Below are 72,089 nucleotides of genomic sequence, written 5' to 3' on the forward strand. Positions count from 1 at the left end.
TAAATTATCAACTTCATGAAACCTACGTATTTTAACCTCAATAACATGAACTTTGATCTCCTATATCACACTGTATGTAACCTATATATTCATAATAAATAACAAACTTATCACCCATTATATGTCGCAATGACAATAGTGGGCGGAACTGGTACTTACTCAATCGTCAGTAAACTGACAATATGTTAAATAAAAAAAATCTAATCTGTGCGAACTGAGACTAAAAAAAAGAGGATGCCAAAGAAAACGTGGACAAGGTGTAAAGGGTAATCAAATGTAAAGGTAATCGCGACTAGGTCTTGAAGTACAACAGCAGAAGGTGCAACTGGGAATACGCAAAGATAAGAAAGAATGCATCAAGTCAATGCAAAAGAAGATGACGTCCATCTTCTTTTGCATTGATGTCAACCAATGTTGTGAAATCAAAAGAATTGAATATTATTAAGCGATATAAAGTATCCTATAATAATGATAAAAAATGTTGATTTTTTTTCTATTTTTTTAATTTTGACGATGTATCTGTACAGAGAAAAGTTTTTTAACGTAATAACTAAGTGGTAAAACATCTGTGGCTTTGTTCAAAAGTTGAAACTCATTGTTATTTTAATTTATATTCGAAGTACAATGTTCACATAAAGTTAAATACTAGGTATCCTGTAGTCCTTTAGTCAACAGACGGTGACCTTTAGCCAAGGCGATCGTGCGATGAATGAATTTTAATGCAGGAAAGAAGCGTTAAGTTTATTTATATCGTGGTATTGTTTCCAATTTCGTAATAAAATTAGAGCTAGGTAAGTAATTTTCTATTATTTATTTCAACCGCATTCAAAAATTTGGGGATTTTAAAATTTTCTACTTTTTTCTTTTCAGAAACAGCAGCATAGTCACTTCAAATATAAGAATTACTTATAGATTATATTGTTACCCATAACAGAAGTCAGTATATAATATTAATATATATATATGAGTAACCTACTATTGCAGAAATATTGCAAACGACAACATTACCTACAAGTTGCAATATGATAGGCGACATATTCGTTACGATATATCTTGCTCAATTCTTGAACGTTTCCTCGTCAAGATGTATTTTAATACTTATTAAAATAAATATAATATGGTATATAGTATATAATAAATATAACCAGTCGTTAAGCTAACCAGCTGAACATGACCTTAAGTCTTTTTGGGACTGCAGGCTCTGTCTACACTGTAATGGATAAGAACGTGATATATGCATGTATATAAATAAACTTTATACAACATATAAATCAATAACTATACCTAATATAAAATAATAAAATACATAACATAGGTGATGCATCTAAGTGTCTTTTAGAAATATAAAATCTCTTCCAGGAAACCTTAATAATAATGTGTGATTATTCTCTTTTTTACTTCTCATTAAGTAGATACTTATTGATTTTTTATATAGGGTATAATAAAAAAAAAATTTTCATGAGAAAGTTTTGCCGGTAACAAAAGTAGTTGTGATACTACCAAACTTTCCTCAGCACAATAGGCTCTTACGCCACCAACATATGCACAAGCACACGGTTTTCACTACTTTCATCATTCGCATCCGTTTGCTTGGGATTTGACTCCATTTATGCCTAAGTTACATAGCTATCTTATGCATAAATTCATATAAAATTAGCAAATAAAATTCATAATTGAAACCAAATAAAACAATAGAAAAACAAAAAGTACAATAACATTTATATTAAGATCACATTTGCATGGCGAAGCGTTAATAACATTTTTATTTTAGTGATTTAGTCTGAATACCTCTGAATAGCAATAAATAATGCACAAGCGATCGGTTCAATGAAACAGAAGTAGACCACGTCAAGCCCTTGATAGCTGATGGTATCGATTCCATTTCATTGCCGCAGTTCATGTGCTATTTTTGAATACAAATCGTTTTATTTTATCTACTTATTGTTTATATCGTACAGAGTGTTTGCCAGCTGGTTCTCTTCCCGCGCATGTAAAAGGCTTCTAGACTCATAAAACGAGCAAGTCATAAAAGTAATTTAACACAATATTCAAAATTGAGGTGACAATTGTGGTGAATGACATGAGGCCAGGAAGACACTAACGAATGATCTAGCATAAAAATATTGAAGAATATAAATGAAGCAGGGACCAAGCAAGTGGACAGATGCATATTCTGGCAACCCCTCCGGGGTTAAAACTCATAATAATCATGGTCAAATTATTACAACTTAATTCTTTACTTATAAAAACAGTTTTAGCACACGCCGTCACTTACACTTATTCTGTACTAGCTGTGCCCGCGACTTCGTCCGCGTGGAATAGTTATCTTTGGCATCATATTTATTTTTGCAAACATCCTCCTCGGCTTCGGATCGGCGGTCAGGCGGTCACGCGTATTAGAAAGAACACTGGTTCGCCGTATTAAATGTTTCGCTGCAAATTGCTTATAACGACTATATCTCAAAACCTATTCGTCTGATTTATGTACTGTAAATGGCAATTTTAGTCTACATGAAAAGCCGAAAGTAATAAACATATTTATTTGGATAAGGATTAATACTGAATTAAAGAAAATTGGTTTCAAAATAATTTATGTTTATAATGAAAAAATAATCTTAAAAAATGAACATAAAAGTGGTTATTGTAAGTAAACCATAAGAGATAGATATATGCTCTCGCGGACTTTTTTGTGGCAAAAAATGAGTACTTCACATCTTTAGTACATTGTTTTACTATATCTTTGTTGGTTTGCGCAGCGTTCGCGTGAAAAGCTCGCAGATGGCCGACTCATTCAACTTTCACCTGCATTGTTGACGTTTCCCGTAGGGAATCCGGGATAAAATGTAGCCTATAGCCTTCCTCGATAAATAGACTATCTAACAGTGAAAGAATTATTCAAATCGGTTCAGTAGCTTCTGAGAATAGCGCGTTTAAACAAACAAACAAACAAACAAACAAAACAAACTCTTCAGCTTTATAATATTAGTATAGATGTGTTATTGTTACTATTCTATTTCTTAACCTGAACATTATCAGGGACAAATATGGCCTGTTTAACATTATCGGCCCATCTTCGGTGTGTCTATTAATAAGCGTCTCGATATCTTTCGGTTTAATAGTCTATTCAGTTAACTCTGATGCGGATTGCGGACAAAGAATTGCGTGAATCATTTAACAAGTCATTGGCATTGACCTCTTCTGCTTAGTTTGTGGACGTCTGGCTGTGGGCAGGGGAATTATATTTATTTATTATTGTAAGGGAAATGTCCAAAAGGTATTAATAAGGATTGATTCTAGGTCCCTTTGGTGGTCAGGTCAGGCTCAATCATGTCGAATAAATAAGAAAATGAATTACAGGATTTACTTATTAAGAAAGGAGACTTTAACTCACGCACTTAAATGATAAATCAACTAATGGCTCCCCATCGTTGATATTTGACTCCAAATACTTGATGTTTGATAAAAATTGTAAAGTTTTTCAAAGTAAAACTACAAAATTTTTACAAACAAGAGAACAGAAACTCACTTCTATCTTTTTTTACAAAATAATACAAAAACAAAAAATGCTAACACAATAAATTATGTCGATTCCAGTGGTGAACCGACCAATAGCGACTGCGACGTGAATGCTCAATGCTTAGCAATTGCCCGATTTGAATGCATTTGCATTAACTGATAAAGGATTTTCCAGTTATAAGCACATATTTTATTGATATTAAATTATGCATAAGTATACAGACAAAAGATCAAGAATAATCCTAATACGCAAAATAAAAGTCATAATTATGGCAATCGATAAAGTCTAGCGTTGGCCCTAAGACTTTATTTGAGTAAAATGAATAATTCCCGTGGGAATTTCACTCAATGACTAAATTCATAAATCACTCCCAGGTACATATACACACCTATAATATCATTTTTCCTTTGAATGGCAGCCACTCAGAAATGAAAGTTTTACATTTAATTGAACACATATCGCGTCTTTATACCTTACATGGTAGACAGGACCGTTAGTCACAAGGCTTAAAGACATCGTTTGGCTTTATACTCGTAGGTTAAAGATAGAATTAATACAAAAATTGCTAGCCACTACGTCATTGTTGCTAGCCCATCGCCTATAAAATAGTTTTCAGAGTTTTTAAGCCTTTCTCTTGTTTTCTGTCAATTTTATACCAAGTTGGAAAGGGATACTTTTATGTATAAAAATAAGTGCATTTTTGACAATTATATGTATAGTAACTAACTTTATAAGAATAAATAATCAGTGCAGGTCTGTTTAACAATGAAGGCCCGCACGTGAAATTGGTGAAAAGTGGACGAAATACGAATCAATCTATTTAGTTATCGGGGCGGAAGTATGAACAAATACTGGTTTTGCGAGTTGGTACACGATAACCGATACAGTTTCCATTCAAATTCTATAAAAGTATATATTTTTTGTAGCTTGTAGTTACTGACTGGATTTTTATTGTTAGTTGTGAAGTAAATCAGGTTAATTAAAGTGAATGAGGTTAAAAAATCTTGAGATCAAAGCTCAGTATAATGCTTCTTTTCCTTTTAAGTTCGTTGTATTTTTATTATGTCATTTTATTCTAGCTGTTGCTTGTGTCTTCGTCCGCATTAAATATGTGAAAAGTTTTAATTTTTTTTGGTTCCATTTGTTGTTGTTGTTTAAGCGATATTATTGCAAAGTTTCATGAAAATCCGTTCAATGGGTTCTGCGTGAAATATTTACAATTACATATGAAATAGAAAATTTTAAATTTAATTAATATTTTATTTATTCCTACAATTGGATTCTCAGCTTTCAAACAAACAAAAACTTGTGTGCTGTGTATCTAATAAATTTTATACAAAAAATGTTGTTTTGTATAAAATTTATTAGATAAAAATCTGTGTAAAAACTATTAAATAGCTTTACAATGTAAAAATACAGGAACTTACATTCCGGAGTGATTTTACGATGGACCACGACTGTTTTGATTTCCGCCGGCATCGTGACCGCACGCACTTGACCAAAGCACAGAACACGCGACGCCACTCAACTATTACTATAATATATAATTATATATTAACTATAATTGCGCAAATTGTATAGTTTATTCGGGTTTATGTCATGGTCTGAACAGCTGATTGTGAAAGCAGAGACACGAGCGCCGCCCTGTAGGGACCGATAGAGACTGCGCGGTGGAGCGCGTGTTTGTATGCGCTGATTGCGACTCCATACTCGACAGTGTACACTCACTGGCTATAGAAATTCGAATAATATAAGACTGTAGAAGTGGTAAATAACTGGTGTACGTGATGTCGCAACTGATGTTTATTTGTTGTAAATACTTATTGTACATAATGTAATGACTGAAAATAAATAGACACTATCAATAATGCATAGCCTATAATTAATTTTTTTAGCACGATAACGTTTTCAAGATTAGGTACATTTTAATTTTATAAAAACAAAGTAGTGGTAGGCAAAAACATCTTTCCCTCTTTCCATGGTTACTTATTTTTATTCATCGTCGAAATAAATTAATCTTTTCGTGTAAGGTTTGATTTGACAGCTTAAAGCTGGGCAGAAACGACGGCACACCATTTTTATTGTAAGTACTATTTGGCATTTCTTTTATCTTATATTATTTCGATTTCTATGTCACTGGCAATGATCTCGGTCAGTTGCATGATGAGAGCCCTATCTGTATAGCTGCTCTACATAGGGTCGTAGTATTGCCAGACCGGTTTAATATTTATCGATGTTGATCAATCATGTATTGAGTATAGCTGAAATATAGCTCTTCATGTAGCCAGAAAACAAAAGTTTTGAAAAGAATTTCGAATAACTTTAGATTTTTAATGTATATGATTTTTTATAAGTTAAATTTATGAAAAAGCGAGAGTAAGAGGGGGAAAACGTATAATATTGTAACACTAAATATTTATTTTTCTTAAGTTATTTTGGCTGATGTCGCCTTAGATTCACTCATAGTCTCGAGAGAAAGTGGAGTGTAGCCGTCGGGCCCTTCACCTTCACCGCAGTAGTGTTCCGACCCTATAACAAGATTGATATCGCTGTGTACATTTTCGTTTAATTTGTGACCTACTATATAAAAGGCGAATTCATAATTACTTCCAAAAAATAAAGCTAAACTTAGGTACTTATTCTGTCAATGACGCGACAGGGATATAATGATTATACATTATTATACTTAAGTAATTTTAAAAGAAACTTGTATTTAGAAGGACTTATTTGGAATTATTGTGAATAGCCTACAAAATGTTGTTCTACAATTAATAAGACTGGAATGTCAAAGTGCTAATTATTATGGGAAAACTGCTTCCAGATTGAAGGCTATTTCAACTGGTTATCTTTGTACTGCTAACTTGCTCTGAAATCAGGTTAATGATTCAGACTCGTCTTCTTGCGTTTTGAATTTGCATTGTGGATATCAAAAGGCTTTATACACTATGAAAGTTAAGACTAATAAGACTTTAAAAGTGTTAATTAATATAGGGTTAAACCTCGCGGCCAATGGGTCATGGAGGTACCAATTTTGCTTTTCTGAGCTACGTACAACACATTCCTAACTGATGCTCTTACAGTGAGGGAGACAACTTAATGTGTAACCATGATTTATAATAGGATAAGTAAAGGTTGTCTAATGCCTGAATGTGCAAGTTTCCTCATGATGTTTTCCCTCACCGTTAAGGGCATCGATTAGCACTCAAACTGATATAACTCAGAAAAAGAGTAATTTGACCTTAGCCTTCACGCGCTCTGTTCATTTCACGCATTTTACTCGAGCACCTCCATTCGACCTATCAATTATTATCCAAATAGCGTTACATTTCACTTCTTAAAGACCTTGGGTAAGGATTCGTTCGCGTTCCTAGAAAGCAGCGGAAAGACTAGGCTTTTGGCGTTTACCCAATAGAGCGACGGCAACGTTAAGTGGATATGATATCCCACAATTGGGCATAACCCTCCCCTTTCTGTTTTCCCTCATTGTGGACCATAGTTGATTAAAATATATTAGATATAGAGAAATGTTGATGAAGCGAAAAAAGTTTACAGGGATCGTGACAGGTAGAAAAGCGTAGTCATTGCCTACCTCTCAGACACAGAGGCGTGATTTTATGTATGTATGATACCGGTTCATTGTAAAGGCAACTAGGCAAAGCTGGTTACTTAACGGTTGCAACAAAATTTCGCTACTGCCCACATGTCTATTTGTATCGGCCCGAGAATGGTGTCTCAACGGAGCTAACTGGGCACCTCCGTTACATAAAGCGGCTAAATGTGGTGAAATTTATGTTGTCACGAAACCAGTTCGTATGTTAATGCTTCGAGATGCTTTTTAATAAGTTTGGGTTAACCTTGATTAATTGAAGCTATTTCTGTGTGTTTTGAAATGTGCTTCGAATATTCATTTATAATAGTTTCATTGGGTAATTGTAACGTGAACTACATAATCAACTACATAGTCTACTTATGGGCAACTAATCTTAAGTATCTCTTCTCATAGACTAGCAAAGTTGCAATCCCATTGGGACAATCAATGTTTCAATAAATTCGTCATTAACTCAGTCTCATGAAGGTGAATGACTGACATAGGCTTATCTGAAGATTTCCACTCCACCTTAATAGATTCAAAGCGGCGTGCGTCTTCAAAGAAGGTGGTTTAACAACGTTACGATTAAGTACTTTAATCATTCAGTTTAACGTGGACTTTACTCTGCTTCTCTGTAAGGGATAAAGTCGTGATAAGTAGGTTCTAAAATGTAAAAGCAATAAGGCTAGGTATTTATACCAAACCATTATTAACCTTAAACGTTGGTAACGAGGGATTCGGGAAACTCTTGAGCGGGGTGGAAAATTTATGTTGAGTCATATTTCTTTCTTCTGCTTTCTAGTGTGTGTCCCGGTTACATCCTCACCTCTCTGTAGAGGATGTCTAAAGGATAAGAATCACGATGTTGAAACGTTGAGCCTTGTTTCATTATAGTATATTGAACCTCTTCCAGGTTTAATGGCAACCAGACAAAGACAGGCTTCAACGTAGAAGTAAATACCATCCTATAGATTTCACAAACTTTTACAAAATAATCTAGCATAGCCTTACTACAACTCACCGGTGCGCCATCTACCAATCAGTAGCAAAACTTTATTAGCGCCATCTATGAACGAGTAGAAAACTGAATAAATATGTTGAAAGCATTGCAACCGCGTCGATTCGCATTGAAACACAGTATTCATAATAGACGGTGTTGTAAAAGATTCGTTCATATTCACATAGCAATTTTGAAAACCTACCATGTATACGAATACCTAATGGAGATTCATAGATTTTACAAACGAATTTTAACGTCTTCCGGCTTTTGATGATGAAATATCTGTCTTGTCATCAGTTATCCCTTTATTTTCATTGACATTTACAAGTTCATCATTTGGCCTGCTTAACCCGCAAGATATATACACGTGACTATAAGTATGTGTGTATGTACATTTACAATTTTCCCGTAAGAGAAGCAATTAGCACTATTTTTCCTTTGCTACCAGACTAATATGGAAGCAAATTTTCAAGGAGACTCGGTTCCAAATAAAAAGAAACAGGGTTGGACAAAGAAGTACAAGTTGGTTAAAAGCAATAAGATGTACCTACGAACAAACTGCGACCAGAATGATTCATCAAAGTCGGTATCCGCCGTGTTCCGTGACATAACGGTCCCGGTGGTGCATTCGCCGGCTAGTGTTGTACACTTAGTTTAAGCCGTATCTCTTTTTCTCTCTCTCTTCTATACTTATTCCCTAATTGTATCTCTCTCGCACACTGGGAGCCTACTACCACTATCCTACCACATCCTATGGCCCTACCAACCTTCCGCTTCTACGACCCGAATTGAATCATGGGAGAAGTAAGCTGCTGTCGAGTTTACTTTCTCTAACAGCGCACCCTTTCTTGACTCCGTACACAATCTCTTTATAGTCCCTTAGTTCTGTAATACTCACCCTGTATTCTAGGAGGGACTCACGAAACACGTTACGACTCGCGTAGCCAAGCCATCGCCGAATGGTATTCTACTATACCATTCAAGTTCATTCAACTACGCGTATTCTCGATTGCATCCTCTGCCAGTATTCGGCCTGCCCCTTCTATTTTGTTCCGGTAGATGTGAGGCCAGACATTTGATAGTGCCTGAAGGTAAAGATATGATCGAAAACTATTTTGGAGCTCAGTTTCCACCTTTATATCCATACTTGTCTATATCTATACATATAATAAATCTGTAGAAGGGTCAATTCTGTACATTGAAAATATTGAAAAAATAAATAGCAGGGGGTGTTACTGGATCGATACCAAACACAAATATGTGATTAAAAATTTTTTTGTCTGTCTGTCTGTATGTTCAGGCATCACGTGAAAACTAACGGTTCGATTTTGATGAAACTTGGTATAATTATACCTTATTATCCTGGGCATAAAATAGGATACTTTTTATCCTGGAAAAATACGAAGAAAAAAAAAACTAAATTTTTCAGTTTATCCATAGACGTTGTTCTGTAGAACCGCGAACACACGTTACGTTACCCGCAGTGGATTCAGCGCCGTAACTGTAGCACCGAAAGTCGGATTTAGCTTGAACCGTTTGCGGGACACGCGGGCCGCTACTAATTACTATGAAAAAAATACTTTAGTCCGGTCAATCTAGACATTCGAAGCTACATTAATTCCCATCAAGCTCAAAATGAGTATAATTGTTTAAAACACAATCAAAAGCATTATTTCAAAATTCCCCATGATTCCGGTTTAAGGAAAAAAATGTATCCAAGGTCAAAGGTAAAAAATGGGTGTTTCGCGATTTTCTTCAAAACGGTAAGTTTTTCAAATCGGAAAATTACCTCAGACTTAAATTGTAGATCATAAAGTTATCTATAAAAAAGGTATCAATATTTTTTTAATAAAGCTACCGTTTCCGAGATATAACGATGCAAAAAGTTGCAAGCGTCATAATATGCACACGATTCCACGCCACCTCTGAGGTAGTGTACTATTAGCGCGTTTTTTTTTCACATTTTTATTATTAAACTTGAAAAAGTCTGAAATTGGTTAGAATAAACACGTGTTTTCACTACGCAGTGGCACTCAAGACTAACTTTCGCATTTATTATTTAATAAAATTAGAATAACCCTAAGTGAAGAAAATCATCTTAGGACAATAATAGAGATTACAATTAAATCAAATTAACACTTAAACTACTTATAAAAAGAAAGAAAAAAGATGACTACAAACTTAAATTTAATTTATAAATTGTTCAGTCCCTGTATCGTATCAACATGCGGGAGTGTGCCCAGAAGGCTGGCAGCATTGCCAATTTGAATGGCAATGCTGATTCCTGAGCCAGATAATTTCCAGCTCTCCGGTCAAGAGATACCTCAATCAGCTTTTTCGACAACTGTCGGAAAAGCTGATGGGCAGATAGGCCCCCCGGTCCCAGAGTTTCTACCCCAAAAGGTTCAAAAGTATTGGTATTACCGATACCTACATATTTGCGCCTATTGAGGTTTTTTGCCTCATTTGAAGCAGAACCGGCCTTAGATTTAGTACCCTGAAGATGAGACGGCGCAAGTGTGTCGACACAAGTAGCATCCCACACCAAAGGCCGCCCCAATCTCCAAGGTACCAAAGGCATACCATCCGGTCTCTTGGCATCATCCCGAGCCAGACCGTTTGGTTCTAGAACGGCTGGAACATGGATGGTGGCAAGAGCACAGAGGATTATATTATTTAGGGCGGCATGGCGCCCTAAACGGCCGGCACTCCTAGGGCATGAGAGGCCGTGGTGTCCATAGCCGTCTACTATTATTAAAGACTAACGGTATTTCACGTGTTGAGCATTCTGAGATAAAGCATTTCTGCTACACTGAGTATATACGAGACGTGCTTATGCATATTATGACGCTTGCAACTTTTATCGTTATATCTCAGAAACGGTAGCTTTATTGAAAAAAAATATTGATTCCTTTTTATAGATAACTTTATGATCTACAATCTGTCTGAGGTAATTTTCCGATAAAACTTACCGTTTTTTGTATAAACCTTACTTTGAAAAAAATCGTGAAAAACCCATTTTTTACCTTTGACCTTGGGTAATTTTTTTTCCTTAACCGGTTTAATGGGAATTTTGAAATAATTCCTTTGATTGTGTTTTAAACAATTACACTCATTTTCAGTTTGATGGGAATTACTGTAGCTTCATTCTTATTTTTTGGTCTAAATTGACCGGACTTCTTACTACAGAACGCGAACTCAACTGCAGTAGCTCAATAGAGGGATCTCCTTAATTATTATAGGCCTAGCCGTAATTGGGTCCAAAAGATATTTATAAGATGTCATTGTCAGAGTTACTCAAAATGGAGAAATAAACCATCCACGCGAAGACCGACATCCGCGCGGACGGAGTCGCGGGGGGAAGCTATCTATACTAATATTATAAAGCTGAAGAGTTTGTTTGTTTGTATGAACGCGCTAATCTCAGGAACTACTGGTTCGAATTGAAACATTATTTTTGCGTTGAATAGACCATTTATCGAGGAAGGCCTTAGGCTATATAACATCACGCTGCAACTATAAGGAGCAAACATATAATGGAGTATGTGAAAAAATGGGGAAAATTATTCATGCTTGAGGTCTTTAATGATGCCCAAAAAACTATTCCACGCGGACGAAGTCGCGGGCACAGCTAGTATTTTAAATATGATTGTGGGTTTGTTTGTCCGTTTATTAAAGAAGGAGTCTGAAGAGATGCTCGTAAAAAAAATTTAAAAAGAAGCATAAAATTAACCGTATAATTTCGCTACTCTAAGTCTCAAACGAGAAGCTTGTTTTCTGATTAAGAAGAATCTGAAATTTGTTTAAATACGCAGATATTCTAGATTTATATATTATAACAGGCTAGTGTTCAGTTTATTAAAAGAAAGAGAGATCAAAATTAAAATAAAACACATCACAACACTAGCCACAGTGCAGCGACGCCAGTTGCGCCGGCGCGGAACGCAATTTTACAAAGGAAATGTTCTTTGTTTACGTCTAAATTGGTAACAGTTTTGCAGGTGAGTGTGGATGCCTATCGCCGTGTGACGGACTTTTTATTGACATTATTTGCTAAGTTGAAAATATTCGCTTCGTAAACGCCAAATTTTATGCACAAATAAAATGAGACAACCTTAAAAAACAAAAGATTTAAAGCAAAGAATGAAAAATCATCTTGAGAGATCAGCTGATGACACAATTATACGGAATTTTAATACCTTAAATAACTTCTCATCTTGCTCAGATTGTAAAAGTCAAACAGGAGAGAGCTTACAGTGTCTACTTAATTATAAATGGGAGAAAGGCTTCTTATTTTAAACGAAAGGCTAGCAAACTGTCCCCTCTTATTATTTGTAACTCAATTAATTACTGAGCCATCCAGCCAAAGTTTACAAATAAATTAAAATAAAAATTTAAGAGTCTGAAAATTTAAGGAATGTAGTCAAAAATTTAAGGCGAATGCCTGTCTGCCTGTATTTTGGGACTATTGACTTAGTGTAATAACCCCGTAAGGAAGAAAAAGATAAAACTCGTATATGTAACTAAAATTATTTTCGAAAGTTTTTGTCCTGTCTACTAAAGTGATTTTGAAAATTTGGCTGGTGTTTTAAAGGTGTGTGGAAATGTTACCCATGGCTGAATGTGAACATAAATGATCTAAGTTGCCTGAGAAAATATCCCTTTAATAGCTATTGCGCGTGGCAACGCTTCTACTACTATTCACACTACACAAATTCGGAAAAACTCCAAATACATTTACGTGTGATCAGTATCTACTCGTACAGGAAAATGGAATAAAGTGGAGCAAAAAGTGCTATTTTGACGAGTAAAAGTAATTTAAATAATAACTTTCAATAAATAAAGTATATTAACATTCTAATACATTATCACTGAGTGAGGAAAATCTTTTTCCATCTAATAAGGCTTAAAGATATTTAGCTAAAACCAGCACGTGTAGTAATATTACTAAGTATAACTTACTTTTTATATTTTATAAAACAGAAAATAAAAACTTTCATAAAATTTACTTAGGATTTGACTTTGAGGCGATGGACTAGTAAAATGTTACTATCTGAATCGCATTTCCATCATTTAATAATTCAGGTGAACGAGGCCTTAGTCTTTTTGATATTAAAAGAAGTGTTCCTTCTGGTAACATAGGCATTTTCTTTATTTTTATTTCTACGGAGTCAGAGAGAAGCTTTTGCACGGTAAAAGACGGCAACTTTGTACATTTGCATGTTTGTACATTTCGTTGTAGTTAATAAATATACTTTCGAAATCAGTATATTAAAAGTTTATATATTTCTGAAAATTCGTAGGAGCAAAGCCGTAAGGAACTGGGCAAAAGGTTAAATTTCAATTATTAGGAAATTAGCTCTTGAGTTTATTCGCGACGACAAAAATATAAATCTTTCCTCAACAAATTATGGCCTTTCCAAGTTCTGCCTAACGCGGATCAGTGATTTAATGGTGAAGAGGCAACAAACCTACAGTCACAACTTACAGCATTTATTAAATAAGGTGGGATTTTCCATGAAAGCAAAGCTCTGACAAGAGCGAGTCTAATGTTTTTTTCTCTTTGCTTTGAACTGGCGATTGGAAGGGTATTGCATTTTTTGCTGCTTCGCCAAAACTTTATTGTTGTTCAGACGACGCGATACCGGCTTTTCTTGTGGCGAATTGGCTGCGCATACGCAGTCCGCGGTGCGCCGCAGTATCGTACACTCGCGTTTTGAACCGTTAGTCGCCATTTTGCTGGTTATATTGCCGGTAAGTTTTTGATATAGGTACCCTGCATTTTAATGCCTTTTTTTAATGTATCTTAGTGTTTTTTAAATATACATGCTGCTTTCAAACTTTGGGAACATTGTTTCTAAATAATAATAATTTAACAATGAAATCAGATCATGCTTTGTTTTTCTATAATTCTTTGTCATAAACAAAACTTTTCTTGATTGTAATTTTTAATCTATTTAGTAGGTATTTATAAAAAATATTTCTAAAAATATACCCTCACATCTTTACGATTTTTGTCGTGTATGGTGTCGCATTAACTTTGTGGTTCAAAATTTATTAGGGGCATCCTTACTTTTATTGGTATTTTAAGAACTTTCAAAGAAAATGTTGCTTTCATTAACTTTCAAAAAATCACTTTATCATTAAAATAATTTTGGTTTATTTTATAAATGTTAAAGTGAATTTTTCGAAAGAGGGTCTTCGCGATCTTTTATTAAAACAAGTTCAGCAGTTCCACAGTGGAAATTAACAACCAGGAAGTGTTTTTCTCACATTTAATAACATTCGTATGGACATCAGTATTGAAGTAAATAATCCGTATTTACAATAATCAGTCAGACAAAGCTGTAGATTAGATAAAATATATTAATTACCATGTGCAAGTAGGGCAGATAATAGCTGGACAATATGTCGAGGTCGACTTGTCATTACTATACTGAGTTAGTACTAACTAATCATCCTATTTGCCGCCCTAGATAACTTCGCATATTTTTATAATGTCGTACCTAATCGTGATATAACTATGGTTTAAGCAGAAATTACTCGCGCACGCTTGCGATTTATTAGTTTTTGGCATTTAATTATTTTACTTTAAACAACGCATATTACCTGCGTGACTTATATATAAAGACGTGACAATACGATAGGTTCGTTAGTTTTTTAAATTATTTTTCGGGAGGATTTTTATTTCACGCTGCGTTTAACACCGACACTAGTTCCATTATTTCGAGATCCATTGTAAATGGAACTGTACCATGGTACTAGTGTCAACGAACGGGTAGTATTATTATCTCAAAAAAAATGTTCTTTAATGTCCCTCCTTTTTGTTTGTCTTTGTTTTGGGAAACCGATACCATCCTACAAAAATTAGACTGAATTATTGCATATCGATATTTATCATGTCGTTGCCATTATTTTAGAAAGGTTTTTGAAAATTTCTAAGAGAGCTAAGTAAGCTTAACTTAGTTATATAGTATTTTTTGTTTTACTACACGAAAGTTGCCATTATTTAAAGAAAACGTAATCGCAAATGTGCGCCCGCGCCGATTTGGCGAGCGTCGAGCTGCTGACCTTCGCCTCGGCTGTCCGCTCACACGTGGTCTGCTCGCCTGCTCGCGTCGCTCGCGCATCATATTATGTGTCTATGTTATGTAGCTATTATCGTACACAATATCACTTAAGCAATACTAGAGTACGCCCGCGGTTCCACATGCTGAATCCAAAAATCCCGTCTATTTCCAGGGATTTCGTAAATACCTACTTTCTAAGTGCACCTAAACCGAGAACCAATATGCAAAATTGAAAATTTATCTAGACCGTTAGGTTTGGGCTGCGTTTTATAAAAATAAATTTACCCGTGAGTCCCATCTAAATGAAATTCCAGATATAAAGGAACCTATGTTAGTCCCGATTGTCTTGTTTATTAGGGAGAGGCTTAAGGGATAGGCTTACAAAGTTGGGATTCTTTTTTAGGCGATGGGCTAGCAACCTGTCACTAGTTGAATCTCAATTCTATCATTAAACCAAATAGCTGAACGTGGCCATTCTGTCTTTTCAAGACTGTTGGCTCTGTCTACCCCGCAAGGGATAAAGACGTGACCATCTGTGTGTGTGTGTGTGTGTGTGTGTGTCTTGTTTATCTATATGTAAAGTTCTATAATAATGCAGTACTTAGTTTTATTCGTTTAATAAGAATACAAATCTTTTCCATTTATTATTAGAATGGATGAACGGTGGAACTGGCTTTCTTTCCCGTAGCTTTACGCAGGGAATGTACTCCACTGTATTATTCTGTTTCTGTAGGAGTTTTGTACCACCTCATTTGCTCCCTAAGGATTATAGCTTTCTAAATCTTGTTTCAGCTGAGCGTTGTTTTCTATGTCAATCACTCCTTAATGTTGATGGATGCTTCCGTATTTATTTACTTATACCTTCTTCTATTTATTGACTGACTGTTTGTTGTTATATTTTTTTTTAATAACTTTGCCGATTATGTTAAGAATTGAATTTATCTGATGGAATATGCTATAGTCTCGATTAAGTTCGATCCTCAATCACGACACATTGAAATTTTACTAGATTAGGAACCTATGAACTATGTATGTGGACTAGGATTTAAAACATCTATAATATTTATCTGTTCATGAAGTTTATATGGTAGATTTCTCATAATATACTATAAGTAACAATTAAAAGCTTTTGTTGCTTTAGTTGATGTTAGAGAAAAAATCCTATAAAATTACCAAAATAATTTTAAAATTAAAAATAAAATAAAATAAAATAAATAAATTGTTATTTATTTAAAGTGCTCAGAATTCATAGATGTCATGTCATACATAGAGAAACCAGTTCTTTATGTATAATATTGTATGAATACTAAGAGATTAAAAATAACTCAGTTAACTTACAATGTCACTTGCCAAAGAATGCCATGACCCTATCGGTCAAAAGTAAGACAGCAAGTCGTATAAATTATTATAAACAATACCTAAAGTGCGAGCTGAATTTCAAAATTTTTTCTCAAATTTTTTAAATCAAATTAGGTATTATGTTTCTGCATTTTTCAAGAACGCGTGAATTGACAGTGGTCGGTTTTCACTGAAAAAGTCGTACAAATAGTTAGAATAAGTAATTAGTTTAATAAATAAGTTAGAATAAATAGTTAGTTTAGTCAGAATAATATTTCACTAATTTTATATTTATCTCATCATCGTCTGTGAAAGAATTTTTGGAATTAAAAACTGTTCCAAAATTACGTTACCATTTTTAAACGCATTTTCAGTGGGAACTGTAGCATAAACTGACTTTCTACGGTCTAGATATGTACATTTTCAATTTCACAAATGTCTTCTTAACAAATGTCACACATCTTCTAATTAATGTTATGGTATCTATTAATGGCAGCGTTGATATAAACAATTGTAATCAGCAGTACTAGGTAGAGATATCTAATTCGAAGAAAGAAACATAAATGCTTTGCTTGCATTGTTTATGCAGGCTGTACAATCTATAGATAGGTACATACATATAGTCCTCTTTCCGGCGGGGTGGGCAGAGACGTTCTACTTGTCATGATCCTTGCATACCTTTATTCCACGAAAGTCTCAAGGACGCCCCAGAACAAAAGTCTATAAATATATTAAAAACAAAACTATCTGTTCATACTACTGCCATAAATACACATAATATACTTAATCAAAGTGGAAAATAAATTGAGAGCATTCATAAAATCTGATCCTATATCCTTTTATAAATGGCAACTACCGAAGCAAAGTGCACATATTCATCTAAGTACCCTTTTGTACTCCGGCGTACTTCAGGCCATTGTTAGTTGTAGTCAGGTCAAGACTGTACCCAGAGAATGCTACTGAGGATATTCTGAAAGAGAGCAATGTAGCATTTCATTTTAGAAATTTCAGTATCCAAATAAAGAGCTACATAAGAAATACTTCAGTCTTTGTTACACTGTCGGCTCTGCCTAGCCCGTAAGGGATAAAGACGTGATTATATTTAAGTATGTTTAACAGTATAACCTATATTGTATTCTTTACATACAACCGAAATTAACCTTTAATATTGAAAAGCATGTATTCAGAGTCATACCGGCAGTCTTCCTAGACTATACATACATACGTATCATTGTTTCGTTTATGTTAATTTTGGCAGTTAAAAGCATCACCACTTCCTGAAATATAATACTGAACTGAGAAACAATCTTAGTAAGCAAAGTAGGTAAATATGCTTCATTGTTTCGTATTTGCAGGCAGTGGTTAATTATATTTCTACATACATACATATAATCACGTCTATATCCCTTGTGGGGTAGGCAAAGCCAACAGTCTTGAAAGACTGATAAGCCACGTTCAGCTGTTTGGCTTAATGATAGAATAGAGATTCAAATAATGATAGGTTGCCAGCCCATCGCCTAAAAGAAGAATCTCAAGTTTATGAGCCTAGTCGCCTTTTACGACATCCATGGGAAAGAGCCAGAGTAGTCCTATTATTTTTTTCTGGTGGTGCAGGGAACCACACGGCACATGTTTCTATTCAATTATAATTCTATTAGTAGTTATTTATATTTCATATCATTGGGTTTTAAAAAAATTGCGAAATTTGTACAAATAAAAACATTACATATACGACTATATAAGAGATGATAAGGCGTCACTTACGAATTATTACAATATTATAACAATTGAGTGCGCATTTCCTAATAATATAACTTATCATACTTAATATTTTAAAACGTATACATATATTGTATATCAGTATGTAATAAAAAGTAATGATAACATTACGAGAATGTATGGGCTTAAAGAACCTTTGTGTCAAAAGCATCGATCAAAGATAAACCAGTTAAAATGTAACAATGCAATACACTGTCCATTGACAACCAGTGATCTGACATAGGAAATTGTACCATTTCACTTGCAACATAAAAGCTATTATACAACGACGCTGTTAACATGACAATTTGACACACTTGAACTTATTCACGAACTCGTGGCTATTTTTATTCGCTTACATAACACTTTTCGGTTAACTTATTATAGCCAGTAGGTCGGTCCATTATTATTGTTATTAAAAATACTTTTGAAATCATTCGTTTTTAAACAAAATACATATTTTTTTAAACTTTACATATATAATTTGTTGTTTTTATCGGAACTTTCGATTTTTCACATTACTCTTCTAGTTATTCTGAAAATAACTTACATAAAATAAGTATGAAGTTCCATTATGTAAATCAATTTCTTGGATTAAATAATAAATACTGACGGTCGTAAACGCGTAAACAGAAATTAAATAATACACTTGCAAATACACATGTTTTTTTTTATTTTTTTGGTAAGAAACCTTAAACATAAATATTTTTATTTTATTTTTAACATCTAAATACTTCAATTAGAACAAAAGCAAGTACAAATGGAAAAATACCTAAATGCGTTCTCAAATAACACATCCATTCACTCGCTCTATTTGTTTGTTAATTTATAGATTGTGTAACACGGATACCTAAATCGACACTACCTGTACTGTAGGTACCTATTGCTTTTGTGCTTAAAAAAGAACAGTGTGACTATATTTATTTGAAAGTCCAGTATTAATAAATATTTACTAAGCTTAAAATAAAGTAATCGTGCAATTTAAAAAATACAGCAATATTCTGTTTGAAAATAACTTTAAAATATTTTAATTTTTTTTTATTTTGAATAAATTAATCAGATATCTTTTCGATATATATATCACTTGTAGTCCTAAAAAAAATTGAGTTCATATTGCAAAAATACAATCAAACAGACTTTTTCTCAGTGGGCTTACACCTCTTTTCTTCTTTAATAGTTTATAAGTATAAATTAGTAAAAATGGACGCGTATAGCAAAAATTGATAAATTCAAATTACAGCATCTTTAAAATAAGCCAAATCTTTCCCGAGACATTCCAAGTAAATCCCAACCGAGGTAAAATGTACCTCTAAAACGAGACGGGTTGCGTACCCGTCAGACTAGTCCTGCTTTTTGCAAACAACCGGTCCTGTTGTTCCAGTCTTTTTGTACCAAAAGAAGCTTGACCTTGGACAGCGAAGGCTCGCGAAAATGCATCACTCTGCCGGATTCCGGTGCAATGACCTTGCTCTTTGTAGCAATTGCCTGTCGAGTATATTTCCGTTTCTGCTGGTAAAGTTAAGATGAATAAATAGATTGAATAATATTATTTCAAGATTTGTTCTGGGTATAACCCACAAACCACACCTTTTATCTTATTCATCTTGAATATATTTTGCGAAAGTGCCCCTTCTGTACCTAATGTTAATACATATCAAAAATTTTTGAATAGTAATTTTTAAATATACCTATGTACTTTAGTTGTATCTTCCACATATAGAGTTTTATTTTCTTATAAGTTGCAAAGTTGAATTCAAAATTCTGCTTAGTTTTTTCGTATTTACTTAACTCATATATTTTGTTTTTCACAAACCCGGTAATTCAATCCACGATATGATAATATCCAAAACTTATAAGATATATGTTATTTATTTCGTGGAAAACTTAATCATCATTCGTTGATAGTATACAATAGCCTAGAGGAGAATTTTATTCCATCGTGGTTAAATTTACATGTTATTTGACGGTTTCAGAATATCCAAGCTTTTCCTGTTAATATTTCTTTTCCAAGAATATTGCTTCCTTATTAAATTTTATGTTAGCTTACATGAATACATACATATATACATATGCCAACAGTCTGACATGAAATTAAAAGACCACTCTTTAGGTCCAAGTATTTGTAACACTTCTAGGCTTTGATTCTTTCTTTTTTGGTCATTTTGGGCAGTGGCTATGTCTATGTGATCAGATTCTATTCCCGGTTTGGTCATTGTAGGAAATGAATGTTGACTAATTGGCCTGGGTTGTGAATGATTATTTATTTATATAAGTTTATTTATTGCAACATAAAGTATTTTTTAGTTAGTGCATCTATCCTATAACACAAGTCTCAAACTTATAAATAGGCTTTTTATTTGGTATTATTAAAAATCACAAGTATTTAAAATACCTTTTCAGTCTCTCTCTTTCTCTGTCTCTCTCTCTCCCTCTCATTACTATTTTAGCTGTACATGACCTGTAACTTTACAAAAAATTTAGTGGATCTTAAGTGGAGAACAAAAAATGGTTACTCATATATTATTTATGTAATGATTGTAAAATAAAAAAACCAATATATTTATTTGCCAAAACACATTGACGAGAAATGATTGACGTCATGAATATTATTGTATTCGTTGTTAAACACATCAATGCTAATGAAAAAAAAAAACAAGTAATGCTTCTTCTAGACTATGTTCTCGGTGACCTTCGGCTAGTTCCGCAAATATACAATCTGAAATTTGTATGTATATAAATAAATATAACATAATTGTTTTTATACTTTTCGAGTAATTTTGAATACATAATTAACTTTTTCAAATTTTGCAATAATTTTTACCTACGTATTACCATATTTTGTATTAGTAATCGCCTTTTGACCATGAAGCTGGATTGGGTCCGGTTGGTTGAAGTCCGGATTTTACACGAAGCGACTCTCGTTATAGGTACTTTTCTTCTTTTAAAACTTACTAACGCAAGTTAGTTTTTAACTAATCTTTCTGGAAAGGAGCTCGGGTGCCCCTTATGACCATTATTCTCTCTCATTTTAAACAAACCGTAGTTTACCTTGCAAATATAATGAGGTCCCTGATAAATTCATAATAATCTCGAATAAAATGTTTATTTTTGTAATTTACTGAGTATAACTTGGTTATTTGTAATGTATATTTAGACATAAAAGAATCACAACGTTAACACGTATCAAAATCTTAAAATATAAAATGCAATTAGATTATGTAATCAACATCGAATTCGCCGATTATATCATTATATTACACGTGGTTGAGAAGGTAAACAAACACTCTCTTTCTGGGACATTTGGGCAAAAGAAACTGTTATACAACACTTCCGAAACGCATCCACTGTGATCTCAATACTTAATATAAAAATTACGCAACTGTGGTGCTTGAACCCGATTGTAACTTTTGAAAGTAAAGTGCGTTATACACGCGAGTACAATCTTTTCTGTGCGATCTATATGAATTAATGTTTTATTATTTATTCATTTTATGGCCTGGCGTTTTGATAATGGACTAGTGAAATTACAATTAAGATAAACAATGCCTGCATGTGTACCTACATTATGATGTTATATTTAAAGTTTTACTACAAATCTATGCGAAACATGTAAGTTTCTTGGCGAGGCACAATGTAACAAACAATTTATAAAAGCTCATAGATGAGAAATAGCGTAAGATAAATTTAACGATTCAGTATTCATGTTTCAAATTGACATTCTCGTCAAATTACCTCAGTAACTACAGTTTAAAAGTCCCTTATTTTACGAAACCCTAAAGGGAATTCCTGCGGTGTTAAGACGTAATAATAGCATTACTTCTGAATAACACAATATAATATTGGTATAACCCACGCATTTATAGCATTGTTTCGTTATTGTTTGTTGTTAAGTAACCCATGCACTTATGTTATTATGCAATCCTCTAAGTTAAGAACTAGGAAGAAACTTTCTATCATATTTGTGTTTAGTGCACATTATTTGGTTGAACTGGTTTTTTTGCTCTTTACTTTTTAAAAGTGCATTACATAGTATTACGTGTTGGTAACGGAACCAGTTATACACGTTGTTAAAGTTGTTTCTGACGTTAAGTACAGGTGACTGTAGTTAGATATATGTATATGCTTGTTTGTTTATTTGTGCTGTGCTGTGTGGTTCCCGGCACCAATATAAAAAAAGAATAGGACCACTCTATCTCGTTACCATGGATGTCGTAAAAGGCGACTAAGGGATAGGCTTATAAACTTGGGATTCTTCTTTTAGGCGATGGGCCAGCAACCTGTCACTATTTGAATCTTAATTCTATCTTAAAGCCAAATAGCTGGACGTGGCCTATCAGTCTTTTCAAGACTGTTGGCTCTGTCTAGCCCGCAAGGGATATAGACGCGACTATATGTATATATGTATGTATGTATTGTTTATTTGTAAATATTTTTTATCTATTTGTGTAGCAGATAGATTAATGTGTATTATGAGGTTTAGGTAAGGTAACTGGTTTGCTGCCAGAAGGAAGAAGCAGATGAATATGAATAATTTTTTTCAATAATACCAAGTTTTCATACTTTTGTCAAATTGATTATCACTTAGTCATACAAAGAGTAACATTATGGGTATTCGTTCATAACCGTTATTTAGCAAATAATTTTATTAAGTTTTCGATATCAAACATCTGCTCATCTTCCTGTCTCCACAATAATAAAACAACCTTACCTATTGTGACAGATTGACAGATTGAACATCAATGCGGGTAGATAAAAGGTCACTAGTCAGAAAACTTAGTGATTTCGTCACCACAAACGTAAATATACTCGTATATTTCAAAGTTGACAACAGTTTTATGGGCACACAGTTAAGTAATTACTCTTTTAACTTTGAGTTGTAAGAGATTGATAGCATATCGTCATACAAAACGAACCATAGTATAGTATAATAATCCAAGTCCAAATGATACATATATTTCATTGATCATTGGCACAAAGCGCTCGCAAGTTCATCTTTACCTGATTGTTCAATAAACATAACAAAATATGCCTCAATATCACGTATCGCTTACGGCTTAGACTAAGCAAATAATCACTAAAAGATTCAAAGGTTACTTGCTACTGGATAATGGACATACATACATACATACATATAATCACGTCTATATCCCTTGCGGGGTAGACAGAGCCAACAGTCCTGAGCGGACTGATAGGCCACGTTCAGCTATTTGGCTTTAAGATAGAATTGAGATTCGAATAGTGACAAGTTGCTAGCCTATCGCCTAAAAAAAGAATCTCAAGTTTGTAAGCCTATCCCTTAGTCGCCTTTTACGACATCCATGGGAAAGAGATGGAGTGGTCCTATTCTTTTTTGAATTGGTGCCGGGAACCACACGGCACATGGATAATGGAATACAGATTTATATAGTGTCCCTTTGACCAAACTTATAAAATATAGAAAGAAAAAGTTTATTACAAGTATCTCTAAACTACTTCAATCTGCGCGGGATGCGTTGTTTATTTATTACTCTACTTGAGTATTTGCATGCATTTAATCTAGTAACAGGTTCCAAGGTAATAATTGAGCTCCTGCCACATAAATAAGCATAAACAAGGTAGGAAAGTTTCCTACGAGCTGGCATATCGTGACCAGTTTATCTAAAAGCCAACCTGGTGGCATTTCGCAGACTTTCTCTCACTTTTACCCCGGCCAAGTGCCTACCCTAAAGCGATTAGATGCATCTATATTGCACGTTACAGCACTTGAGAATTATTGCAGTAATATAATTTTACAAACTTGTTTATCAGCAGCCGGCGCGAGGAAAATTTTATTATATTATAGAATCGATTCTATTTTCTATTTCTAATTTTAGCCAAGAAAGTGTTGCGAGAAATGTAAATCATTTTCCCTTTGCTGAATGTGCTAACTTGTTTGTTAATACATAATATAAAATGACACAAAAAAGTGGTAGGTATATATATGTAATTGTAAAACTCCTCGCATTTTACTAATAAAATCACTGAACACAATTTGTGCTGTTTTTAAGATATTGGACTTGGCTTTATCGAATTCCGAAAATACTGAAAATGAAGAGAACTAAAAAAAATTTACAACAAATTGTAAAAACAACTGAAAATCTGTGCGCTCATAACACAATTTTCTTTACAGTCCTTGAATCTTTCAAATGAATTGGTTTTTGACGTACTAGTTATTGTTTACATTTTCAACTACTTTTAAAAGTACCGCTTGAGAATCAAATTCAATAAAAATGCCATTAATGGGAAAATTGCTTATAAAATACGAAACTTAAACAATTTATGGTCTCTTTGTTAAAGTCCATTATTCTGAAGTATGCAGTGTTATAACTTGCACAAATGCATTCAAAATCACGTCTGGCCGATGCACAATTTGCATTCGTTCCCGTCCTTAATTACATATGCGTAAAGTAGCGAGCGCAGGTAATAGGAGACTGACGTAAGTGCTGTGGAATAAGTATTGTGAGAAGTATTGTTCACTGTTAGTACAGCAAACATAAAATAAGTATTAATCACTGTAGCATTACATTGTTAGGGAAAACTTCCTATTTACTATGTGCCAGCATGTTTATTTTAACAGTTTATGTAGTTTTTTTTTAAAATTGCAATAAATAATTTAATTTCAAAAATCTCCTTTACTGAAATTTTATGAATTCAACAATGACTACTTACTCAAGAATGAGCAGGTGTCTGCAATATCTATTAAATGACAATAACTGACTTAATAATTGTTATATCAACAAAATTTCTATTCATGAATGATTTAAATTCGTTTTAGTCAAAATATAAATTTGGTGATTATTAAAAGCGGCGATTATGTGATCTCATCCTTAAGGATACTCGTATTACGTGAGAGAGAATATGATGCCAAGTTGATGGTTCCAGGCAATATATCTTATCATAATTATTTTCCAAAACAAAATTATTTCCCTTCACACCCTCCAATAAACCTTATCTCAAAAAACATTCGTCTCCCCACAGACCGTTTAATTCACACCAACGCGGCTCCCACGCCAAAATATCTAAGAGAAGTTCGAAGATAATCTGGAACGAAAGTCCTTGTGACGTCATTTACGAAGAGGCTTGTCCCGAATTGTAGATTTGCGGTCGTTAATTACGTCAGTGTTGCCACAGTTATCCGTAGGTGGATGATTTCTATTTGTGTATTTTAACTTCTCGACCAAAACGTAAAAGGCGGACTTTGCTTCAGGCCTATCGATACTAACCAAGTCGATAATATAAACTTAGAAAAGGAAATTTGATTTCAGTTCTTACAACTACCTACAATTAATACCAAATTTGAGCAAAGTCAGAAAATTGTATATGATTTTGCAGTACATATCTGTCACACCTGTTTTTAACTTTTTAAATTTTAACACTTTTAAAACAATCATCAGCCATGTTGAAATACTATTCTAGAATCAAATTCACAAAAACGTTCCAACTACCTGTAAATATTATTCCTCAAAAATGCGCACGCCTCTCTATTAAATTGATCCTGTAGCGTTTTGACTGATAGCGTCGCGTGTATTTATTTTTTTATTTTTGTGACTTCTGGCGTATAGATTTCGCCACAATCCTTTGCATCTGGTCTTTGGTCCTAGAAATATCCCATTCATTTGAAGTCGCTTTCTCACAGTCGATTAATAATTATATTGATTATTCTTAGCTCCAGTGAATAATGCCGACGCCGGACTACAGCGTGGAGCTTGAGCTCGGCGAGCCTCCACCAGAACTGCTGGAGTACTCCCGCCAACACTGTGGGGAAGACCCCAACACTCGTCTGCAGGCCATAGACGAGTTAAGGGACATGATCTATGGTAAGAATTTTATTCCACGACCTAAAACTGTAGTAAGATAAACCTTCTTAGAACTTATAGAGTACTTTGACGACACTGCGGAGAAGGTCCCTACGAGTTAAGTTTATCCATGGTACAAGTCTGTACATTCGATTTGTAGTTTGTTTGCAAGCCTCTGCCTGAAGTTGCTAGAAAGAGAAACTAAAAACATTGTAAATGAGAAAGTCTAGATACAATTAATTCTGTTAATCTAGCTTAAACTTTAAGTCAGACTCAACTGGAGTACCTAAAGTTTTCAACCCCAGCATTCCCATCACTCTTTTATGAAAACAACCATAAATTTAAACCCTTACAAGTACATCATGTACTTACTGTCCGTATTTTATGTAAGGATTATAATGCGACCTTTACCCTACAAAATTTGCTCCAATAATATTTGCAACTGTGGTTCCTTAATTAACATTATTAGCAAGTCTGATCCAACTTTATTTTTATCTGGCTGGTTTAAATCACAATATAGGTCAAAGAATAATATATTGTATATTTATTCTGAACAAGAGGATAATGTAAAACAAGGAGCAAGAAAATATGTTATGTAAAATTGTTGAAAGAAGAAATTAACACTCCACCTAGTTGCAAGTACGCTAGTCACTTATTAAGGTTTACTAACATTAATGTTGGTTCCTATAATCCAATTTATTTTGTATTGATGCTAAGTTTTTTTTTAAATCTCAACATAATATGTATCAATCATTACATCTGCAAAAATGTAGTTTTAAAGTAAACGGAACAAAGTTACTTTCTCATTCATACTTTTGTTTTAGGCCGTAGCTTGTTATGTTTCATTAATTAGTATTTGTGTCTTTTGGGCTCGGAATACAAGCCAAGAGCTTTTTGTGGGCTTTTAAGTGTTGTCAAGAGGATTTAGAGGAGGCAAACGACCGCGCAATTGTCGTATTTTCATTTTGGGCAACATTAATTTAGCAAAATAATTAGTCATTTACGACTGTTCAAATAGAAATCGGAACAATATTTATATGAGTCTATTTGTTTGTAATATTGCATGAAACATGAAGAAAAAGGAGGTATCGCAGTTTCTCACTTCAGATATTAAATAATCGCTTTAGCATAAACTTGTTTCTGTTATTCCATTCTCCACAGATTACGTTCTAGTTACGTCACCAAATACCAAAATAGCCATATTTCATTAATTTAAAATTAGACACACATTACGCATACTTTTTATTTTGGCGCAAACTAATAATATGCATGGAGATTACAGTGATTGCACTAATTTCACTACGAAACTTTCAGTTATGTTATGAGATGGAATTATTTTTATATATCATTTACCTATTTTATTTTTTCAAAGCTTCGTTACCTTAGCAATGTCGTACTATGTCAATAGCGAAATAAAACGATCTATATATAATAAAAACAACAGTTTGATGTTCTAAACCCACAAAGGGAACCCTAACTTTCACACGAGTATATGTTGACAATACCATAAACATACAAGCTAGCACATTTTGTATTGTATGGCCATTTGATACTCACGTAACTAAGCCTTTTATAATCCCTCGCCAGTTTCGCAGTCAAAGCAGAAATGAAGCGGGATTTATATGTTGCAAAGCCATGATTAATGTATGAACGCAAAGGACCTCTTTATGTCCCTCTTGACGGTCAGAGACCCTTGGTTAGCACAGCGCGACAATGTATGCACGCTTCGGGTTACCTATGTGGATTTTTTGTCGGAATACATAGACACGTTACAAGTTAAAACTCATTGTAGGTAGGGACTACGGATTTCCACCAGCTATTTATAAAACACTTCCCTTGTTTTGTAAGGAAAGTAGTTTTATCGTCTTAATCTATATTGGGGTAGACAAAGTTTAGAAATTTTAAACGCTAAAGCATAATTCGGTTCTAGTGATCATTTATTCAAATTGTGACTGTGTTCACCTTTAGGATGCTAAGTAAGAATACTATTAATTAATACTGAAACCATGTAATATTATTACTTAGCATCTGTTGTGTTTTTTCTTTTCTTGTTTGCAAATATATGCGATTCAGGACTAAATATTTTTTATTTATTGAATTCTAATTGTTTCTATTTATTTTTCAGAACGAGGGGAGTGCACTCCTCATCGCATGGACGACGAGTTCTTGATAAGATTTTTGCGCGCGCGCAACTTTATACCACAAAGGGCACATCGTTTGGTAAAATATAAATTTATATTTATTATACGGTTCGATTCGCATTTTATTATATTATGATAATATAAAAGTAACAATATAATATAAATACACTTGGCTTAAGACTCGGTTCCGTCCTCACCTCACAAAGATCCCGAGGGGTGTCTATGATCCATGATTCTGAAGTGAGTGTTAGGTTTTTACGCGAAGCGACTCCCATCTGGACTGCAACCATTGCAAAAGATTCTAACCCGTCTTCGATCATGTGTAGTGAATTACAAATCCTATTCACTATTAATAAAAAAAATGAAACTCAAACGTCAGTGTAGGCAATCCTTGTGTCTCCTAATTGCATCAAGCATATGTTCATATGTAAGGTACTCGTACCTACATAATTACGTACAATACAAATAACATATAAATTATACTCTGCTCATACACATTCCTGCAGTCGCAAATAAAATGCAGTAGTCATTGTCTACTGAGCAATTTGAATAGAGGGCGGCCGTGAATATACGACACACAAGGCCAGTGAAAACGTTATGCCACCGGGTCCTAATCTGCTGCAATTGTGACCTATCTATAGCTTATATGTATATGTTATTTTATGTGTCGGTAATTATCGGTAACTTAGTTGCATATTCCTTTGGAAGAAGCTTCATGAAAAAAAGATGCTTCATGCGTATTCACACGATCCAGTAGACAAGTAAGGCACAATTACATGAAGCTTCTCCCGTCTGACCATCTTCTTACAAAAATAATTATTTTCTCATTGTATCTAAACTGATATAAAAGTAAAACGACTGACAATTTAGTTTGGCATATAGATAGTTAATCAATAATTTCATTCTCAGATGGTGAATTACTACCAGTTCAAGGAAGACAACCCGGAACTTTTCGAGAACATCTTTCCATTGGACCTCCGCTGTATCGGGGACGCTAATGTGATTGCTGTGCCTCCGTACCGAGACCAGGAAGGAAGGCGGCTACTACACTTCAGAATCGGTAAGGAGTTTCAGTCTATGGAACTGTGGTGAAAACAAGCAAAGGTGATATAATTATGATTTAGCTTGCATGATGTTCTGGTAGCGAAGAAGAAACATACTGCGAAATAATCTTCTTTTTTCACTATTTGAATTTCATTCCATTGAGCCATATAGTTGAATGACGCCTTTCAGTCGTTTCAAGATTGTTGGCTCTGTCTACCCCATATGTTTTTAGAAAATTACATCGTGGTTTATCTCGACAAGGTCGTGATATTAGAGCGATAAACAAAGGCCATTACCATTGTGTTTTTGTGTCAACTTTAGTCTCAAAATCATTTTAATTTCAGGATGCTGGGATCCTAAATCTGTACCTGTAGAGGATTTGTTCAAGGCGACCATCCTGGCGTTAGAGATAGGCATGTTGGAACAGAGGACGCAGATCCTCGGAGGAGTCGCCATCTTTGATCTGGAGGACATCGGCACGCAGCACGCTTGGCAGATCACGCCATCCGTCGCAGCCAAGATTGTTAAACTATTGGTGGCTAGTATTTTTTTTATACATAAGGGAAATAAAGATCATAAAATTTAAGACTCAGTCCATTAAGAAATATTTACTTCACCTTTATTTGATTAACACTACTATTTTATTCTAAGACTTTGTAGCTCAGGGTTTTCACAAACCAGACAGATTTTTATTTTTAAAATACTTAAAAAACTGTAATAAATTGGCAAAGTTTATACGGTCATAAAGTCAGTAATGGGAACTTTAAAAATTTATTGTGATTACTTTTATCCTCAAAGATAGTGGTATTATTCTACTCTTCTCAGATGCAAACTACAAGTCAGTGGTAAAATCAGAAAAATGGCTTTATTATTATTTCTTGTTTGTGCTAATTTTCTTACTCATTACTTTTCAGTCGAGTTTTCCGGCCATCACCCATGCGATCCACATCATCAACCACTCGTGGCTCTTCGACAAAATTTACAGCATATTCAGGCCGTTTCTCAACGAGAGTATGAGCTCCAAGATCTATTTCCACGGATACGACGTCAAGTCCTTACACAAACACATCCATCCCGACCACCTGCCAGAGAGATACGGCGGCATCTGGCCAGATTATTCTTACACAATATGGCTAGAATCCCTCAAGAAAAACTTCGACGTCTCTAAAGAGGTTATTTCAATCGGATACAAATTCCGCGAAAAGGAAATTTGCCCAGAAGTCGTGAGAAGACTGGAAGAGGAAGGAATAAAGTTGTGTTAAAAGTGGGGCAGGAGTTTCACGAAGTTTCACGCACGTAATCTCGCTTTATCTGTTTTGTTTAACTTTACGTGTACACATGTATATCTAACTCAGCCACAAGTTCCCAATTGAGTGCTTATATACTTTCTTATGTTTTCATGGTAATATATAGGTGGTTTGCATGTCATGTTATCTAACTACACGTGTGGAAATTTTGCTTGGAAATGTATAAAAATAAGTTAACGATATCATCCCACCCTTGTTAGTATAAGATATATAAAATTAGGTTATGTCTTAGTTTGTAGGAAATTTGGGTTAATGTATGTAATTCCATTAGTCTAAAGTAGATTTATTTTTAAGTACCTACTTATATCTAATTTTGAGCAAATAACTATGCTATTACTTTAATTGAATATAACTTGAATCTTTAGTTAGTAGTAGGTTATAGGTTATTATTTTTATTCTATTCTTACTAAATAAAAAATCGTCAAAAAACCTGTGATAATAAAATTGAGTTCAATCGAACAAACTATGAGGTTACTGAGCTTGTTTACTTGTTTTCAGTAGTTTGTTTTTATTCGATTAGGTTTTTCATTATGTTTTATGTTATTCTTGTTTATACTTAAAAATACCTTAAATTAAACTAGTGCCTTAGTGTGTAAATAAGTAAAAAGTTAATTCAGTCTGTTCCAATAATCTCATTTACTTGCCTAATTTATTTGTAAGGTAGGATACGTTACATAATTTCTTAGAAAGCTATAATTAACATAACATGCTTGTGGTGAATTAAAATACCTGTCAAAGCTATTTTTACTTTGAAAAATAAATTTATATGATATAATCAAATCTATAATTTACTCTTTATGATTTTAACAATTAAAAGTATTATAGGTAAGTAAGTAACTACTATTTCACAATACTATTCACAAGTATCGTTGGTCTTTTTTGTCTCTCTTTTTCTCTGGTATCTTCTCTCTATAGATCATTCTTAATAAAATTCATTAATTATAGTCCTAGTGAACTAACTATACAAGGCCAGAATACATCTCTGCTGTCGGAAGGCGACTACGGGTACGGAGAAAGGTTATTTCTGTAGCACGTAATCATAAACTCATCGGTGGATTATCCTAGATATAATAATCCTTTTTCAGCCCACGAAGTCAAATTAAGAAGAGAATCTTATTTCTAAAAATAAGTTAGGTACCACACGCGGTTCGCTGGCAACTAGTAATTTACCCAATCACAATCCTACATTTATCTTCTAAAATACTAGCAGCACTTCGCCTCCGTGCAACTTTCCGAAATTTCTACCTATATATCTAATGTGTAATTCGTCCAGTAGATGTTGCGTGCAAGAGCAACAAACATACACATCCTTCTGAACTTTCGCATTTATTATACAAGTAAAATAAGTAGGAAGAAAACCCAAACCAAACCCTATACTTACGGCCATGTATACCAATGATTACCTACTCTACTCTACCATGTTCCAATACTGCAAAGATGCAGTCTTGGCAGGGAATCTTAGCCCGAGAAGAGAGAAGCGCAAAGCGAGAGCGAGAGAAGATGAGACTCGTTTCGTGTAAAAACTTGCCTCACCAAATCCAGGATCCGTAGTTGAGGCCACTAGGACTCTTCTCCAAAGTCATCTCCATCCTCATAGGATGTAACCTGGACTAAGAGAAAGAAGACCTACTTTACCGATACTTTTACAGTGAGAGAGACCATCATCGTGAGTAGACTTGTAGGTGTAATTATGACCTATCGAAGCTTGCGAATCGTCAGGAGCCCCGTAACGTAAAAAGCTGACTTACCCAATCCAAGATATTAACGTGATAGACGGACCCCCGGCTCCTTTCCAGAGGGGCGGCGACAATTTTCGCATTTCAGTAAGTATTCCATTTAAAAAAATAACAGTACAATATGTAGCAAAAGCGTCTCATGATAATCTTGATTAATGTTTTATTGTATTCAGTTTACATTTAAAAGTCGTTGACCCGACAGACGTAATGGTATGCAAATTTTTATTTATCTTGCTAAAAAAATCTTTCACAAAATCATTTCTATTAATCATAAAGTTTTGCGGTTAGCTACGAACAACAGTCACTTGTTAAGGTTTTTAAATGTAACATGAGGAAAAGCAAATTTTGACTTCTTAAGGATTCAGTCAATTATTCGAATCCTACTCAACGATCTCCAAATCATATATTAAAAAATCCAACAATTAGTTCGTGTTTATAGCAACGAAATAATCACTTCATTATTTCAGTATGTTTCTGATTGTACTCCTAGCGGATGCGTACGACTCATTACCTTATCTAGGTTTTGAAAAACAATGTTGGATCCCATTAGTCCTATCGAGTTGTTCCATAGTAAGACAAGTGAGAAGTAATCCCATGGGATTAGTGACACCAACGAATTATTCTCAGTTGTCCCACCATCGGACTAGTGGGATACACGGAATATTTAGTCCAAAAAGTACCAATACAAATATCTCAATGGGACCAATGGAATTAACCAGATTATTTTATCTGGCTTCCCCAAACCCAAAGACTAGATCGGAACCAAGCCTGAGTTGGATTTTTTTTTGTTGATTTTGGTTACATTTTCCTAAATAGCCTTTTGTCATGGCTAATACCATTTCAGTTACCAGGGTGGAAAGTCGAAAATATTCTCCTGTTACTAAATCTTGATTCGACAAATAAATCTATATTACACTGTTTACCCCGTTCCAAGTATCAGCGTGAGTATTGTAAGGAGGTTTAAGGTCAATTATATCAGACGGGCTAAAACGTTCGAGCACATTTAAGTGGTACCTAATTAAATGTCAACTGTATTTCAAACAAAGCTGAAAATAGTATGCATTATTAAAATGGTATGTTTGCTGGTTGTTTTAAATTTTCAGTTGTGACACAACGAAATAAAGATGATATTTGACTAGGTAAGTATCGTTTAAATTACCGGAACATTTTTCCGCCTGATATACCTATTGACCTTTAGGATGTGGGAAAACATTTTATACGGTCCTGTGGTTCCCGCCATAATTTGATAGGACCGCTTTTGTAAAAACAAATAACTATTTTTGTCATAAGAATTATATTGACAAAGATGGTTGGCAATCAGGTAAGCAGCCTATCGTAATGGAATATACTATGAGGGGTAGGATATACGATCTTCTTCATTACCAATTTAATCTCTCATCTACAACTACATCAATTTAGGCCCTTTTCCTGTACCGCGCTTGCTGGCCCACAGTGAGTCCATCTTTCAAACATGTCACCGATCTCAATATAATTTGTTGGTAGTTCAGCTATTCAGTGACTTACAAAACGAGGCAAGACTGCTCTAGAAGAGTTATTCTTAAAAAATCTATAGAAAAATATTAAACTAAATATTTAGATAATAACTATTAAGTTTTTATACAATATAAACGAGCCACAATAGAAATCAAGATTTTTGTACTACAAATAATGATTACAATATATTTTATATAGAAATTCAGCCTTCCAATAAAATTTCATGACGCCTAGAAATATTACCGAGCAATTTGTTTGTCACTTTTGTACGTATTGCTCTTGTCTGATTTCACTTCAAGACATTCCTTAGTTTCTTCCGTTATTTCCACTAAACATGATGAATGGAGAGGTTTGTTTAGCCGATCATTTAGTGGGAACTTAAAGCTTGATGTAGTTTTGTGGTCCAATGATTCATCTTTAGTTTCCATATCATAGTACGATTTGTACTTCTTGAACGTATTTTTCAAGCGGGCAAAAAAACCGTACTTGTTTGACTTTGGGAATGGAAGTACTTGATGCATAGAAAGAGATGAACCAACAAGTGTTGGAAAATCAATATTACTTTCGTCTTTTTGGACTTGTTCAAGTTGATCAGATGCACGTTGTTGTGAGCGATTATTTATTAAACAAGCACAACTTTGGGACGTACTTTGTGAATCCGCATTTATCTGAAAATTCTTTTCATACAACCTTTTCCTTAGAAACTGAACGCTCGCTGCGAACAATTCTTCATCAGTTTTAAGGGATTCTTGTTCAGGCAGGTCACTTGGCTTTGTTGTTACATGACTACCACTCGGCTCACTTTGGCGTTGCATTCCTCAGATATGTTATTTACTAAATAAATGTTCGTATACATTTTCGATCAATGCAGATACATAAATATATATAAATAATACATTAAAAATTTATAATTTATATTCGCATTGATTTAGAAAAGTATTATGTCAACACTGTTGACACCTCAGTCGATACGTTGACACATATTGACACATTGTCTAAATATATGACGATAATGCGATGTCTCCACAGGATCATTGATTTATATATCTCAGAACAATGTACTTGTTTCAAACTACATACGAGTATTTTCTGTTGCTAATGATAATGATAATAACATACATACATACATACATAAAATCACGCCTCTTTCCCGGAGGGGTAGGCAGAGACTACCTCTTTCCACTTGCCACGATCTCTGCATACTTCTTTCGCTTCGTCCACATTCATAACTCTCTTCATACAAGCTCGGCGGTTTCGGGTACTTTTGACCTGACCCTTTACCAGGACGTCCTTAATTTGATCAAGATACGTTCGTCTAGGTCTTCCCACTCCGAACTTTCCCTCCACACTCTCCTTGTATATCTGCTTAGTCAACCTGCTTTCATTCATCCTCTCCACATGACCGAACCATCTTAACATACCCTTTTCTATTCCTGTAACTACATCTTCTTTCACATCACAACATTCCATTCACAACATTGATAATGATAATAAATCCAATCTAAATCCAAAAATCTTTAGCGCTGCTTTTAAACGCGTACGTTTCCGTTTCATTGCTGAAGTTTAAAGTCTTAAAAGTCCAGGAAACTGGTACGTAACATATTTGGGAAATTATATGACATTATTTGACCTTCAAAATCAATAAAAATGTTTGTTTGTTTACAGGTTCACGTCACAATCTACAAACTAAAAACAAGTTTGAATAAAAGTTTTTTAAGTGTTATTTTTCAATACAGTTTCTAAACAAAGTGTGATATATAATTTATTTAAAACCTTTCACTTAGAATGAAAAGTGTTTTAGTGTCCAATCTGGCTTGAAGCCTCCAGACTCATTAACTCCAAGGAAGCATAATAGCAAACAGTTATGGCGCGAGACACTTTGTGATCTTTTTATGATTGCCACAACGCATTGATTGCTATAAGCGTTTTGATAAGAGTCAAAACACGATTGAAGATGTGGGGTAGTGGAGATTCCTAATGTAGCCAATATCGAGATTCCTTAGGTTCAATCTCATGGCAAAATCCAAGGCCGAGATTCGTACCACCTGGGAGTCCCTTGCGCGCTTTCTGTTTGAAGAGGCGTTAAACTCTTGCCTATAATGTCCCGCTGTAAAAGTACTCGTAAATGCCAATGAGGCAAACTGTTCTTAAAGTCCAAAAAAACCTCGGGTCCACGAATGTTTACCTTGTACCTTTATTCATTTCACATTATTGAATACAACTGACTTTCAAAGATTATTACATTGTCAAAATAAGAAAGTTGTGGGTGTCTAAGATTACCTTCCTATCAGTTTATTTATTCTCCTCGAAAGGCATATGAAAATAGTTGTGTGGGAGTTTTTTTCTCGTGGCGATGACCTCCATAGGCTTCTGAGGTCTCTGAACTTAAAAAATGCCTATATGCAAACTGTTCTTATCAGCAAATAATGCTAATCATTTCATCCGTTCTATAAAGGTAGCTAGAATGCTGCGGTAGACAAATGTGCCGAATTGGCAAGTCTCTTTATGTCGAGCCTACGTTCCATAAAATAGGGATAAACCGCAAAAACGATCAGCAACCCTGAACAGAATGGATGACGGGTATCGTCAGTCAATGACCCCGGATTCCCAATAGAAATTGAACTTCCTCAGTTAAATTCAAAGAGCTATTTCAATATTCAACTACCATCGATCAGTTATCAACATAAAATTGGATCCAGTATTCCGACACTGTATACAGGTGTATTTTCATTCTATAAGAAAACTTACGATACACATTCATTAACTTACTAACTGAAGAACTTACACGTGTAAAGCAAGGTTAGAGGATTTTGGTTAACACGGACTTATAAATCTTAGCTCGTGGAGGCTATATTGATACTGTAGCGGTATCTTGCTGAGATGAGATGGCCACGGATAATAAATTGAGGAAAAGGTAAAGCATTGATGTTTTTTTATCGTATTGATTGGTTCACGGATAATAAACTGCGGTAAGGTAAAAGAATGAGTTAAATTATATTTTGATACTGAATGTTTATTATGTGAAGCTAATTTCATCAACAAGCACACAGACATATGCGCTTATAATTCAAAATATAAAATTTACTCACAAATCATAGGCAAAGAAAAAAGATTAAGTAAACAATTAGGTACTCTTTAATAGATTTAATAAATTCAAATACGATTTTCTTTAAAAAAAAAGTTTTCCCATTCAAAATTCGGATGCAGTTTTTTCTTAATATATAGATACTAAAGTACCATAAACAAAGCTATTTATATTACTTCAAAACCATCAGTTTAACAAACAAATACTTCTAGATACAAAAAATGTCCACTGACCTCTAAATTCTTAACTGGGCACTTGCAACTTCTATAACAGGCTTTACCTTTGAACGAATTAGAGTGAACATCGGTCATTGCCCGGCTCATCGGATATCATGAATTCCTCCCCTGAAACAATGTTTGAAACTCAACGCCGCGCCGCTCGAGTTGTCACAGAAATGTGTCACGCGTACGAAAGAGAACGTTGACTTTGTTTACTTGCTACGGATCAAAGATACGACTCGGAAATGCTTGATATGGGCTGTAAGAAATGTAAATAATTATTTTGTGCATTTTATTTTGTTGCTTAAATATATTAACAATAACGTAACCCATCATAAGTATGCACCTTAAAAACCGTTCTCGTTAAATGGTTTAAGTTAAGTAATGCAGCTTCACGTATATGTAAATATCATATATGTGAATGACGAATTAGATTCAATAGAGCAAAATCCCAGATCCATCTAATATGAAATACATCAAGTTGACTAAAAATATATTTGTCGTGTGGTTTTCGGAACTTTATAATAGAACCAATCAATTTCATTCCCATTTAGTTAAAGGCGACTAAGGGATAGGCTTATAAACTTGGGATTACTCTTATAGACGATGGGGTACCAACCTGTCACTATTTGAATCTCAATTCCATTTTACAGCCAGCACAGCTGAACGTGGTCTTTCAGTCTTTTTGAGACTATATAGCCGTGGTTATATGTATATGTTTTTTTTGTTAATGAAAGCATTGACCACATAGGGGTCTATACATCGAACAAAATGTGTCACACATACGATCAAAAACGTTAACTCAAATGTTTGTTTGCTACGGATCAAAGATCCCACTCACAGAGCACTGAACTAGGATCTCGTCCACAACCTTTCGTGTAAGTATGTCATGTGGTAAGAATCGGGAATATTTCATTGATGTAAAGCGTTATTAGTATTTCATTCGAAAAAACATCATTTTATCATTAGCACCTACTGAAATGCTTCCAGTCACGCAATGCAATTCTACTAAAAATATGTGATATAGGTATTTAGATACTTAACTTATTATTATCTAGACAAATCAAATGCAATAAAAGTGCAGAAAAAAGCAACATCTTAGGATATTAAAATAATTTATAAATACTATTATTTGTGAATACCTCCATGTACACAGATTTCATATGGGAGGAGTGTGTATTATTATTGAAGAGAGTTATGAATGTGGATGAAGCAAAGGAAATATGCAGAGATCGTGGCAAGTGGAAAGAGGTAGTCTCTGCCTACCCCTCCGGGAAAGAGGCGTGATTTTATGTATGATTTTATGTATGTATGTGTATTAGACACAAGTAAACGAGATTGTAAAACTGCCAATTATTATTTAGAGAAATTTGTATATTACTTGCACAGAGAAGTCAAGCACAAGCTGCTCTGCCCAATGCTATCTCTGTAAAATGAAATTTTATGCGCTCGAGTTGTCACGGAAATGTGTCATGCGTTCGTTCAAGAACATTGACTCGGGCTCCACAGAGCACATAAACACGTGCACCAAGGTCGATCTTCGGTGTTCTGTGGCTCAATGTTTACTTCCTGAGGATCAAAGGTACGAGAACCCTAGCTTAAGTATGTTTGAACTTTTCTTCAGAAAAAAATATTTGCTGCGACAACAATAACAAAAGTGTATCGATCTAATGAATTAGTGAATGAATAAATAACGTACTGACATACATCACGCCTTTTCCCAAAGAAGTAGACAGAGACAGCATCTTTACATAATTATTAGATTTAATAAAAAAAAATATATATTTATCATATAGTGTAGGCCCCAAATATAGAATGAGAACAGGTAATTATTACTGTTATCGTTTTGCAGGAAAATCAACATTTTACATAAAAACCCAAATTTTCCATCGAACCGTTGCTGTAAAAAGGTGCGAGATCGTCAGTGAAAGCTAAGTTCTCAACAAATCGACCCTAATCTTTACAGGACTCACGTCCCGGAAACTGTATTACACATAGAATGAGGGAGACCGCACAAGCTACGGTAGTTTAGTACTATTACTTAACATCATATAATAAAGATTGGAATCTTGGAGAGACCCCGGCGCGACGAGTTTACATTGAATAAGTTTTTTTTAGAACTTAGTAAAATGCCATGTGAGTCTTTTATATTATATGAGATAATTAATGTCATAAGCGCGATGCGATGACTACCTGACGAGAAATACAAGTAAAAATAGTTTTTGTAAGATCTGTTTTTCTATAACTGAATAAAAATAGTTTATTCTTCGCCTCAAAAGTCAACTGACTATTCACATGTCGATAACACGTTTTGATATCAAACTTGAAAACTGAAACAACTTTTATATTTAACTGTGAAAGCACTTGTCACTGTTCCCTGTCAGTAACATGATGTCTGACGTGACTCTTATTTCCAAAACACACTGCTATAACGGAGTTAGATATAAATAGAAGTATAAAGAAATAAAAATATCTTTATACTATCTTGCACCAAAGAGTCTTATTACTCTTGAAACCGACGAACAGAATGGGTAAGTCAGGTTTCTACACAATGTGACCTCAAACTTTATCTAAACCTTCTCGACCTTCACAGGAAACCTAACCCATATTGGATAATGGTTACACCATCAGTTGCCTGAATGTGCATCACCGTACGTCATTAAACTGCACCATGTACCAGAACCTCTTTCGAAAAATATATCTCTGGCACATTCCATGGTTAAGATAGGACTCGGACCTCTGTGCATTATTTGACCTAGCGAGCGAAGCGATTGAGGTCTACCAATCAACTTGGGGCGAAAATATATTTTTTGTATGTATGTTTACAACTGTTGGTCTGATTATTAAAATAATTAAAAATTTAAGATCTTTCTTGATCTAAGTTCTTGGCGAATAACTAATATATTTTAAAGTTGAACTTTTTAGCCACTTGACCATGTACGCTTTCCCTATGTGAACAATACTATACCAAAGGTTAGCAATGACGGAAGTGACACTAGATGGAGTACCATCCTAATAGGTAATGAAAATGTTGAAAGAAGAGGTCGTCGGTCGGCCTCATTGCTGACCTTTGACCTTTGCCAGTGCATCCTATTGTGAACGTTGCCTTAATCCAAAGGCTTTGATGTCTGTCCTGATGAGTCAATTACCGTTTAAGTGCTATTTAAGAATCTGTAAGTTAAAACGATAGCAATAAGGTTTAAGTGCGTTGTTAAATTGTGTCAACTGTCAATTTCTTAAGTAGAGAATTTTACCTTGTTCAATGCATAAACTAAATAACTAATCCTATACTTAAAGCTTATACATTAATTTCACAATAAAAATCATTATTTTATAATAGTTAGTGACAACGCCTCCATTACTTTGAGGTTCGTTCTACTCCGTTCGACTATCGTAACCTCGTTAATAGAAGAATATATTCGTGTTTAGAGCATGAATATTAGGTAAGCGTAGGAAACACAAGATTAAATTGCTTATTCTCTAGTTACCTCTAACGACGTCCACTGAACTTAGATTTAGTGTTCCTATTGTAACGCGAACCACACATATATCAAGTATATATTTTTTAAATTATATCGTCTGCTTTAATTAAAATAGCTCGAGGTCAATGACCGGCCTAGTTGGGTTTCTTAAAAGGAAATGCAAATTTCCATTTCGTTACTGCCAACCTCGGGATCGAGATGCTGGAATTAATTATTCAAAAGGTAAAGGTTTAATAAGCCGTCATCAGACTTCTTTTATTGGACTGCCAAAAAAATTGGGAGCACGTGCAACGATTGTGTAATGTCGCGTAAATTTAACCCTTTTAAATCCAAATTAAGGTATATTATGTCTTTGCTGCATATCTTCTATACCAGCTGCGCCTCGTGACTTTGCTCCCGCAAGAATTATGGGATAAAAAGTACCATATATGTTATAGGTTATATTCTACCCCTGTACTAAATTTCATAAAAATGCAGTAAATTTTGCGTGCAAGAGTGACAAACACACATCCTTACACACTTCCGCATTTCAGGACAAACAAATCCTCTGATTTGAAATTTCCTTATGTGGTCTTGGGATACACTAAGAGAGGATTTCCCGGAAATCTGAAGTCAAAAAGGAGTTTGACTTTTCGTGAGTGGAGCAGCGGGCGTTCTTTAGTAGCCTATTTATGTCATACAAACGGACAGAAAGAATTAAAAGCAATTCTAAATAATATCCGAATTTTCGTCTGTTGAAATTGGTCTTTATGTTTGAGGAAAGCCGATTCCACGATACCAAAGCTATATTAAATTTCCTATTTCAGTATATCGTACTGAAAAGAAAATAATGTATTCGCATAATAATGAAAGGAAAACCACAATATGCTTAGTACTTTTACTCCGATCAATCAAATTCTAATTCACTACTTTGCATATGAGAACACGTGATCAATAACAATATTAGGCATTTCACAGAGAGTTCAATGAACCGTACACAATAAATTTATTAGATTGTTTTGACGCAATAATAGTAGTTCTCAGTAACAAAGATCGTAGTATCGTCGTACTCGTAGTACAGTCTACGCCGGGTCGTAGCAATTATCGTAGCAAGTGTAGCCTATATTGTTTGTCAAATATCTGATAATAAATAACATACATACATATCACGTCTTCATCCCTTACAGGGTAGACAGAGATGTAAGCTTCAAAATACTGGAAGGTTTGAAATAATACATAAAATATGTCGATTATAATTTACTAGCTTTTTCCTACAGCTTCGCCTTAATTACTTGAGGCCAAACGCTTCAAGTAATTAACGTTCTTACAAATAGGTGTCGTGGTTTCTTTGGGAAATTATTACAAACAGACAACATTACAAAAAAAAAATGTTTAAAAGTCTGAAGCCCTGTGCTTAGGTATACTAAGATCTTTTTATCCTTAATCTAATAAAGGCTTTGTAATCGGCTCATTTATCAAACTTAAGTTTAAACATCGTGTTTCAAACTTAGCTATTACTCCCATTTAAGTTTTCCTGAATCTATCAATCGATCGGTGCAGGTTACTCGTACTGAGCTATTATCAAGTTACGGAGGTCACTGACCCCCCACTAAGTCTGTGTGTACGATCTCACAATTTAGTTAATTAAACAATTTAAAAGCAACAGAGGAATCTCCTTAAATATTTAGAGGGTCTTTATTAAACTTTGAACGTACTTGTCACTCGGGCTAATTTATTTCCTGTGACAATGCAAATGTACTTTGAACATGCTTTAGTATTTCTGGGGTCTTCCTTCGGTTTGGGTTATTTTTCTTTTACCCCATAAAATCACATCAATCGAGAAGACTGATTTCAAGTCCACCAATCCAATCACCAATAGTCGACTTTTACAACATCTATGGAAAAGGAGTGGTTCTATTCTTTTTTCTATTAGTGCCGGGAACCACACGGCAATACTAGTTTTAACAATTGATTTGTTCATATGTGATTCATAGGACAGGCACCTGTCAAATCCTCCACCTAAAGACCTTCGACACATGTGATTTTTGCACTTTTTCTGTCTACATATATTTTTATTTTTTTATCCCTCAGAGGGCCCTAGGACTACAGACGTGATTTCAGTATATGTGTGCAAGTAATATATGTAAACACGTAAATTAATAACACCTTCACATTTGTTAAATTAAATGAAATATTTTAATAGATACATTTACTCCTTAAAATAAATAAATGAAATTACGCGTAATGTTTCGCGGACGGATATTTACATAATGTTAACTCAATTTAGTGATTTAACAAGAACAGAGCGCGCAGAGGCAGCCTGCGCTGAGGAGAATTTCCGTTTCCATGTCGCGTCTTGGAGGAGATTCCATGGAAATGTAATTTATTTTGCAAAATGCAATTACTTGTTAGTGGTGAGCCTATGTATCCTTTTTTCTTCAGAATATTTTGTATAAAAGAATAAAATTTCGCTGAAATTTGTCTTTGAATGTTTAAAGGAGGAAAATTTTAACAAAATAAGTGAAATAAAAAGTATATACAGTTTGAAAGATAGAGCGGCTCGTTAATAAATCTAATGAAGTTAGTATTTTAAGTTGCATTTCTACTACGACCCGTGGGACATCTAGATAAAATTATTATAAGTAGAACTTTGACATTTTTTAATTTTCTGAAATGACTTCAACACTCTTTAAGTATACCTACTGAAATGCTACCTTTATCTATCGGATTGGTATCAATCAGAATCATTCATTACTTATAAACGACACGTATAAATAGAATATGGAATGTCAGGCGTATATTGGAATCTTCCAAGCCTGAAGATTTCACGGAGCTTTGACAAATAATATTCACCTTGTTAGAGTTTCCTAACAAGCATAACTTTATACAAACTACTTGTATTTAAAAAAATGTTTTATCGTTCACTTAATAATCTAAACTTTGCGTAATAGAAGCTGTGCATAACGCGGCTTGCTCTTGAAAACAGCCCACGCATGTCACTTTATGAAATAAAAAAAAAACGGGTTAATAGTTACGATAGAGTTAGGTGATCAAATTACACAATCCATTATATGGATCATATTATATCGATAATCAAAAGCTATAGAAGCAGATTAGAAATGTACATTGATAGCTCTTAAAATATAAGCTCATTCGTTCGTTGATAATACATTTATTTCGAAATATCAAATGTCTACATATAATTTGTATTGTGGTTTTAACAAAAGAAAATTTTGGTTAACATATCAATTGACATGAGAGCTTTTAACAAATAACCTGTTTCCAAGTTTACCAACGTTTGAGTTTATTCTTTAGACAGATAATTTTTTTTAAAATTTACAGTTTGCATATTCTAGAAATTCCCGGTGCAACTTTGTATGGTGCTGACGATGGATTACTTACTGTGGTGCCTCAGCCTGTCGCAAGTTTACTTTATATGTATAATGTGTATAGTTTGAAGCCATTGAATGATAGTATAAAAAGAAGTCTGTGAACTTATGTATTTTTTTATGATTATTCATTGAAGCATTCGTTTCAAACATTTCTACAATTAGAAAATGTTCATATACGTTCCAGATGATGATATAATTTGAAACTGAAACAATATTTTCTATATTAAATCATAACGCAATTATAGGTTCTTGATCCCTGAATAATTTCCACTTTCTCTCATAAATCTTTACACAGTTTTTGTCAGCTCGCGGTCTCCCGATGGTCACATTAAAGAACCATCCATCCTTTTGTATATTTGATAGTATGTGACGAAAGAACTATGTTTAAAAGTTCATTGAACTTGACATTTATTTTTTTAACTTTTTGATCCAAAGCTTTAAACTATGCCATTCAACCGTTCGATCTAACAGAAAGCTCTAATATCAAGTAGTGATTAAAACTAAATAAATTCAGAAAATTTCAAGTCTTTACAGAATTTATACAAGATTTTCACTACCCACTAGGAATCTGTGTATTTTATTTATATGTTTGAAACTAGAACGACTTGGTGATCTCGTGATTACACAATGTTAATAGATTCCCACACTAGATCATAGATTTTCCTCCACCGTAATCGACGGTTGACTATAAAACTAATATTATGTTCATAATGTATCTGTTCTGAGACAGAATCACTGTCCCTTGCGATGATGTGAATCCTTGCAATAGGCACCTTTTTTGAGTTCGGTCGTTGGAGTTGGAGTTCACTGGCCTTTCTATGTCCAACGGGAAACTCCATTGATTTGTTTTTGCTGGGTTTTGCCATGTTCCCGACGCGACGATGACAGTGACGAATAGTCTTATGACAAATTAGTTTGCCCGTATTTCATATTTAATATTCCTTCATTATCATGTTTATCTCTAAAATCTAGTAAAGGCGGCATATTGAGCGACAACTTGGTCGCGCGACACGCACTGCAGTTGCTACATTTGAATGATTTTGTATGAAGTTATTATGCAACTTTGCGCACTCACCCGCGGCGCAGTGGCCGCAGCGCGAACAGCATGCGGCGCAGCCAAATTTGTGGTCACTTTAAATCAATTGTTGCGGAGTAAGTTATACTCCATTTCTTTACTTAAACTTTATGCACGTAAAATGTATCTACCTAATGCGATAAAGCAGTCTCTGTCAGTAAATTTTACCAAATTTCTCAAAAGATTATCATCATATCGGTTATCAATGTAATTTAACTACACGTTAGTATTATATCTACTTACTATCGGAAGTTCAAAATTATTTCATTACTGTTTAAGAAGCTAACTATTACAACACAACACTGAGATACTTAGACCACACAAAGGTACAGTTACTCCAAAGTGGTATAATCTAAATACTTAGCTAGTTAATTACGCACAGGTCAAATTAGATAAACATAAGTTTAATTCATTTCACTTAATCATAATAACGTAACTATATCGTTACTATGATATGTACAATATTAACTTTGTCCAATATAATAAATGCTCAGTTATGTCAATTTCCAAATCCCTGCAAATTATTTCTACTGCTGTCAATATCACAGAGTTCACTGAACTATAAGCTTTGACAAATTGGTCGATGTTAACGATTATTGGATTTAAGCTATGTTCAAAATTGCAAACATATATTGAGGCATACCAACATACCCTTGGTATGTTTGCGACATACACTATGTTATATACACATACCATATATTATACGACTTCGACCCTTACGGTAGGTATAGGCAACACCAATACTAACACGCACTCAGATTGAAACGCAAGTTTTAACTCGATTTAGATTTAGAGTAACTGGTTGCTTGCACATAGCCTACAAGGAACATATTTATTTTTTGACTTTTACAATCTACGAGTGAGAGAGAGAGAAAAAGTGGAGCAGCTGCTAGCAGTCTAGTCTACCCCCGTAGCAGAAAAAGCAAAACAGCGATAAGTTTTGAGCGCGATAAAACGATAAAAATGGCGTCGCACGTGCTACTACACTACACCTTTCCTGACAGTTTTGCCATCGCTACCAGTTCTGGGTGGAAATGCAGGACTGGTAGCGATGGTGACTGCAGCCAGCTTCTTTTCCCGTGTAGATTGTAAAAGTCAATCAAGGAAAAGGCTTCAAAACTTTATTATGCGATATTATACCGTCACTATTTGTTGAATCTTCTAGTCTTTTCGAGATAGTTGATTCATAAAGACTCGAAGTTTTGGTCCGATGGACGGCTGATGATTTATAAATATTTAACTCTTTATAAGCAATATCCCTAATGAAATAAAAATTAATTAAAGCACACAAACAATATGCATGAGCTCTCGTCTGTGAATATAGGTAATTAGATCAGGACAATCTACAGTTAATTATAGCGGCTGAATTGGAAAATTTCCGATAAATAAAGTCTAGTGCTCACGATAAACACACTACATGATCGTTCCAAACCCAAATAATGTACCAATAGTAAAAATTGAAAGAAACCCATATTAAAGTTCTTTTCTTTAAACATATAAACTAAAGCCCCTTACGTTACATCTTTATCCCTTACGCGGTACACGGAGTCAGCAACACACAAAAGTTTAGTTGAATGACTATTTTCTAAAATGAGACTTTCCAGTTTGTAAGCCTTTTTATTGATAAACTTTAATTCATCTTCGAGATATAAGGTTCACCTGGCACATACAGCAAAAACCTTACTATCCTAACTAAATGGCTGAATTTCTCGCAAACGCATGTCTAAAAAATATCGGTGGGATCTAAATTTAATGTAAACCCAAGTCGGTAAAAATTATTTATGGATAGATCTCTTTGATGTAAGAAATTAAGTCGTTAATAGCCGAGCGATATTTATAGAACTTCAGTAGTGAGTCTCTTCGTGAAAAAAATCTTGACTTACCTAAATCCAGGAAAATATAGGCGCTCCTTGGGCTCTTTTTTCAAAAATGATGACGCAGCCAGGACTTACGCTTAGAGAAGAACGATGAGTGTATTGATATTTATAGCCGAAATTATATAAATCATGTTTGTGGCAAGCTGGGAATCAAACATTTATAGCTAGTGTTGGTAAGAACGTGTACACTAGGGCGTGCGTTTGTTTGCACAGCACTAAGTGTCCATTCATAGTGAACCACGTGAACAATTTACTCGAGTACTAAACAGTTTCTAGGTTTAATGTTATTCTCAGCTGAATAATAAACACGCACGGGGGTAATGCTAATGATAAATACCTTTTTATTATATAAACCTTCCTCTTCATTAAATAAATAAAGAATATATATACAGTAGAATATATAATATTATTCATTCACTTCAAAATTGCTGATGCTTCAACTTATTCTCGTCACAAACAACCTAAAGACGCTTGAAATTAATGGAAAATTATACGGATATTATAATTAGTGGTGATGATTGAATGATGAGGAGTAAATTCCATCGCCTTGACTTCGTAACAGCTTTCACGCACAGGAAAAGTGACCAAGCCATAACCCTGTTTGTTTGCTCTCATCATAACGCGTCATTACCAACACTACATATATTTGTATGACCTCAAACCATTAATAAAATATTTAATTATGAAGTTCAAACGCTCCTGCGGTCAAGTCAAAAAATAAAGCTATAAATATTAGTGGGGGCCAAATTTATTTATCGTTATCGATATTTTTATCAAAGAGTCAATCGGGAGAATGTTTATTGGCCTGGTGGATTATTCCGATGTCCTCATTCAATCTTAGATTGAATTTAATATATCGATCCGACTCGGTTTCTTTGAAATATTCATATACGCCGTAATAAACATTATATACCGCATGGTATATTACAACAAAACACAGCTTCTAAAACTCAGAAGCAAGATTTAGGCCTTTGACCTTACACAAAAGGATTGTTTTGTTTTTGTGAGAAACCAAACACGTTTCATGCCATGGCGAGCCTCTGTGAAAGGGCAAGTACCTGCAAAAAATATGATACTGGATATTTCAGGACACTCTATTCAAAGAACCAATGCTAGATATCAAAACACATATTGTCTTGTAAAAGGAAATGGCTTATAAACTCGGGATTTTTCTTTCGTGATCTTCTAATTGATTGGGTTCTGTCTTCCCCGTAAAGGATAAGGATGTAGTATTTCAATATTTTTATGGATAGCTATGACAATGGCCTTATAGTTACAGGTAAAGTAGAATAAAACTTTTCTATCTCGTCTTGCGTATAAAATAGGAATAAAAACAACGATTACTTGTGCAATTTTATTTGTGAGTAAAACCAAACTTTCTTAACATGAAATGTGTTGTTTAGCAAATAAAAAATTATAAATTATCCATAGATATAGAAGTATGTACGTAAAATAGACGTGTCATCTTCTACTGTTCAACATAAATTTATAATGGGTACTTACAATGTACTCTATGCGTAAGACATTTAATTGATAGGTACAGAACTATATTATCAATGAATTTAGTGTGAATACTGGCACGAGTTTCGAAAATTTGCTTTCAAATGAATGGGTTCAAAATCCTGAGAACCAAGATCACGTGTATTTGTTCCAATAACTCATGAAATTAAAGACCATCAAGTGATTTCACGTGTTCAGAATTTGATCATACTCGTATGTAAGGTGACATTAATAGACCTTCGTCTCTGATGTTTGACCTTTGAACCTTTTGATTGACCTTTTTAATTTAATTAATTAAAAAATATCTTAGGAAGAATAAGTAGTTGACAGTAGACAATAACACAGTTATCAAACAAAATTATATGAATATATTCTCAAAATTCCCATGACATCGGAGAAATTTCTCCATACGGGCGGAGATCCAGAAATAACCTGTTTTTATACGTAACGGGGTGAAAAGTATTTTTTAGGATTACTGTGTGTATTTCTATGCTCTTATTACACGAAAAATATAGTTAAGATTTAAATGCGGTTTTCTCAGATGTGTTTGGTTGGGACCAATATGTTTTTTTTTTCTCTTAATGGGGGCAGAAAGTCAGCTTTTATCAATTGGAATTGTCAGGTCATTAAATTCAGTCATGCATGGTTTTACGACGGTTGAAGTCGCGGGCTACCGAAACAGCTAGTGCAAAGATAGAAAAGAAGATGTGATAGGTATAGATTAAATAGTTATATTGGAAAGTGAACAAAAGCAAAATGCTCAAATATTTTTTTACGTCTTATTCACAATACATATTCGATACATTGTTATTTATGATCGAGTATTACCATTATTCAAACAGTTAATACAGGTGACCTTAAAATTGGCTATGAGTTTTGAGTGGATAATCTAACTAAGCCACAGCTGCACTCTTTATGGACGTTCTGGTAGTTTTAATGCCGGATCGATGATTAATCGATATCATGAAATAAATCTGGAAGTAGACGAGTTTAATGATCTAATAACATAAATATGTATGTTTAAATATTTATAAATGGATCGTGCCTATTTTATTTCGATATTGGTTACATTAGGTAGATTCTAGGTATTAGGTAGGTTATATGTGATCGAGATGTTGCCCTTGGTTTTTTAATTCTTATTTAAGTCAAATAAATTAACTTTTTCTTTGACTTAAGAAGAAAAAGTAGAGTAATCTCGGCACTGCGAAAATATCGGGAATTTACCCACAGCATTGTCCATTTTGATACGTGAAGCAGCTATGAAATGTAAGATAAATCTATTAACTTTTAGCTGTTTTTGTAATAAGAAATTTGTCGGCAAATTAACTTAACACAATATTTTCAAAACGAAACAAATAATAAGGTTCAATTTTATTGTTCAAATGTAGTTATATTAATTATTTAGAGCTCAACTTAGCCTATAACTATACATAGTTGCATCATCCAACGTAAAAAGATCGTTATCATAAACTAGTTATGTAGTTCTAAATCTCACTCCTCTCATGCAAGGCGTCTAAGGTACGCGCAGATATCGGAAATATATTATTCCGATTCAAATCAATCAAATCTTTAACCCATCTGGCCGGCGTGGGAAGAAAAGGCAACAGCCAAAACACACAAGGAACTATAATTAACAGACACTACAAGTAAACAAATAATGAGATTAAAAGAATGCCGGCCAGGATTACATGGGTGAAAGTTGGCAGCACTAGTGACATTTTCTCTTCAGATAGCTCGATAACCTTTGAAATAAAAAGGATTACTTTCAGATAGATTACAAATACCCTTGGGATTGAACACGCTTGTTCATGTGGGTTTAATGGAGCTACAGAATTATAGCTCCTTCACAGCTTTTTCTGTAACATAATAAATTACTTTTAATTTATGTCTATGTATGTAGTGTTTTATTTGAGATCAATACTAACAAATATTTAAAGCATATCGAGGGCCAGAGCCTAGGCATCCTGTTTACTTATACTTATTTTAACTGACTTTTAGCGCCACCTACAAAAGAATACAGACTTCTCTGTACTCCACATTATACGTATGCAAAATTTCAAACAAATCGGTTCAGTGTGGTTTAACTGTTAAGAGGTAACAAATAAACTCACTTTCGCATTAGAATGACATCTTTAAAATCAGTTTCAATTTGCCAATTTAAACAAATTGACACCAAACTTATCTGATGAGATGATTTAATAATGTAAATGTACCTAGTAATACATGGGATAAGCATTTCTGACATGTTTATAAAACGATTCCGTTAACTAAAGATATCAATTCTAACTAAGACCTTGGGATCTTGGCACTAATATAAACATTTAACCTAGAAACATAACGATTCTATTATTGAAAATTAATTTCAGATTAGACACGCCAGATACAATGGTTTCCGGGTACGCAATGATTGTAATGGTAACTTACTTCTGCGGATTGTTCGATACTGCTAATAGTTATTTATTGGCACTTATGAAATTCCAGGTCAAATAGTTGTTTCAGTACAAATCAAAACTTTATATTGAATTTGATATCGAGTTCAGTAAGACGCGAATGCGAGTGGCGACAATAGATATACAGATAAAATTATACTTGTTTTATACATATATATAAATAAATACATATAATCATGTCTATATCCCTCGCAGGGTAGACAGAGCCAACAGACTTAAAAAGACTGAAAGGCCACGTTTAGCTGTATGGCCTGGTGATAGAATTGAAATTAAAATAGTGACAGATTGCTCGCCCATTGCCTACAAGAAGAATACCACATTAATTAGCCATTCCCTTCGTCGCATTTTACGACATCCATGGGTAAGAGATTGAGTGGTCCTATTCTATTAAAGTGCAGGAAACCACATGGCATTGTACCTGTAGGTACAGTGCCATGAGGTTTCCTGCACGAGTAAGTACGTAAAAAAATGAAAGGTGGTATATTAATAAGTATACACGTAAGTACGGCTTTGTGAGTCCACCTCAAACATTTACCGTTTTCAGATACGCTACAGCGCCCTTAGTTAATTATATGAAATGGTCCCCTTGACCATGTTATTTGGTAAGAACGCAGACAGAAGCAATGTGATGTAACTACAGCGGATACTTTTGCTACATTAGTAATATATGTAGATAGCACTTTTCGCTTTCAGCCATACACTTCTGTCCCTTTTCTCAATAATCATTTTTGCAAATTACAAGAAAACGACAAGAAAAATTGTCACACAGCATAAACAAATTCCGTGACCTTAGTCGCTAATCTATCTTATGAGAACACAACTGTTTGTTTTTGTTAAACGACGTGTCGGAAGGAAATCCAACATCCACACGGCCACTGACTCACATCGTGATTAATCGCAAAAGATTTGCATTACATTCCCGGTATTTTGCGTAAAACAATTTTACAAGTGACTGTAAAATATTACTAATAATACAAAATTATTATGCTATAAATCTGGACAATTAACACGGCATATTTCGGATGTTTAACCCCCTTTTAAAGTACGTTGACTTTGGGTATATCGCGTCTTCCAAAGTGCGAACGTTTGTTTTTACACGGGTTAATCAGATTATGATCAAACCAGAAATAACTCCCAATTTGATGGTTTATATGTTTCTCGTGCTTTAATTGATGAAATATACAACAAATCTTTATAATTTCACATCTAACTGACTGGCGTATAAACACACAAATTAAACCGATGGGCCTTTTAGAAATTTTACATGGTCTTGGGATGCACTCAGTGGAACTGCTTAAGCACAAGGTTTTGAATTATTTCTGTGGAAAAAGAATCAACGGAATTTTCATATAACGCGTTCGGAGCCGCGGGCATACTGAGAAAGAAATATAGGTTATTTCTCATATACACAAAATGTACATCTTCCCGTCATTTATCATTCACTTCGGGCGTCGAAAGGATGCACGCGATTGCATTTCGATCTAAATCTGCATTCTATCACAGTGTTGTTCTATTAATAGTGCAACAATGCAACTGACGGAGGAAATGGATTGGCAAGTGCGAACTTAAATCCACAACAGTTCGAAAAGGTATGTACTAGTGGAACGCGGAATTTGAATGTTGAACATCTTGAGAAGAGAAAGTATATGGAATAATACATTTAACACAATTAAATATACTCGTACATAATATATCATGTTTTTTCCATGCGGAACAGATAGAGCCAATAGTCACAAGACCAGAAACGCCACGTTAATCTGGTTAGGTATATAGTTTTGGGCGATGAGCAAGCAACCTGTCAATTTCATTATCTACCCTATAACAGAAAAAGACGTGATTGTTTGTATGTATTTCTTGCAATTTGAACTGACCTATTTACATATATACTTATACATCATGAAGAAACTTCATCACCAGGGTGATGAAGTCTTTCATATACTCATACTCCATAATATTAAGACGCAGTTTTGAATGCAAGTACATGCTCTAACTGCGTAATATTATGTTTGTTTATATACGCATTCACATACAATAGAACGCATTTCAGATTTATTTTCAAAGGAACTCCGAACAAATTCAGTGGGCTATCAACAAACAAAGAAGCCTGATAAACTCAGCTGAACAATTTCGTATTCGATTCAAAGGAACCTCACAAATTGCATAATATTTTGAACAGTTAACGTTAAAATCTGATAAAAACTTTGCCGCAGTGAAGGATCATGCTTTTTTCTGCGATTCCAAGAAATGTATTTTGAGATATTAAAATGAAATTCATTAATTTTCATAATGAATTAGCTGTTTTGCAACACAATGGGCCGGTTGCCACGATGTCTGGTCGTAAATTCGTTGGCCCATAAACATTGTAGTTTGGTTTCTACGACAGTCCTGCTGCAGCTGAATGAAAACACACGATGAAAGCAATCGTCAAAGAATAAGCACTATAAGAATTTATCGATACATGTTTGGTAGTTCTAGATGGCAGTCAGTGGTCAGAAGGGTATCATTTCGCCTGAAAATCTGACTTACCAATTCCAAGACCCTAGTCACATGCGGACCTTGGTCTTGACTAACACCAGAAAGATGGTAATTGTAGGTACTTTGGAGATAACAAAATTTTGAGTTTTATAGTTAAGTTTAATTTTTTCTTTGTAGTTTGATTTTTTGATTGTTTCATTATTAATTTTCCATTAAAAAAAACTGTTTTCCTCATTTACATACTGTACACTACATTTAAAGTAACTATATGTCAAATCAACAAAAGTTTCTTTGAAAACATATGCCGATCAATTTGCTCCAAATGTACAATAGAATACAAAGAAATTGTATATTGTTTCACGGATAAAGCAAGTATTTCTCAAACTTCCTGTGAAATGTCATGGTTTAACATAAGAAGACTATATTTAGAGATAGTTTCTAGATCATTACCTATACGAGAGTACGCCTGCGGCTTCGCATGCGTACTTGTAAAACGAAAAGTTCCGTTGATTTCAGGAATTCAGGCAAAACTTAGCGTCTTTAGTTTCGTGGTTTAAAGTACTAAATAACTAATTCCAAATTTCTAGTTCCAGTACTTCGTGCTGTGCGTTGATATGTCAGCCAATCAATTATTATTATTTTTTAACTTATAAGTACATTTCCTTAAACAGTAATATAATAATATAATAAAATAATGTAATAATAACATATTGTAATATTGTATATTTTATCATAGACTACTAGAGAAAAACTACATCTAGACAATATTTCTTTCATACTGTACATCTGTCAGTTTGTAGGGTAAACGTACCAAGTGTAATGAAATCGATCGCTAATTATGAAATAAACCTAATTTTCAAGTGAATCCCGAGAATTCCAGGTCATTCTGTTTACTATTTAAACTACTATACAGCTGTAACCTCATTCGCATAATTTGATTACATAACGCTAGAGAGTGAACATTTTATGAATGGAATCCAGTCTGACATTTGTTTTCCTTTACACTTTTTTAAAATTTTATTAAAGACCTACATCCGTCGGAATTATTTTCTTTAATAGAGTGGAAACTAGAACAACATTTATCGAGTTATATTATAGTACAGAGCCGTAACTTTTACGATATTTCTTTAATATATTATCTACAGAAAAAATAAAGATAAATAGAGACCAAATCAGTGATTTCTTATAACTACTATCTCATAAATAAGCTGAATATGGCCTTACTTTTTAAGGCTATTTATATATATATGTATTTATTGGCTCTGTCTACCCCGCAAGAGATAAGACATGATTAAATATTTTAATGTATCATAAAACTAAAAGTAATTTTATTCAGCACCATTAACATTTAAACAAAATTTTTAAATTTAAGATTTACATTCGGCATACATGAAACTATTCAACTGAGATTTGTCATACAATTATGTATGCGTTATAAACTAAGTTGCAACAAATCTCGCTTAAAATCAAATATCTATTGAACCAAGAGCTCATATTATTATTTTGTTTCACGGTATCAAAAGAAAATCGTATTTATTTAAAATAGATCTGTTCTCTTTTTAATGTATAACAGTGTGGTAATAAAAAAGTTCAGTGGGTAATATAATCCACACTGTAGAGATTTGAAGTGTAAGTAATGTAAGTGCTGATATAGTGCACGCTCATCGCACTAGTTCATGTTTATTTCGCTACAGATATCTGCAAATAAACACTATTTTATTGAATAACCTACAGAATAAGACACGTGATACATATCAAACCGGGGGTAATCTCACTCTTTTCCTCCTTATATTAGTTCCAGTTGCATCCTCACTAGAGAGTAGAGTAGGATCCTGGATTGAGTAAGTCAGGCTTTTACACAAAAAGACTTTGGTCTGACTTCCGAAATCTGTGAATAAAACGCTCTTACAGCGATTTTATTTCCTGGCGTATTTTTCGGTTAACGGGTTTAATTTCTCATTATTTATTAAAAACTTAATAAAGCCTAAAAACTATAACAGATAAAATCTGTAATCGACCTTTCCAAAACAAAAAACAAATCAAGTGACGATTTCACAATATTTTGTAAATTTCAAAAATTTCTTAGCTGGTAGCTTCATAGCTCTTCTCTGCATAATATTAAGTCAACGACACTCATTGCATGTAACAGTTGCATGTAGTAAGAATAAACTAAGTAGGAAGTATTGAATAAATTTCTCGACATCTGATGGGGACGACCAAAGTTGAAAATTAGGCAAAAAAAAGTTGCGCCCAAAATCTATCATGATATACAAAAAGGTCTAACTTTAGAATGTATTACACAAGTCGTTAGAAGATCAATTTATAAGAAGGTCGTTACTCTTAAATCTCCAATGTCGACCATGGCGATTTCGTCGCTTCATCGATCGTCCATCGTTTTCGGTCGCCACCCACGGAGCTGTGAATGGGCGCCAGAGTAGCCATGGCTTCTCGTCTGCGCTCACTCTGTCCCTACGCGGAAGTGCTGAAGGGCCGACCTATTTTCACAAGCAAATTCCGATAAGGTTTCCCATTCCATTGAAAAATAGATAACTAGTTTAACTTGACAATTTAGCACGGTCTTATGAGTTCAGAATGAGTTTAATATTGAAGTACAAAGTACGTTATCACTCGCACATATAAGTAACAATAATACAAAATAAGTAATTTAGGTAAATTTAAGTCGACGTGGGTAAAAACGTGGAAAACTAGTAATGTAATGAAAATATGACAATGCCATGCAAAGCAAAATTAAAATTCAGTTCGAAGAGCCATGTCACCAATTAAACCAACACTATATCATCTTTATAGTCTACGTGATCCTACCAACGTCCACTACACCCTCGCAATATTTTCTCTTAAAACATTAATCATATTAACTTCTTTGTTCCTTTCTATAGATAAGTAACCTAAATAATTCCGGAAGCATCGGGTAGCGGTGCGATTGTGAAACGGAGCGACGTTTCGACATCCCGCGATCCAATGAATGGACGGAGTGGACCTAACGAACCACGTGGGCTGTTGCCCAACAAACATAGGCCACTTGACGATGGAAAACGAATTTTCATGATTTGTATAATAGCTGAAATATACAATGGTTTGCTTTTTAGTTTTCATGACATCAATAAAGTTTAACATTGCGGATAGAACTAGTTATTGTATAAAAATTACAGTGAAACCAATCGTAATTTATTACTCGTGATTACTTCAGATATACATATTTCAATTACAGTATTCAATACTATGTTTTTTATTTAGAAGTAATAATATTTATAACCAATATCTTGACTTTATTTTAAATATTTTACCCTAATTTGTTCATCCATTTCGTATGTCCTATATGTAAATGCACTTAACTTACAAGCTTTCCATTACTTTCAGAAAGTTTAATATTAATAAGGTTATTAAGAATGGACAAGGACTGTCATTTCGGAGAACTTTATTACTCATAGGCTTCAGAACAAACAGTCTTTAGAATATCAGAAAATATTTTAACGACTTCGCGGAAGATAGTTCCGCTTATGTTGAAATCTAGTCAATGCAAATATATTTGCTACGACGGCCATGAGATTCTTTGAACTCCAATGTCAAACAAACTAAAGGAGGATTCATTTTACGAGTCTTTCCAAAGTGAACTTGAATATATGAACAAAGAATCTCATAAACAGGTGGCGGCCGGCATTTTTATATTTTTAGGTTGAGGTAATAGTTTGAACGTTAATTTAAAGCAAAATATCCTAGTTTGTAGTACCAGGGAGAAAACCATTTCTAGATAATTTAAAATAAAGATTTATGTTCAGGCTTCATTCCATTTTATTATCTCCTCATTAAAAAAAAGTGTTTTATATTATAGCTAATTTGAATAATTTAATGTACTCATTATCACCTTTCTTGTTTGTATACTTGACGACATTATGAAGGAGCGTGGCGATCGGGAGATTCCACAGTTGTTAGCTGCGCGTGAGCATATCTTGGCGCGCTGCCAAGTGCACTGCGAGGAATTCAAAACCAAATAGAAGTTGCACCAGAACCAGAATAAAATTTATAGCACAATAAAAATGAGCATGTATAAAGCCGTTAAATTCTTCCAACAATTTACAAAAGCAAAAATAATCCTAGATAATAAGTTTTAAGGTTTGTATCTATATAAAATAAATTGAATATTATTCCACGATAGATAGATAGATACATTATACTTAACTCAGCTGAATAAATAAAGTTTAAGTAAACGCCTTTGTATCAAAAACTTCGTAAAAAAAGTAACAAATGAAATGTTAAACGTAACGTAAATTGTTTAAAAAAATTATTTTGGTATTTATGTTGTGTTGTGGTATTTCGTTTGTTATCAGAACTTAATCATATCTTTACCTACTAATTACATACTAAAAAGATAAAATATCTTTATCTCAATGTAAATCTGTATATTTAATAATCTCTATATAAAATCTCAGCTCTGTGCACAGCGGATGCCGCGTAGGATTCAGATTCGAACTTGAACGACTACGCCCATGGCGCCCAATCACTTTACCATAAATCCGGCTCATCTTGCATTACATTTATTAGAAGCTAGCTAAAGCTAACAGCTAGCAAGAAGCTAGCAATATACGAGTAATATGCCAAATTTTTCACCGAATATTTTGAGTCGGGGATATACATACATTGCCATTCTTACATACCTACTCTTACATATGTTTATCCCTTATGGCTACAAAGATCCAATAGAAATCGGTACCGATTTACTGGATAGTTTAGTAATGAGAAGTTGACAGTGGCAACTCATGGCCTTAAAATGAGAATCCTAAGTTTGAGTATACTCATAGTAGTAAGACTTGATAGTAGTATTAGTGGTCCTATTCTAAGGAAAGAGACGACAAACTCACGGCTAATCTGTAGTGAGCGTATAGGTCGTAGTAGTAGAGGTATAGCTTTCAGCAATATACTCTTTTTTTCAGAGCTTCGTATTCATTTCTCGTTCATTTGGTTATTAATGAAAAATGTATCTCATAAAAACTTTAAAATGTGTCGAAATATAAAGAAGGAACTAAGATGAAAAATCTCCTGACAATTATGTGCTACAAAAGTTATAGCAAAAAAAAAATTGACTGTAAAATGATTTAGTATAAATCATATGGTCACAGTAACTTGCATTGCTAGAACACAAATAATATATGAGTTGCAAGGTGATATTGCCTCGGCGACGGACAAGCCGCCGAGTTCCAGCCGACACTGCACGAGACGCAAAATGAAATTATGATATTAAGCCCTGGATATACTTAAGTCGGCATCAAACTACTTTGAGATTTGACAATTTGTCCTCGACGGAAACAAAAAGTACTTAGGTTTAATAATACGATCCATTAAATTAAATCTTATAAATAAATAAAAAGTAAGTAAAAGGTATATGTTTGTGCGCTCATAATGCATTGTGTTCTAGACTTTCTTCATTTATAGCATAAGTATCTAGATACGAATTACTTAGAGACAGTACATCCTAAACAATATTAAAATTATTGAGTATTTTCCGCCAACCTACAAAAAAAATCTGTTAGGATAAGTAGGATTACAAAAGTATTTGTTTTATACAAAAAATCAGAAAACATAAAACATTTCTTTTAACTTTACGAAATATAACACAAAATGAAACAACTTTTAATTAAGTCAGATACTTTTCATTCTCTTTTTACTGTGTTGTTATTGTTCCGGCCTAGTCTTGTGTGATTTGTAAGAAGATTTATTAGTTAATAGATTTTTTTATTCGTTAAAGCCTATTTTAAGCCTATATTAGGTTCAAAGCTTAACAGCTAAGTGTGCAAGTGAGAGTATCAATAGAGATGGGGCAAAATAAACAAATATTAATTAACATTAAGTATAAATCACTTTGAATTACTTCGAAAGTGACCATACTAAATAAACTTCTCTTATCTAGGTACTCAATAATGTCATAGCGGCATCAAATTGTGAATACTCGGCCTTACAATGCATGTCTTTAGCACTACCCTACATGCGATATCCGAAGCTCGTGTATGGAAACCTTGCAGGCCAAGGTCACGCCTGACGGACAAAGAGGCGCTTTATGAGAGTTTGATGCATGGTCATATTGAACTTCCGGAGTCTGCGGTGAAGGTCGCTTTGGGTGAATCATGATGAAAGCATTCGAGAAATTTCCTTATGCACATAATAATTAAGGGGGCTCAATTATGTATGAGAAAAACTAGATGATATTGTCATTTTTACACAGATAACTGATCAAGCTGAATGTGAGAACAGAATTAAGGGATGGGAAAGTTACAAAATAATTCCGCATTTTTATGAAACTACTTAATATTTCGTTTTTCTGTAAGACTTTTGGGATCTTACGTAACTCGTAGAGGAGTAACCTATAACTAATAGCAACCTATAGTTCATAAGAATACCTATATTACCTATATATGCTCCAACGCCTTGTAGTTTCGGCTGCTCATTTTCTGCTAGTCGGCCACTAAGTAACCCACCAGTTTTATTCACGTCTTTGATTGATTCACCTGTATAAAAATATCGCTATTATAAAAATAATTTCATTCCAGAAAAAGTTCAAGTAAAGGCAAGACAAGCAGGCAAGCAAGTCTCAAATATAAAGACTTATGTTTAAGAACTTTTTCATGAAGATGTAACTACGTTTATTCATAGGCAAATCACAAGTAAAAATCGTTGCGATGTCATTGGCATAGAGAGAGGAATTTTTTTTAAAAATTATATAAATCTTACCGTTCACGTAGTGGCAGATCTCATCTGTTTTTATTATTATAAGCCAATTAGCACTTCACGGCACATCTGTCTCGGACAGCCAAGAACACATTGTCAGTGTCATCCACAGAATGCAGAATAGTATATGCTATAGAAGTGATAAGTACTAGGGAATAGGATTTTACGACTGATATTTGTGACATCATAACTTCACTTGAGATTTATTTGATAGTTTTACTAAAAATCTACTTACATATGATTTAAAACTATGTCACAGCATTTCTATTATTCTTTCATTTCTATTGTCTCTTTATCCGATTTCTATAGTGCCACAGTAAATTTTTCGGTTTAATTTCCTCTGAATGAAATAGTATGATGAACTTTACGGAACTAACATCTTCATTACTTTTTGGCATCGACATTTTTATGTTTGTTGTTTTAGTTGTAATGGTAGTAATTTAAGGTCATTACTGTTGGAAAATTTTAATAATTTTAGATCTTTATGCGCAGTTATACGCATTTTAACTTTTCCATAAGGGATTCAATGACAACAATATATTTCTGTCCTCAATCATCCGCAACCAGGGTGTTGTATTATTTTTACTACAATGATGACAACTGTAATTTATATGTCCAGACTGTATAGTATGTATATTTTTTTACATTTTAATATTCAAGTAATTATTTTTAAATATCAAATGCTGCTGTTAGAAGCATCACTAGCTTTAGATTTGAAAGTGCTAGGATAAAATATGAAAAGTATTTTCAAGTAACTTCATTTCTTTGAACCATATCTGGATTGACTTCTGTTCTTAGGTAAGATACTCCTTAGGTCAACAACCGGATTCAGATCAGAGATGAGACATAATTGCCTTCGTGAATGATTTCTAATAATCCTAAATATTGCTCGAGAACGAAGTTTCGACGTATTTTTTCAAAATACTTAACAGTACATACATATAATCAAGCTGTAAAATAAGATAAATATTAAAATTCCAGTCAAGCTAAATTTCAAAAAGTATTGAAATTTTTTTTTACAAAATTTTTTCAGCCTTCTCTCAGCATAGTATAAAAAAAATCGAAAATCTGAACAACCCGATGCAACACCATGATTCCCGTCCCGCTAAACTTTAGGAAATATAAAAAATCGGAAAAGAGTCGCAGGTATCTACTGTTATTGAATAAATAATCCACTTGACCTAATGAATATAACATCGACAAAGGTCACATAATATATCATTAGGACAGGTGCTATGACTATTGATGGTCACTATTACTGAGGCGCAGATGTCAAACTGGGTTAGTTTCTTTTCACCCAAGGACCATTAAAGTTGTAGGAAAATGTCATACTTGTTCAGCTATGCAAAGGATATAACAAGAAGTCGAACAACAATGGTAGGTCATATCATGTTTAAAATAGTTTAAATGTCGTGTACCTACTACAAATAGTCTGAAGTAGAAAACAACTAACAAGTTTATAATTTTACTTATTGTTGACAGTACATCTATAAAAAGATTTTTAATCCACGAAATTTCAGTTTCACTAAGTTTAATTAATGAAATGATATATTATTTGTAATAAAGACTGAACCGTTGAAATCCTAATTTCAATACCAACCTAACATCTTCATTAAAATTTAAATTTGAATAAATTTTATTAACAAATAAATTAAACAATTTTGATACGAAACATTTTAATGATAAAAATAAGTACTTAATTTATAGTTCCTAGCTTAAATTCCATTTACTATTGAAGTCACATCAACAGCTTACAGATAAATCTTAATAATTCCTTTATTTTGAAAGCGGGTTTAGTTTATTTTATAAAGTCTCTAAAGTCTATTGATAAATGCTTGTACACAGTTACACATTCAGACGGTAATACGATTAACACGTGACTCTGTATGCACACTTGGGTAAATTGGGTCTGGGTAATTCAGGTTCCCTGCAAATAGTAGTTTGTCCCATTTCTCCTAAAACAATAGTAACATTAGACAATACAACAACGATAATTAATTCAAGCCGTGTTCCAAACATTTTGCCACAGTTGAGTACACATTTACAAGACAAACAATATTCTGGGATGGTTTTGAAAACGTGACTTTAATTTTGGTACAGTGAGTACCTACACATAATTCTCTCATAGACTAGTTGGTAAGTGTGAACGTGACCAACCATGATCCAAAATGGGTCAGGTTTCGCAAAGGTTCCGAAGGTCTAACGGCAGTCATTTCTTGTAAAAACCTGACTTACGCAATCAAGGAATACCTAAACAAAAGGTGCACCCCGTGCTTCTCTCCAAGAAGGTTAGAATGTAACATATTATTTACCATGCTAGCCCCCACATTGACCTGCATTTTGAACGCTAAGAACCTGCAAAAATTTTAGGGATGGTTCTTCTGCATAGACATATTCATGTCTACGCATTCTGTATTGTTAAACATCTGTTGCATTTCAGCTCACTCGGGTGCAGATAACCTAACCTCCGTACAACTACCATGTTATTACCTCAACAGACCACAGAGCGCGCGCGTGTCGAACGAGATGCTTACAGAGAATAGTTGATCGAAGTTTGACGTGTTGTTCCTGGTACTTTAGAATAGGACCACTCCATATCTTCTCCATGAATTTCCTAAAAGGTGCCTAAGGGAAAAACTAAGAAACTTGGACTTCTTTTTGTAGGCGATGGGCTAGCAACTTGTCACTTTTTAAATCACCATTTCATCATTAAGCCATAGCTGAACGTGACCTTTCTCTATCTACCCCTCTGTGAGGTATAGGCGTGATTATATGTAAGTAAGGATATGTTCAACATTGTACGTTGTTTGTAAATACATTAGGGCTCAGGCGGCCTTAGCCGAGGCCGCGTCTGGCCGGGCTGAAGCGCGCCAGTGAGTGACTCAATGTTTTGGTGCGCAACTATACTATGCTGCCCAGACGTTCCCAATCTTATTTCATTATGTGTTCTGTGTGTCTAAGGTCAAGACTCATACAAAATGCAATTTTCTTTGGGTTTATTTGTTTAAAACAAAGCGAGTTGTATATTGATGACCAAAATACACAAACCCAAACATACAATTGCCGCTTGGCATGGTGTGGTTTTCATGGGTTTGACTCCCGTACCTAACCGTCTTGTTGAGATGGTCAGAGGCAGGCAACACACTTTTTATAAAAAAAATAATCTTAAAATCTACTAAGATGTTTAACTACCGGTACATTTCCTACTTAGTTGTAGTTGGATAAAATAGATGAAACTATGTGATTTCGTGGCCTTCAACTTGAAACGCAATCACGAATCGTCACATGTTTTTGTTTTTCACACGGTCAACGACTTGGGACGAAATAAACGAAAAATGGCGTGTTTTTCCGATTTCATCAGATTGTTTCACTTGATAAGGTTGACAAATATCGTTATGTGAGTTTCGAAGATATTACGTAACTTCCTTTGATTTCCAAGAAATTATTCGGTTATTGACACCTCATCAAACAAGTCGCAAACGTCGCTTATGTTGTACTAGCTTTTTAATGCGGCTTCACTTACGACCCCAGAAATATTGTACTAAAGATGATCTGTTATTGTCACTGTGAGTCATACTATACCCATAGGGAAACTGATTAAATCATAGCTGCTAAGACATATTAACACTAAATAGAAAGATAAATTTTTACATTAATATCCGAATAAATGTGAATTACCTATTTTAAAACTGGTTCTACGAAGTTTGTTACTCGTACATGTTTGTGCAACTTGCAGCGTAACCAAACTAAGTATGTTTCTGACTAAAGCTAAATGAATAAGGAACAATTTCAGTGTCGTAAGTAGTTAGAAATAGTAAATAGAAAGGTTCATGTATTGAAACGTAAATATTAGTATATCAATAGCCTTTGTCCTGATTGCGTTCTACCTGTGCAGAAACTCGGGGTCTAATTGTAGCCACAAACCTAGCCAAGCCAAATACCAATAGTATCGAAAAGATATGCGAATGTTTTATTGTATATTTAATATTTGGTTTGCTTCGCTTTCGCAATAGATTTTCTGTTTTAATAGTTGTAAATTATAAATAAAGAAATAAATAATAAATAAACTTATAACACAAATATTATGATCTACAAGTGGATATTTCAATAAAACAGTAAATCTGTACCCATTGAGGTAGTCTGAGACCCCACATCATTTCACATCAGACATCTTTTTACTTGCCACGACCCACGCATACTGCTTTTGCTTCATCCAAATTCTTCACTCTCTTCATGCTAGCTTGTCGATTGTTGATGTAATTTACATGTGATTTATTTTACAATGCGAGGTGAATTGCGGTGAACAACACAGCCCTTATCACAGCTGTTCTCTCCATACATAGGGCCATTAAAGTGCCTACACGTGTATCGTAACAGCGTAGAGTCCGACGAAGCATATTACATACTTTACCTATATTTATCGATTTGAAATAAAATCAGTGCATTGTTTGCTGAGCAATGTAATGTGACTCTTTTGAACTTTCGTTACCTGCGATTTTTACGCGGCAATTAAGGGATTTTGCGTTGCTGTAAACATTTCGTAAAATATTCCCGTGATGTTATTGTCAGTCATTGTAATGGAAGAGCAATAGGAAAATTATTTAATCTATTTTCTTCATTTCTTCGTGACTGGTATACCGATTACGTTATAAATATAAAAAGTTATAAAAGTGACAAAGTATTTTTTTGTTATAAAAGTAATATTCATATACTATGTATTAAAGAGAAACACTCTTTTTAATTAAATAATGTTCTGTCCTTTTTCCTAATGCAACAACTCTTGGGTTAAATTCTCCGGTTAACAGCATCGCCGAGGTAGTCATGTTGCTTCGTATGATGATTCAATGCTTAGATAGTAATAGATCATGGTCATAAGAAAATCTTAAGTGTAGTCAAAAGAGGATGCAAATGCAAAATAATGATGAAATTCTAGGTCCTTTTTTTCATTGTTAAGGGTCGTGTTTTCGAAAAGTATGAAGCAATTACCAGGAGGATGATGGGATGGCTACACACGATCTAATTTATTAATTTGTGTTTAACGAAGGGCCTCATATAGAAAGTTTGTATAGTTCTTGGAAGTGCTCTTACAGCTAGGTAAGTTGTGAGCTTTAATGATGTTAAGTTTCCTTATTGTCCTGGAGAGTGGCAGTCTATATTTGCCCTTGGGAATATGCAATTATTTACTTCACCGACATAATATCTTAAATATGTATTAACATAGAGAATAACCATTAGGTTATTCTCTAATAAGATATTTAAAATCCCACCCAAAACTATCCTTTATTATTTTGATTTCTTTGTGTACGTGATTTTTTGACGACTGCGCACAAATCTTGCCGAATCATTTCAAAGCATATAAGACTCTAACAATCATCTAAAATCAGTTATGAAGCCAGCTACCAGCTAATGTCAATGAGTAATTTTACACGTCGCTTTGCTGAAATTTGTAATAATATAGTGCCTACATATAATAATTTTATAATATGTAGCTAATAATTAATGAATGTAGATGCTTCATCGATAAAATCCTTGACTTCTAAAAGCTTGTCAGAAAAGGCATACGTGTACGACAAAACGACAAAATTTTCCACAATGTTTCAGGGGCTGTAAAATGCGACTGAGAATTTATGGAATATAAACAGCGCTCGTTTACATTTACGTACAATTAAGTACTTACAAATGGAATTAGGTTGATGAAGACAATACTGTGTAATCCAGGTGAGGTTTTTGACCGCCCATCAGAAGTGTGGAGATACAAAAATGTCAGAAGACAAATGAGGATGTGTCATTTTGTCAGCGAGGAATTTGAGTTCGGCGGGCCGGCGCCAGCTTCGAATGGCAATGAATATTTAAGACTTGATGTATGCTACTTGCAATGAACGTCGGTGACCGAGTGGTTAAGGTATCCGACATCTAAGTATACACAAGGTATCCCATTTTTTTTAAATTCATCAAACCAATGCACTAACGCTGACGGTACATATGCTCAGAAATCCTGCTATCTCCGGTATCTTTGAAACCATGATCCCAGCTTTATTACTCCGAAAGTCATTCCTGATAGTGATCACAAAGATATTATAACTACTACAACTACATTTACGAATGACAAACTGAGTCAAAAGCAAGTAAGTAATAATATACATACGTAAGGACATACCACTTTTACGGACGTCCGTACAGATTTATTAAAATTTTATATTATTAAAGTAGCTGTTGCCCGCGACTTCGCCCGCGTACATTTAGATTTGAATCTACAATAATGTGAAATAAAAAAGAAATATGTTGTTTTGTTGGGGCTCGAACTTGGACCGCCAACTTCACAATCTCACACGTCAAGCACTGGACCATCGACGCCGCTGCGGTGGTGTCGAAATTAAAGTATACCTACTAACAAACCAAAATTCTTTTTACGTGAGAATTACACATGTTATGTGCGGCAAAACCAGGATATTATCAAACTGATTTTCACTTATATTTATATGTTATAAGTATAATGCTCTCGTACAATAATAAATGACTTTGAATTTTAAATTTCGTAACTTATTTGCAGGCAAACTCATGCCTTGAGGTCATTTAAATGTGTGTTCGGCGGAGTACTTATCTATTTATTTTCTGTCTAATTAAATATAACAATGATGAATATAGTGACTCTTTATTAACCCCAATGGGCAACAGACAATGGTGTTGGATACATAGGATGTAATTCAATAATATGACGATTGAGGATACACCGGTAGCAATTAAAAGATAGAATTGACGCAAAAGCATACACGCCGTACATATTATAAGCACTAATATTTGACTAGTCATTTCTCGTCACAGAACTCATATTTATGAAGCTGTGTACTGGAAATGTGTTTAACGGTGTGTGTGTGTGTGTGTAGTGCTGTCGAAACGTGATTATTTACGTAAATTCTCACATGTTGCCAGATACATCCCTTTCTCATCATGGTAGTTTTGTAGCTTAGCTTTGGTAAATTTTGTCAAGTGGAAACTTTGCTTTATAAAGGGAAAGGTTCTAGTTTTCATCAAGTAATCATGATAAAGAGACTTTTAAAACGCTAAGTTAGGTAACTGAATGTTAAGGACAAAATGTCTCTATTGAATAATGAATTAGTTACTTAGAATGTATCACATATTTTTTTTAAATTCTCATTTGACATAAATTAAACTTTGGAAAGAACCGTAGTAACAGAAACGGTGTCTGTGAAAGCAACAGAAAGGGCCAAACATATAACAAAAAATTAAACCTGTAAAACCAGTTTACAGACCCATATGTGTAACTTTGCGGGTCTGGTTATTTATTTTAAATATTCATTTGTAAAAAACAAATAGATGCCACTTTCTCTAGACTAGACAGTTTTAATTTCTATAAAAATTTCAATAATAGCAACCTGTCACTATTTGAGCAACTCATCAAATCAATCCCATTATTAAGGCATACAGCTGAACGAGCCTTTCAGTCTTTTCGAGACTGCTGCCTCTGTCTACTCCTTAAGCGATAAACACGTGATTTGCATGTTTGTATGTTTGTATATATGTAGGTAAATACACTTTATTTACATTGTCTAAGCACACAATTTCGTAGCTTGGTAGACATAGTGGTATCTTAATCTCCTGTTTACGGATATTATGTGCTGAATGAAAGGAAGCGGTATCTTATGGGAAATAGTACCTAGTATATATAAAAAAATTGTTATCACAGATTTCTCTAATGATCAAGCCTTATGCTATGATTTCGATATTTCTGTAATGACGGAATCTTTTGGTAATAGCTCTGGCCAGTAAGTAAATTAATTGAAGCGGATCTCCCGGTATGTGGAAGAATCATTTATCATCTAAATCACAAGACAAACCGTATGATTCACAGCTCAGCCGCAAAAGCGTGGGACAAGCGTCCGCCGCCATTTTATTTTTAAAACTCGCATCGCACATTATACGAAACAAAACGCTAATATTAGCCACCTTCGTTTAAAGTAACAAATTTTTATCTTCTTTTTATTTGAATTGACTGTTTATGTAAGTGAAAATAAATACTCTTTAATTTGTACTGATGTGTACATCCAAAGTTGTTGTCAATTTAACAATGTTAACAACAATAAAAGTAAAGTTAAAGCTTTAATTAGTTAGATGTTGAATAAAATAAAACAACAAGTCTCTCGATTGATTCTCTTGAATTCGAGGGATAATATTTCATCTTATTTTTAAAGTATCTATCGTCTTTCTTACAATACAGCAAACTTAAAAAAGTAACGAAATTTTAAGGGTGGTCCTGACCTAATTTTTAAAACATTTTTCCTATTAACATTTTGTCGTACTAAAAATAAAGTAACTTTAATTTATATTAAGATATTTCAGTGCTTCCCGGTTACTTTCCAATGATTTAATGGTCTCCGCCATCAATCATATTTACGTGTTTGATGAATGATGTATTACGTACATTATTCACGGAATCGCCGTTACTCCCTCCATATTTTCCCGATAAAATCATTTGACAACTATTTGGATACTGTTGGAAGAATACCAAATCTATACCACGTGTATTATTTTACTCGCACGTAAGTACTAAATATGATCTTCCGTAATAACCGTAGTGTTTTGAAAACACACATAAAAAGCCATTAAAATAAATCATGCTTCTATGTTGTTGCCTATGTCTGCATTTCCAAAAGTTTGATATATATCTATAATTAAAGATAGAATAAACTAAGTGCCGGCCCTTAAGAATAGAACTTTATATTCATCCACTTCATATCTTTCGCATAGATGTAGTAAAAGGCGACTAAGGCTTATAAACTTGGGATTCCTCCTGACAAACTATATATATGTATGTATGTGTAAACCAAATGGCCGAAAATTGCATCAAAAAATAAATATATGTCTCGTTTATGATGGAGAGTAACCACGATTTGTCCTAGTTTTTATGAAAGACATATCTGTGTCGTAATGTAGATATTAGATACAGCTTTAATCCACGGCGATGGCAGATTTTTTAAAATACAGACGTCTAAGTAATAAATTTTTGCCTGCCAGTGGTTTTAGTATGCTCGATTGTTCAATCATAACTCAGTCAATTTATTGTTGTAGCCATAATATAGATATATTCACATCAAACACAAATACTAAAGATGTGTGAACGATGTTGCACATAATAATAACGTAAAATTGGTATGTTGTCTTGTCATTTGGTTGTAAGAAATGATTCATCGATACACTACAATTTGGCTCGGTTACTTTAACATAGTCATTGCCGACGCTGAAAGCTTTACCATTAGCACAGTTTTTAGACTTTGATTTGGAGCAGTTCGTGAAATCATTGGTACCTACTTAGTGGCTACGTGTGACGGGAATGACTCATTTACGTGAATTAGCACTTCTAGTGTTGTATAAATTTGAAACTTTCCAAAATCTCTCTCGCTTGTGTTAAAAATTTACGATGGCGCCACAGTGTAACGTTTGTGATATATTTTGTCTTCTTTGCTGTCATCAAGGATACTTAAATTTTGATGATGGACCAATTAAGTTTATATTTTTATCTCAAAATTCATTCTTTGTCGGATACGGGACTAAAAATAATTTGCATTTATTTATAATAACATTACACACGCGCATTCACAAGAATCGTAAGAGTGCACTCGTGCAACGTAGCGTTCTTGCTGAAAAGGACATTTTTCTTTGAAAGACATTAGGTAGCTTTTAAGTTACAGTAGCCTTAAAAAACAAATGGTTTCCACAAAGTTTGTGCATAACACGAGTCGTTGATTTCATATATCCACAAAAAAGCTACAATTAGAATAATAGAAATAATCATAATTCTAATGAGTCCTAGTTGTCGTACAAACATAGTACAATTCAAATTTAAACATTTAAGTAAAAACATTACTTCTCACATTTATTATATTAAATATTCGTATTCTTTATAATTTTCTAATAAATCCGAAGTAGGTACTATACGGTAATCGTTTGAGTTCCAGTTAAAGATTAGCTATTTATGGAAAAAGTACTTAAATGGTAAAAACGTGACTGATTCAAATCTGGTTCGTTTGAATTCGCAAATCCAATTTAATATTTCTGGAAAATTAAAAGGAGCTCATATTTGTAAGTACTTATTCAAATTATCCAACTCCGATTACAGATAATCCAATTTAAACGTATTTATTTGCTGCTATTAGTTACAGTGGTAATTATTGAGCCGGCACCACAAAAAAAAGCGGAATAAGGTAGCAATGAAAAAGAAAATATGGAGTAATACAAAAAAAATATAAACAGGTTTTGAATTTTATTTTCTTTTGTTATAACAATAACAGCCCAGTTAACCAATTTAGGTCGTCGTCCTCATGGCATGGCGTTAGTAGTATTTAGGTAGGATTCACCCATCCTGGAGGGAACTTGGGATCCGACTATGACTACGATCCAGGCGTGGACATAATTCTGGTAAGATGTAGCAACCTAACCCCAGAATAAATAAAATTATGTTCATTTTCCTCCACAACAAGTTCACCTGTATCATTATGTTTATGTTATTAAACTATGACCATTGACGTACTATGACTTAACAATAATCAATACCAGTGGACAGTATCATCGTGGAGATATGGTGCACCAGTTATTAAAGGAAGCTGCGTTGGAGGTCACCACTTGAAAGTTTATATTACTTCCTTGTGAAAGTGTCCATCTAAATTCTTACTAATTTATATAACTCAAAATGCCATATAGTCGAATGTGGCCTTTCAATCTTTGAGGAACTGTTGGCTCTGTCTACCCCGTAAAAACGTGATCACATATGTGTTTATTATATGAAACTTAATAAAGAAAGATTTTTTTCTGATTTCACCTGAAGACAAAGAACAGTTACACTTATTCGTCAAATACCCACAGGAACTCTTCCCTAACTGAAATTGTTTTAATAACCAACCAAATAGGTATCAAATACAACTCCGATACCAAAACATACAGGTGTGATAGAATAAAAATGTAATTTCCCCAGAGACGACACTGGTACTAGGTCTGGACATCGGTTATCACAGGATTTCCCGCAAGTTTGATTACGTCTGGAACGATGCGATAACAACTATTCCCTGATGTAACGCTTTTGTCATAATCTAGTCTATATAAGATGTAAACAAATTTTATTACATTCGGAGTGTTTATAAATCTACTTACCGCCGTTCATGGTTCAAAATAATAAATTAGCTCAGATATACATAGATATCAGCGCATACGAGTACATAAAGACAGAGAAATAGAATAATGACTTTATAATATGCAGAAGTGATACTGACAACCCTTTCGACGAAAAATGGATAATTATTTTTAGAAAGTTAATATAAAACTTAGTAACTCATATAATATGAGCACTTCAGGTCACTATTTATTGATTAAATCGTTCATGAACGAGAGCTGATCAACTTAGATCTTTTTCCGCCTCTCTTTTAATACGTTAAGGTCATACGAGGTATTCCAAGTGTCACTTAGACGGCATGCCCTTGACTTTGCCTCCATTGTGGTAAAATATTCATGATAGCAACTAAAAATACCCGTCGAGTGCCCATTGACATCGACCGCCCTCAATGTTGGCTGCCGGTGAAGTGTCCTATAATTACACTGAAAATATTGACTCAAAGCTTCATACTCATTCGAGCTCAGATTTTTTGTAAAGACGACTCAAGAAGAAATATATTTTAACTATAACTCTTGTTTTCAGATTTTTGAGAGAGAAGCCGAATATTTGACTTTTCAACGCTAACCTGACGACGTCCACTGTTTTATTACGTCAGCCTTGTCCTACCGATTTAGTTAGTTATTTTACTAATAATTCACAATTATTCTTTAGACACTCAGAGTAAAGTTAAGGCGACATCTCTACACCAAAACAGTGTAAGTCCTAATTGCACAAGTAAAGTTTCTACGGATTGGAGTATAGCTACCTCCGCATTAACATTGTTGGTGCCGTGATTTTCCAGGCAAAACCCCTGCCTGGCTGAAGATCTTCTATCTGCGAAGGTTAAAC

At 34.0% G+C, this 72,089-nt stretch overlaps 2 protein-coding genes across 3 annotated transcripts in view; one reads left to right on the top strand and one right to left on the bottom strand.

The window, feature by feature from the left end:
• Positions 1-5,209, bottom strand: part of LOC106143693 (alpha-tocopherol transfer protein-like) — a 24,276-nt gene extending 19,067 nt beyond the window's left edge. Inside the window, exon 1 of the mRNA XM_013345830.2 lies at positions 4,945-5,209. Within this exon, the coding sequence (XP_013201284.1) occupies positions 4,945-4,996 (52 nt within the window). The 5' untranslated portion in view covers positions 4,997-5,209. The remainder of the gene's footprint in view (positions 1-4,944) is intronic.
• An 8,529-nt stretch (positions 5,210-13,738) lies between these two features.
• Positions 13,739-31,330, top strand: LOC106143639 (alpha-tocopherol transfer protein). Of its 2 annotated transcripts, none has more exons than XM_013345769.2 (6): positions 13,739-13,860; positions 25,957-26,107; positions 28,212-28,306; positions 29,137-29,287; positions 29,616-29,809; positions 30,186-31,330. In XM_013345769.2, exons 2-6 carry the CDS (start codon positions 25,969-25,971, stop codon positions 30,531-30,533), a joined length of 927 nt encoding a protein of 308 aa, XP_013201223.2. In that variant the 5' UTR covers positions 13,739-13,860; positions 25,957-25,968; the 3' UTR covers positions 30,534-31,330. The 2 variants fall into 2 exon arrangements, with proteins under 2 accessions (XP_013201223.2, XP_060802730.1); XM_060946747.1 differs by having other exon boundaries at positions 29,616-29,806.
• Positions 31,331-72,089: the final 40,759 nt, after the last annotated feature.

This window comes from Amyelois transitella, chromosome 2, assembly GCF_032362555.1.
Source record: "Amyelois transitella isolate CPQ chromosome 2, ilAmyTran1.1, whole genome shotgun sequence".
In the NCBI taxonomy this organism is placed as follows: Eukaryota; Metazoa; Arthropoda; class Insecta; order Lepidoptera; family Pyralidae; genus Amyelois; species Amyelois transitella.

Excerpts from the sequence above, each read along its gene's own strand:
- LOC106143639 (XM_013345769.2), top strand. The coding sequence starts at position 25,969 with ATGCCGACGCCGGACTACAGCGTGGAGCTTGAGCTCGGCGAGCCTCCA. Across the intron at positions 26,108-28,211 it reads GTTAAGGGACATGATCTATG|AACGAGGGGAGTGCACTCCT; the intron begins GTAAGAATTTTA and ends TTTATTTTTCAG. Across the intron at positions 29,288-29,615 it reads GCTACTACACTTCAGAATCG|GATGCTGGGATCCTAAATCT; the intron begins GTAAGGAGTTTC and ends TTTTAATTTCAG.